Source organism: Tursiops truncatus, chromosome 20, assembly GCF_011762595.2.
Source record: "Tursiops truncatus isolate mTurTru1 chromosome 20, mTurTru1.mat.Y, whole genome shotgun sequence".
Classification (NCBI taxonomy): Eukaryota; Metazoa; Chordata; class Mammalia; order Artiodactyla; family Delphinidae; genus Tursiops; species Tursiops truncatus.
In genome coordinates, this window is record NC_047053.1 from 34,257,028 (window position 1) to 34,324,292 (window position 67,265).

Consider the following 67,265-nt stretch of genomic DNA (forward strand, 5'->3'; position numbering starts at 1 on the left):
GGTACTGCTTTAAGTTCTCACAAAATCCACGAAAAAGTTCTATTATTAGCCCCATTTTAGAACGGAGGAAACTGAAGCACGTAGAAGGAAAGTAAGTTGTCCAGAGTCACACAGCTGGGAAAAGGCGGGGTTAGGATTTGAACTGGAAGTTGGAGCCCAGAGCCCAAACTCTCAAGAGCTCCACTTACTTCTAGCATATTCACTGAGCACCCACTCTGGGCCAGACCCTGTGCTGGGAGCCAGAATGAAGATGACAGGCCAGGGCTCCGTTGCAGGGTGGGATGGGGGAGAGCAACCAGCCAGGCTGGGCTTGGGCTCTGGTAGGGGAAGTGTGGGTCCTGTGGGAGAACCCTGATGGGGGCAGGTACCCAAGGTGAGTCTGGGCAGGATGAGGCGTCCGAGACACATAAGGGGGAGTAGGAGTGAGACAGTAGGTGGAGGGGAGGATGCTCCAGGCAGAGAAGGAGTGGCCAGCACCAAGGCCTCCAAGCACCTCAGTGCCTCCGAAGCCCTGTAAGGGCATCAGAGTTAAAGGGCTCCTGCCCCCTGGGGTGGGTGCGGGCAGCTTGCCGGAGGGCCGGCCTGGAGGGCGGCGGGCGCCCATTTCAGAACTGTACGCCAAAGAAAGGGGGCCTGGGGTCAGGCAGGAAAAGCCCGGGATGTTAGACCCCGAGAAAAACGGGTCTGGGTAAGTGACTGAGGATAGTGACCGGCCGGGGAGGGGCGCACGTGGCGGAGGCGGGAGACGTCTACGTGGGAGAGTCACCCTGGAAGAGTTGGCGGCGCGGGTGGGGGCTGACGGGGCTGGACTCGCGCAGAGCCCGACGCACTCGGCCCGGGGCCCAGGAAGGCGGCTCGGGGCTGGGGTCCTGCCCAGGCGAGGGTGCCACTGCGCCTGGGGCAGAGCGGGGTGGAAGGAGCCTGCACGAGTTCGGAAGGCCACTCCGGCCTTTTGGGGAAGCGGTGGACGTGGGCAGGGAGAGCAGTAGGGAGGCTGCTGCAGGGCTCCGCAGAGGTGGCGAGGCAGGCAAAGAGCCGGCGGCTCGAATCTGAGCCATGGATGGAGAGATTTTAGAGCGGGGAGAACTCCGAGCCCAGTGCGATGGCCGTTTGTGGTGGGGGTTAAAAGCCCCCTGGCTGTCGGATTTTAGTTTGAGGCAGATGTTGCCACTCCCTAGCGATGAGACAGAGGGCAAGTTACTTAACTTCTCTGTATCTCAGTTTTCTCATCTGTAAAGTGGAGCTAATGATATAGCTCACATGGTATATTTCACAGGGCCGTTGTGAAGACTGAGGCAATGTAAGCGCAGGGGCCTGGTATTCAGTAAGTCCCAAGTAAACTGTAGCGGTTATTATTCTGTAGTTTAGGCTGTTTTGCAAACATTTAATTGTGAAGGAAAGAGCCTTTCGGAGGGGCATAAAAGATCTTGGGTTCTGGTCCTAGACGCTCCCTCACAAGCTGGGTGGCTTTGGAGAGAAGTGCCCTGGGCTTCTAGGTCCTGTCCCTATTATGGGAACACTAATAACTCCCACACCGGACTTGGGGTAGAGCAGATGGGACAGTGTGTGAGCAGGATCTGTGATCCACTGGGAGAGGCTGCGCTGGAGGGTCAGTCCAGCTGGCACAGGGGCTTCCGCTGGACAGGAAGGGCTGCGAGATCTTAGCCCCTGCCCCCCACCATGGATTCCCTTTAGGGATTTCTTTATCTGCTGTGGAATGCAGCCATGTTAGGCCATAGGGAAAAATGTTTCTCACACTCTTAGTATCAGCAATCCCTTAATGGGTCTTGTGCTCACACACCAACCTCCAAGTTGAAGCAAATTTTAAAAGAACATTGTATTTCTAAAATAATACAAAATGTAACTTTGCAAAAGTAACATGAAGGATAGGACTTCCCTGGTGGCTCAGTGGTTAAGAATCCGCCTGCCAATGCAGGGGACACAGGTTTGAGCCGGGAAGATCCCATGTGCCGCGAGGCAACTAAGCCCGTGAGCCACAACTACTGGGCCTGCGCTCTAGAGCCCCCTGCGTCACAACGACTGAAGCCCGCGCGCCTAGAGCCCGTGCTCCACAACAAAGAGAAGCCACCGCAATGAGAAGCCCGCGCACTGCAACGAAGTGTACCCACTGCTCACCGTTACTAGAGAAAAGCCCGTGTGCAGCAGCAAAGACCCAACGCAGCCAAAATTAAATAAATAAATAAATTTATTTTTTTTAAAAAGGTAATATGAAGGATAAATGTTTCTTATCAGTGAGAGAGGATACTGTCTGAAAATTTCCACCAGTGTATCTATGCTCTGTGTGACAATAAGGTGGCATGAGTTCTCACATCCTGTCAATTTCTTTTCTTACTCTTTACTTGTGCTAAATTAGAAAATCCTAAACCACAATTATAGGTCATTAGAAATGGCAGCAAATGTTTGGTGGCTGTCAGATGGTTGTGGATTCAAACCAAACAAGAATCTATAAATCACAGAGCTGTTTCTCCCTGAAGACTGTTTTCCACTCTCTTGGACACTAGGTCAACAGGTACAACGTTTCCAGAAGTTAGAAGACAAGACTATACCACCTTGAGAAAGACAGAGGCTGACAAACGGAGCCATAATCCTCTCTTTGGTTGAATTTGACTCTGGAAAGAATTCTTTAAATTCTGATGTAATATTTGGATGTGGTTTTTAAATAATCTTAATAATATGTCACTGATTCCTTTCTCCTGCTCAGAAACAAAAATCACCAAGTGTTAAGAAAGAATCAGACTCTCATAATGGAGCAGTCACAATGCAGTTTTGTTTTAAGAAATTCTGTTAACTTGATACTCATCAGTGAATGTAATAATTTGGTGATTTCTGGGCAATACAGATGTTGAACATACTGCCATCTGAGCAGGACATATAAGATCTTAGAAGTGGTCTCGAGTGGCATTATCAATGCCGTGAAAAATGGCTTTATCTCATCATTCTTTTCAAAACTCCTTGTGGGAACCCTTTCCTTCCACAGCTAGACTATCTTAGGGTGGAAAAGTGGGCTCTGGAACTTGCCGTCCTTGTCTTTGCATAGGATGCTGAGAAGTATTCTCAGTGAACGAGATTGGATCATAGTCACAATTTTTAGTATTTCCCTCAACTCTATATCGGGTAGGACAGAGATCCAGAACAATAGTAATTTAAACAGGACAGCAATTTATTTCTTTTCCATCTAAAAGTCCAGAGACAAGTAGTCCAGTGCTAGGAAGGTGGTTCTTCTGTATTAGCTTGTCCAGAAACCCAAGCTCTTTCTGTCTTGCTGTTCTGCTACCTTAAGACTTGCCCTCATCTGCATGCTCCAGGCTGGCTCACCAAGACATGAGGTTCCAGGCAGTAGATGGAGGAAAGTGGGTGGAAATGTATGTCCCTATAAGGACCTGAAAGTCACACTTCAGCTCACATCCCTTTGGCCAGACATTGTTGCATGACCACGTCTAGCTGAAAGAAAGGATGGGAAATGTAGTTTTTATTCTGAGGGGTCATGTATCCAGCTAAAAATTGGGAATACAATTACTGTGAGAGAGAAGGGGAAAGGGATATTGGGGGCAATAGCTGGCATTGCCAAAATGCTGGTGAAAGTTCAGGAAACAGATAGGAATTGGCTTTCAAGAACAACTTCTTTCATCCTTGGAGGAATGCCTTTCCTGATGCTCCCTCAGTGGTGATTGCCAAACAATCCTTTCAATGCATATCACGCTTCACAAAATGATCGCTTGAACTTCCCTGGTGGCGCAGTGGTTAAGAATCCGCCTGCCAATGCAGGGGACACGGGTTCGAGCCCTGGTCTGGGAAGATCCCACATGCTGCGGAGCAACTAAGTCCGTGTGCCACAGCTACTGAAGCCCGTGTGCCTAGAGCCTGTGCTCCGCAACAAGAGAAGCCACTGCAATGAAAAGCCCACGCACCGCAACGAAGAGTAGCCCCTGGTCGCCGTGGCTAGCAAAAGCCCACGTGCAGTGACGAAGGCCCAAAGAACCAAAATTAAATAAATAAATATTTTTTTAAAAAATGATCACTTAAGCAAGGAATCTTTTTTTCCTGAAGCATGGGCTTTAAGTGATAAAGCTAAAAGTTATCAAATGCTTTTCTCTGATATATGAACTACACATATGCTAAGAGTGTTTGGACTCTGCACATCATTGATTTTAACCAACTTCACACACATGGGTCACCTCTCTTTTGAAAAGAGAGATGAGATAAAGCTATTTCTTCAAGTCATTGGTTATGCCGCTTGAGACCAGTTCTAAGATCTCAAGCAGCTTGTTTAGATGCCAATATGTTCACTACCTGTGATAGTCCAAACCTAAACTCAGGAGACCAAAAATTTACGATTTTATTGAAAAGTATAAGATAGAAGGATTGGGCTTCCCTGGTGGCACAGTGGTTAAGAATCCATCTGCTGATGCAGGGGACACGGGTTCGAGCCCTGGTCCGGGAAGATCCCACATGCCACGGAGCAACTAAGCCCGTGTGCCATAACTACTGAGCCTGCGCTCTAGAGCCCGTGAGCCGCAACTACTGAAGCCCACACGCCTACAGCCTGAGCTCTGCAGCCAGAGAAGCCACAATGAGAAGCCCGTGCACTGCAACGAAGAGTAGCCCCTGCTCACCGCAACTAGAGAAAGCTGCGTGCAGCAACAAAGACCCAGTGCAGCCAAAAATAAATAATAAAATAAATGAATAAATTTATTTTAAAAAATAGAGGGATTTATTAAAACCAAACTGTTTTCTCATAATGCATGCCATTGATACTATGTGATGCCCAACACTGCCATTTGATGAAGGAAATTTGCCAAAAGCTAGCTCTGCATGCTCCCTGAGAAAAATGTGTGTCGTTAATAACACAGCTGTTTTACAAGCTTCTCAGATAGTGTTACTTGTATCTGTGTTTTACTAAGAGGAATGCAATTTTGAATGCTGCCTACGTAGTTTTGTTTTTCTTCCTGCCTTTAGTGGGGAAAAAAATCCATCAGTTTTGTCCTGGAAAGCTTATTTTACTTCTGCTCCGGAAAAAAAAAAAAAAAAGAAGGCTCTAATGGTTTACCAGAAAGGTCACTGTACTTTGTTTGAAAATGATGTGAAAGGCTTCATGGCTTTATGCCACTATTTGACAAAGTTTCATAACACACAACACGCTGGGGATTATGATGGGACGGATAGCCAGTCCGATGGAGTCCAGTGTTGGTAATTCAACATCATACTAGTTACACTTTTCTTTCTCAGTTGCTTGTGTGAAATCATGATACATGTCTGAGTTCTTAGAGATTTACATTTTTTTTGGAACCAGAATCTTCACTATTTACTTTTGTAACCCTGTTCTCAGTTGTAGTATTTGGGTTACTATTTTCATCACTTTTCTTCAGCTTCAATAAGCCACTTTTTTTTTTTACATCTTTATTGGAGTATAATTGCTTTACAATGGTGTGTTAGTTTCTGCTTTATAACAAAGTGAATCAGTTATACATATACATATGTTCCCATATCTCTTCCCTCTTGCGTCTCCCTCCCTCCCACCCTCCCTATCCCACCCCTCTAGGTGGACACAAAGCACCGAGTTGATCTCCCTGTGCTATGTGACTGAATAAGCCACTTTTGAACCGCTAACTTATTTGAGTTGAGGACACTACACATCACAAATTCATAACCAAAAACCCATAAAGGGTATTAAAAACATATTGCCTGAGACAAACTGCCAAGATTGATCAACCGGATTCAAACCTTGTATCGTGTACAGTGTTGAAGAATGTGACAGTTACTAAGAACATAATGGGATTGCAGTGAAAATCTTAATTTTGCAATTCAAATTTATGAGTAAAATAATTCCATCCTTTCTTCCTTGGAGACCTCTAACACCTATGGACCACTGATGGGGAAAACACAGGTTATATCCTCAAGGAACCCCAATCTTGTGGAGAGACACAGTCCCTGTCCTCAGGGAGCCCTAAGTCTGAACAAGGAGACGTACTCCTACCTTTAATGGGAGGGATACTGCTTTCTCCCCCAGGGAGAAGAGGGAGGCAGGTCACATCTTAGACATGCAGACTGGTGATATCAAGACTGGTCTTCGGACAATGGACAGGAAGAGCCTAGAAGGCTTGAGAAAAAGAGGACTGTGGTCCTTTGCAGAGAGAAGACCACTAAGAAGGGTCCTGGGACAGAGCTGACGGGTGCCCTGGAAGTGGGCCCGGCTCAGACATGGATGTCCACTCTGATGATGGGTGCCCAAGTCCCTTATCCATTGTCTCCACAGCGGCTGATAGCAGCTGACAAGCAGTGAAGGGACAGGGAAAGACAGGAGACAGAAAGGTACACACAGAGAGACGGATATGGAGAGAATCAGCCAGAGATGCCAGGAGAAGGCCTGAGCTAGAGAGATACAGAATAGATAGAAGCAGAGACGTCCCTACCCTCGGCCCTGCCCCCTCCCCGAGCCCCGGCGCCCCGCTGGCCTACTCCATTTCCATCTTCCTGTCTCTGAGCTCCCATCCAGGCTTTGGCATCACCTCACTAGGTGTCAGATGCAAACCAGGACCAAGATTCACATGTCCTAGGTCACTGCGGGGGACGCTGTCTGGGAAGGAAGGAGAGCGAGAGTGGACATAGCCCCCATCTACCATGTAGTACTGGCAGGAGCAGGTGGGTGAGGCCAGGCGGACCTGGACTTTGTTCACCTCTGTGTGCCTAGGGCCTGGCACAGTGCTGGGCCCAACAGGTCTCTCAGTAGTGGCTGCTGACTGACTGAATGGGTAGTACCCAGTCAGTATAGGGGATGGGCTATAGCATAGCGCTGAGAGCCTGGATTCAAATCTCTTCTGCAGCTGCCTACCTGTGTGATCCTCAGCAAGTTACTTGACCTCTCTGAGCCTCAGTTTCCTCATCTGTAAATGAGGATAAGGATGTTAACAGAACCTACATCATAGGATTGTTGGAGGCATTCAGTGAGCTCCTATCTGGCGTACAGAAAATGCCAGGTAACTCTTAGCCTGTATCATGGGGGTGCACCACGGGTAGCATTTTTCTGTGTCTATTACATGCACGTGTGTGTGCTCGGTGGGGATGTGGTGTGTTTGGGGGGTTGCTTCTGGGCTGGGGGACAGTGTGGGAGGCGGGTAGTGTAGTGCGATGCGAAGAGGGCTCACTCTGTGGCCAGAGTCACAGCTTCCCCACTTCCTCGCTGGGGGTCCCCAGCAAGGGGCTTCCCCTCACCTACAGGATGGGTATAAAACCTTCCTTGGGGGGTTGTCAGGGCCTCTTGAGACACGACTGAGGACTGTAATTCTTCCTGGTGTTGTACGTGGTCTAGTGGCTGTGTTGATTTGCAAGTAAGGGACACGGAAGGTGACAAAAAGAAGACTGATCAGGCTGTTGGAGCACGTGGGTCCCTCTGAGCTTTAGGAAGGGGGTTTGGGGCAATGCCTTGACGCTTCTGGGTCTCAGGTCCTCCGTCTTAATAGAGGTATTAAGACTGACCTCCCAGAGCTGTTGTGAGGGTTAGATGGGATGACGTGTGCGGTGCTGTCAGCTCACAATAGTTCCTCGGCAGAGGGAGGGAGATGGCATCTCTAGAGTCCTTTCCAGCTGGTGCCTGTGGTCCATTTCCAGCCATGTGATGCTATGATTTTTAGCCTACATGCACACAGATGAAGTATATGTGTTTGTGCAAATAGCCACTTCTTCACACTGTGGGGAGTGCCCCTTGGCATCCATCCTGGGTCTCTAGGACCTGTCGAGAAGGTTAAGCCGGTGAGCTCTGGAGCCAGGCTGCCCGAGTCTGAATCCCAGCTCAGCCACGTCCTGGCTTTGTGACTTCAGGCAACTGACTTAGCCTCTCTGTGCCTCTCTTTCCTCTCCCGAAATTGGAGACAATAATAGCACCCACCTCCGAGGGTTTTGTGAGCAGAACATTAGTTCAAACGTGCGCTTATGGCGTAGCCTGGGACAGACTTTGCTGTTATTCCCAAGTCGAGCTGGGCCTGAGGGCTGTGCTCTGCTGCACGATTCCCACGCCTTTCCTGGCCAACAGATAGCTCATCCCCTGGAACAGTCCTTTCCAAGCTCTGACCAGTCTCCCTCAGGCAGGAGTTCCTAGAAGGGTGCAACCTGGGGCAACATGGCCAGTGCAAGCTGCGAAAATAATCACGCTTCCAGGGAGGCCCCAGGAGGGACAGACATTTTGGAAAGTGAAAGTTTATGAAGTTCAGCTCCGGGGCGGGGGCGGGGGGGGGGGGCGGCGCAGGGCAGGAGAAGAAGGAGCCTCTCTCCACTCCTCTCCCTTCTCATCCCCCCTCCCACGGAACCTCAGAACAGCCAAGGGACCTGAGGGGGTGGTGGGAGTGGTCTTTGGCAGGGTCAGAGGTCTGACATTCTGAGGTTCAAATCTCATATCTCACTGCTCCTTCCTGCCTTTGCCCTGCCAGTGACATCAGGAGGAGAGAGTGCAAAGGGGCAGGAAGGCCGGGGCGGTGTGATGGGAGTGAGGGAAGAAAGCGGCTGTCAGAGATGCAGGGGACTGCTGCGCCCAAAGTAAGCAGGAGGCCATGTGCACGTGCAAAGGGGAGTGTATCTGAGTGTGCGAATGGGTGTGTGTGAGAGAGACCACGTGAGTTGGAGGGTACAGGTGAGTGCATGTGTGAGTGTCTGACTGGGAAGAGAACCGTAGACCAACCTCACCAGCAGGGACTTTTTCAGTCCAGGCTCCGATTTTACAGATGAGGAAACTGAGACTCAGCGGCGGGAAGTGAAAAAAGGCCCAAAGTCACTAGGCAAGTCCGGTCCTAGACCCTGGTCTCTAGACAACGAATCCAGGGCTGAGAGGGAGATGGAGGAAGGTGGGGGGCAGCAGACACATTCGAAAGGAGAGGATTGGAAACTTTTCTAACTCCAGCCCTTCCCCTCCAGCTCCTCTCCACCCCCAGTTGTTTCTTCAGGCTGGAGAAGGAGGCAAGACAGGGCTGCCCAGGAGAAGAAGGAGGGGAGGAGGGGGCCGGAGGCAGCTTTGCAGGGTGCGGGCGCCCTGTGGGAAGGGTCCAGGCGCCGGCCCCCTCCTTTCCTGCAGACGCGGACTCCCCAGCTCAGCTGGGCCCTGTCGTCCTTGGGGCCCTCGGCAGCGGCCGCGGCCTCTCTCTTGCTCTCTTGCCAGACCCAGCCTCCAATGTGGGGAGGGCCTTCCAGAGAGAGCTTGGGGGGCTTCCCAGCTTGGCAAAGTGGAGCCCTAAAACGGAGGAGAGGATTAGCCCGAGCCCACCAAAGTCCTGGCCTTCCCCTACCTGCCCCTCCTGTTTCCCCACCTGGGAAATGGGAGAAAGGACAAGAAATTCGATCTGTGTGTGACGTGTGAGGTGGCGTCTGGGGGAGTCCTTTAAGCCTTTCCTCCCAGCACTGGCGGAGCAGGGCCTCATTGCTGTCTTGCACAGGGCCTCCCTCCCCCTCCTCCAGAGCCCCCTGCCTGGGAGGGGCTCCCTCTGCCCTTCGTTTGGGGGGAGGATGGGAAAAAGGGTCCACGCCGGCGAGGAGACGCTACAGCCAGAGCAGGCACTCCCGATGACTCACAGGCCCGGAACGCCTTGGGGAGAGGCAGCCGCAGCGGGACAGCCCCCTGCTCAGCTGGGGCAGCTGGAGAGGACCCAGGACCTGGGGGGCCGGGAGGCGAGGGGAAGGCGGGAGGTCAAGAGGCAGAGCCCCGGAGAGGCTGCAGCCTGGAGCCAGGATTGAAGGAAAGGTCACTGAGAGGTGCCTGAGGGAAGGGAGACAAGGTGCCTCTCCACTGCCATCCTGGCCATAAATCCCACTCTCTACAAGCAGGAGCGATGAAGGCTCCACAGAACAGAAGACGCCCCCGCCCGGCCTTCAGGAAACTCCCTTTCTCGAGAACCGTCTGAGAAGAGGAGCATGTCCTGCGCCATCCCTTCCTGGGTCTGAGAATGATGCCTCCAGTCCTGAGGAAGCAGGGGGGTGGCTTCAGTGGCCTCCCTGGCTTCTTGCCCGCTCCAACTTGCTTCACCGTCATGCCCCCCTCCAATTACGGGCCTCTTGTTTGGGAGGGGAAACTGAGGCCCAGAGTGGTCTGGGGACACAGGGAACACCACTGCTTCCCCAGGTCTGCCTGACGTGGCAGAGTTCTGGGCTCAAGGGGCCTGTGTCCTTCTGCTCTTCCTCTCCCCGGCAGAAGATGCAGCTGAAGACTTCAGTCTACGTGGCAGGCAGAGGGGGGCCTGCGAGGGAGAGGAGCTGGGAATGAGGTCAGCGGGTTGGACAGGCCAGGCCGTGGCTGTGAAGGCATCTGGGCTGCAGCAGTCTGGAAGGTAGGGGCCTCTGGGCCAGGCCACTCCCAGACCCAACCCGCCGTCCACCCGCCCACCATAGCCTCTTTCCCGTCTGCTGCTCCTCCCCTCTCTGCAGCCCACACTCCGCCCAGGCCAGATGGTTCACATCAAGCATCTTCCATGTGGCAGTTCCACCCTGCCCACCATGCTCCCTTCCCCCTCTAGCCACATGGCTCTGTGTAGAGTTGGGGAGCAATTCTCTTGCCCTGCCCCCCCACTCCAGGTCTGGGTGGGATCCCTGTATCATATCCCTGTATCATGTTAACCTACCCCCCAACCCCAGCTGCTTCCCTGGCCCCTCCAGCTCCTGCCCCCCGTGCTTCCCTCCCCCCCCCCCCACCGCCTTCTTGAAGTACAGCAGAGATCTTACCTCTAATCCCTGAATCTCAACTGTGTGACTTTAAGTAAGTCACTTCCCTTCTCTGGGCCTTGGTTTTCTCCTCTGTGCAAAGAAGGGAGGACAGGGCAGAATAAGCTCAAAGCTTCCTTCCAACTGAACATCTATTGTTCTATGATATTCCCACCTTGAAACTATAAGGTTCTGGATCTAGTGGAAGTTGAACACCAACTTTGGAGGGGTCATCTGGTCTACCTCTTTGCCTGTGCCCAAGCCGTATTTTCTTGTTGAGCCGAGATCCACAAATCTCACTCACTTATCTTGTACCTCCTCCTCCTCCCACGGGCCCCAGCCTTCTAACTTGAGTTCGTCTGCTGTCAAGGTGTAGGTTCTCTGGACAAGTCCTTGGCAAAAGGCTCACTACCATACCTTACTCAAAAGCAGTAACTGGCTCTCTATGGCCCCCAAATTGATTATGAATTTCTCTCCTTGAATTCCAAGCCTCTAGAAGTTGGCCCCAGCCTATCTCTTATAGCCTTCTCTTCCACATCTCCTCTGCCCCAGGTGCGTTCTCTCTGTCTCTGTATGTGTGTGTGTGTGTGTGTGTGTGTGTCAGCCTTCCCAGGTTTGGGGATGCCTTCCCTCCCATTCCAACCTTGCATTTCAAACCCTCCCAGGCCCAGCTCAAAAGCACACACTCCTCCAGAAAACCTCCCTTGTCTCCCATTGGCATCCTCGTCCTCCCTTGCAGCTCTCTGGAGGCTTCCACTTACCTTGCTGGATAAGGAGGTCTTATCACTACCCTATTTCACAGATTGGGAAATGAGGTTTAGAGAAACGAGGTGACTTACTCAAAATCACACAGCCAGTGCTGCCTCGGGTGAGAGGCATTTTGGGGTTTATTTTATTCCCCTTCCTGACTCTGCACCCTCTGAGGGCAGAAGTTGTCCCAGAGCTCTCCCCAATGCAAGGCTGGCCCCAGGAGGTCTGCAGTAACCATTCACTGAATAGAATTGACTAGAGTGTCTGCAGTAGGCGCCAATCTCAGGATCTTCTTCCCTAAACAGGGTCCCTGTCCGGCCTCCTCTCCTCCAGGATACCATACCATTCAGTCTCTCTGGTCAGAAGAACAGGAGTCATCCCTGCTCTTCACCTCCACACTCCCTCATCCAATCTAATCCCAATGCCTATAAATTCTGCCTCCCAAACCCCTCTTGAATCCATCCCCTTCTCTATCTTTATCCTCTTCCACCTGGTCCGGACTCTCATCACCTCTCACCTGGGCACCTGCAGTAGCCACTTGCCATCACAGCCATCTTTCAGTACCTGCTCCCCTGAGTGACCATGATGACCTCTGACAAATGCAGACCTGATTGTGAGCCTCCCTGCTTCAGACCCTCTGTGGGGCCCAAAGCTGTAAGGACAGAGACTAAAACTCCTGATACGGCTTCCTTGGCCCGCCTGGCCTTTGCTTCCTGTGCTCCAGCCACACTGTCCTTCTCCGGATTTTGTTAGCATCTAGAACTCGCCATGCTCCCTCCTGCCTGAGATGCCTGACACTCAGAGCTCTGTGTTCCTTTCCTTCCTAACCTTTACAGTTGCAAGTACATGTTTATTTACATGACTTCATTCATGTCTGTCTCTACTAGACATAAGCTCCATGAGAACAGGCACTGAGTGCCCAGTGCCTAGCAAAGTGCCTGGCATATGAGGATGCTGAATGAATGATTCTGGATCCTTCCTGTGTCCAAGCCAGACTCTGTCCAAAGGGCTGCTCTGCCCAGAACTGGTGCAACTGAGCAAAGTGGGATCCACCCCTGCTCACCTTCCCATCCAGGAAACTCCAGAATCCCAGGTTTGCCCAGAGGAAGAACTGGTGGCTGATGTAGATGAGGAAAGACACCAGATATCTGTGGCTGAGGATTTCTTGTGGGAAGATGGGAGTGAGGTGAAGTCAGATTAGGATTTGGACAGGTGCCTCTGGCCCACACAGGCTGCCCCTTCATTCTTCTTCTTTTTTTTTTTTTTTCAAATCCAAGGGTCAAAGAAACCTTTGCATCTAGCCCCTGAACGCTTCAACCAGACAGCCGGTGGTGATGCAAGCCTTACCCCACCTTGATCCCCCCTCTCCTAGACTGCTGAAGCTCTCTCCTCTGGTGGAGTCCATGCACGCAGGAGACAGCCACCACCCCCCAGGAATGGATGGAGCACCAGAGATGCCAGAAGAGAATACGAGAGAAAAAAGAGGGAGGGAGAAGGAGTGTGTGGTGGAGGGGTGGGCCAATGGGACAGAGGCAGAGGAGAGGAAGAAAAGAACTAAGAAAAAGAAGAAACATATGTGAAGAGGAAAAAGGTTAAAAGGTGGGGGGAGATAAAGGAATAGAAAAAAGAAAAGAAGCAGGGGATGGGATAAAACGAGGGCAGAAGTGAACCAAGCCAGACAGGGGAAAATAACAATTCAATTGATTCACTCACTCAGCCTTTAACAAGAATTGACTCAGCCTTCAGACACTGCAAATGGGTCCAGTGATCTGATGATGACCTTGACAGGTCCCTGCCTGGGGAGCTCACACGTCAGCAGGAAAGATGGGCTTTGTGATCACAAGAGTGGACACTAGGACTGTGGCCCCCAAGCCTGACGACATCCCCATCCAGCACATTATTCTCAGTTGGGACCTGGCTGCAAACTGGTGGGGCTGGAGTGGGCCTGGGGAGTCCTAACGCCACCTAAGGACCATGCCCCATCCCTTCTCTCCCAGCTTGTCCCAGCTCCTTCCCTGGCTCCTCTGCCCCAGTTTCCCCCTCTTGGCCTGGGAGGTCCCGGAGAACGTGACGGGATCTGCAGGACTAGAAATGAAGCTTTCTCTTTAAGAGCACGGACTGAAGGTTCGCTCTAGAAGAAAACGAAGTGAAGACAGGGACTGGATGTGGACATTTGAGAAGAGGAAGATCGAAAACGTCACCCTGAAAAAGAGCTGCAGTGAGAGAAGCAGAGTCCCGTGAGAAAGAAAGAGGAGGGAGGCCAGGGGCAAAACGACAGACAAGGGTGGGGTGGGGGAATGTAAGAAAAGAAAGAAAAAGAGAAGGAAGGAGGGAGGGAGGATGAGGCATCTTACAAGCTCTCCTCCCCTTCGGAGCTAAACTCCTCCCCTGAGTTGTCTGCACTCTGACCCCATTTCCTGGCCTCCCACTCACTCCTCAGCCAGCTCCAGTCCAGGTTCCTCGTCCATCACTCCACCAAAACAGCTCACACTTAGGGCACCAATCACTGCCATGTTGCTTAATCCAGTGACCATTTTACTCCCTATCATACTAAGTCTCTCTGCAACATATAACTCTCCCTCCTTCTAGAACAATCTTCCCCCTGCATACATGACACCCGCAATCCTCTCCTCCTTGCCCTCCTACTTCTCCCACTCTTGTCCTATCTCCTGTGCAGGCTCCTCCTTCCCTTCCCAACCCTTAAACCCTGAGGGTCCTCAAGGCTCAGTTCTAGCCCTTCATATCTCCTCCCTCCATACTTTCTCGGGAGATAACTCCGTCCACACCATCACCCTATGGAGGCGGGGGTCCCACATTTGTCTCTCCTCTGGACTCCAGACTCAGACACCTAAGGGTTCCCTCCATGTGTCTGACTGGGTGTCTCATAGGCACCTAACACTCAACACGGACAAACTTAATTCATCATCTTCCCTCTAAACCTGGAAAGGATGAAGAGAGGAAGGGAAATCTCAGGCCAAAGGAGTTGGGTTGAGGCTGAGGCATTGAAAGCTGTGCCTGGAACCTAAGGACCAAAAGACCCAGAAAGTGCAAATGAAAAGGAAGAAGAGAGAACCCCCCACTCCTGGGGTCTGTCCCCAGCTCTGCCCGCAGGGGTCCTCATACAAACCGTGCAGGCTCCATGAATGGCGACATATGGACACCAAGTTCTTCACTGCAGCCTCACTCTTACACCCCCTCCCCTTCTCTGTCCTCAACCCCTCTCCCAGGGACCCTCTCTCTATCACCAGTCTGGGGCGGAAGAGCATTCTGAAGGGTCAGATCAGGGAAGGAGGGCCACGGAACCTCAGCAGGGGGACCAGAGAGCTGGAAAGGGCTGATCAAACTGCTCACCAGGTACACCAACACCTGGGCTGCCTCTTCTCTTTTACCCCACACCGTGCAGTCCAGACCGGGACTTGAGGGGCTCCGGGGGAGGGGGAGCTGGGGAGCACAGGCGCATTGAGGGAGGGCACTTGGGGAAATTTGGAGAAGGAGCGAACTCAGAGCTCAGCACTTTCTTCCTTCTGGTTTTCTTCTTGAGGAATTTTTTTTCCCTAAGTGCTGATGACTTTACCATTTCTTGGGGGTGGGGGGGAGGAGATTTTGGCTTTTGCTCCCCCCACTCCAAATGCCAGACAAAGTCTTACATTCCACAAGAAGCCAGAGCTTCAGAGTTTCCTAAAGATGAGGTGGCGTCTCCTCCCGCTCCGGCCTCAGCTCCTGCTCTCCTTCCTCCCCCCACAAGTCTCAAGCCCTCAGTTCTGGCCAAGGAGGCCCAGCCAGGCTGGGAGGAGACCCCAAGCACATTCTTCCTCTCACTGTCATGCTGCAGAAATTAAAGACACATCTTGGGGCTGGGCGCCCGCCAAGCGTTTCAAGTCAAAAAGTGGCAGAGGAGGCCCTGGGCCTCAGCTCTATGCCACGTGTAAAAGATGCTTGGAAACCTTCTGCCCACAACTCCTGGGACGGAGGTCTGCAACCGGACATTGGGGTGGTGGCTATCGCACACCATACGCACAAAGCCCACCCCCCAATCCTAGGGGTCCCTAAACATTCTTCAGAACCACAGGCCCACGATGTAGCACGTCCCAATCCACGTCTCTGAGTCTTAATCTCCTTTAAGGTGGTCAAGTGAGCACGGCCTGAACAGGGAGCGTGTGGGGAGGGGGCTGTAGGTGGGAGTACTTCTGGCTGCAGAAACGCAGCAAGCAGGGAGGTGGGCAGGTCACAGCAACCCTCACCTCCAGCCTGTGACTCTCCACCCCAGACAGCCATTCCAAAGGGGTGACCGCGCTGAGGGGCAGGGCTCACATCCCCCGTTAGGGAGGGGGCGCTCCTTGTCCCTGACCCACACTGGAGGGGGCAGGAACTGCCATCTCAGCCCCTCAGCCCCCAGTCCTGCCCTGCAGTAGCTGGCACCAGACGGGGGCAGATACTGGGCCGCAAGTTGCTGCCACATGGTGGGGATAATTGATGAAGGCCTGTCCCTCCATTGCTGTCTCCAGCCCTGCCTCTCTGGAAACTCTATATTTTCCCTTTAATTATAGCCCCTGCAGTCTCCCTCTGCTGCCCCACCCGCACGGCTCATCCTGGCTGCCCACGGCCAGCCGGCCAGCCGACGTGGCTCCCTCCCCTTCTGTTCTCTTGGTTTTTTTTTTTCCTTTGCCTTCGTTGCACAAAAGCAGCTGGGGGAGGGCGTGGAGAGGGGCAGGGGGAGGCAATGGAATCTTGGATGGTTTGGGGGAGGCGGGACTCCCCACTTCCACGTTTGCAGCTCTGGAGTGGTGGGGGTGGGGAGCTGCACAGGAGGGACTGGAGTCGATGGGGCTCCACAAAGGGATCGTCACTGCCTTCTCTTGGGTCCACGTATTTTGGCAGGATCAGCCGCCCGGATAGATTGGGGTTGGGGTCGGGCGCTGTCAGGAGGCTGGGACCTAGAGAAGGGAGGACACTGGCTTCTGGAGGCATCTCCTCCAAATATAGCCTGTTGTTCTTGGGGTCCCCACTGCCTTTCAGGGTGTAGATGATTGTCTCCTGGTTCCAGGGACAAAGAGCAATGCCCTGGGTTTTCAGGAAAGAGGTGAGGCGGTGGGAAACTTCCTCTAGAATAAGGTCACTCACCTGCAACCCCATTTCATACCCCCAAGGCAAGTCTCCCCCAGACACCCAAATTCTCCCGTATGTCCCCAACCCTGAGTCCAGGTGCAGACAGAGACAGAGCTTTCTGCAGCCCCCAGAAGGAGAACCCTCGCTCTGGTCAAGTGCTCTCCAGCACAGTTCTCTCCAGTTTGGCTGCGCCGGGTAGAAGGGTCTCTAACCAGGGCCTGGCCACTGGCCATGACAGACCCTAACACAAGACCCTTTTCGAAGTCGCCAGTGACCACAGCCCTCCCCATGCAAACTTACTCCCCCCAGCGTGGAAGAGTTTTAGCGATTTCTCACCACAACCCTGCTGCCCCATCACTCAACACCAAAGCTTCCTTCTGGAGAGACCGCGTAGTCAAATTTCTCAGCCAGTGCCTCAGCCTTCCCGCCCCATCTCTCTCAATCATGCTGAGGTTTGGGGAGAGCATTGTACTTCATCCTGGAGCCTCAGGCACGGCAGAAGAATTGACATCCTGAAATAAAAAACCTCTTGCTAGCACCCATCCCCACATATCTGATCCTTAATGTCTACAAATGAGTCCTTAACCTGTTCCCCAAATATTCTTAAGTTCCATACCCCAGCCACACCAGAAGACACCCCTAAACAGGCACATCTTTTTTCTGGGTTCTCCTGCTTTAGAGGGGTGCCCAGCTGGCCTCTTCATACCCATCCCCTAGCTCTTGCCAACGATGTCAGGAGGGTGAACGAGGCATGGCCAGCAGAACTCTCTCCCAATCACCCCCAATCCTTCCATCTTTGAAAGGTTCCCAAACCAGCTCCCCAATTCCAGTTCCGCCCCCCAGGTCGGGGGTCCCAGGAAGAAAGCCGAAGAGGTGCCCCTACCCACTCTCTAGCCCACACTATATTGAGGACCTAGCCGCATCCCAGCGGCATCATCTCTGGCCCTGGCTGGGCTGGGGGGCTGGGGAGGCAGAGCTGCGAAGGGGGGAGATGTGCGGTGGACTCGCTTCCCTTCCCTTCCCTCCTCCTCCCCCTCTCCGTTCTCACTCCCAAATTGGGGGCCGGGCCAGACAACTCTGATTGGCTGGGGGACGGGCAGCCGGCTCCCCCTCTCCCAGGGGCAGGGTTCCTCCCCGCTCTCCATCAGGATGGTATAAAAGGGGCCCGGGCCGGTGGTCGGAGCAGACGGGAGTTTCTCCTCGGGGTCGGAGCAGGAGGCACGCGGAGTGTGAGGCCACGCATGAGCGGACGCTAACCCCCACCCCAGCCGCAAAGAGTCTACATGTCTAGGGTCTAGACATGTTCAGCTTTGTGGACCTCCGGCTCCTGCTCCTCTTAGCGGCCACCGCCCTCCTGACGCACGGCCAAGAGGAGGGCCAAGAAGAAGGCCAAGAAGAAGACAGTAAGTCCCACACTTTTGGGAGTCTAGGGCTGCTTGGTATCTTGCCCTGCGTTTGGTCCCAGGGGTCCGCAACTTAAACTGAGACTCGGGATGCTCCGGAGGCTCAGGAATGGAAGGAAGATGGTGAGGGCTTGTCCTCGGCGCCCTGGGATAGAAGGGACCGCACTCTGGGTCAGGGTGTAGATGAACGCCCCCCAGGAGTGAGAAGGGAGGATGCTGCACGGCGCGAGTTGGCACAGGAGGAGTTCTGAGCGCGCACTGTGAAGTACTGCGGGGAAAATGGGGTCTGGACGCCGGGTGGGGGGAAAGTACGTCGAAGATGGGATGGGGGCGCCGAGTTGGGAATTTGGAGCCCAAGCTATGAGTGATCAGAAAGGCTATGAGATGATTCATAAGGAAAGATTGTTTACCCTCTCTGCAGGCTAGACAATGTTCCTGGGGCCGCGGAGGTGCTGGGCGGAGCGGGGGAGGGGGCGCGGAGCGTGGGCGGGTTGAAGGAAGAGATTCGTCGGCGCGGACTTGGTCAGGCAGAGTCCTTGCGCCCTCTGCTGATCTACACTGGGCAGTGCGCCTCCTTATCCAGCGCTTCCCCGCGCAGGAGCCGGAGCGGGAAGACCGGGATTGTTGCCCGGTGCGGACCCCACCTCTAGACCTGGAAAATAAAGTTGGAGATAGGGTAGCCCAGTCTCTAGAAGTAGCCAGTCGGGGGAAATTGCTTAGTGTCGCCCGCCACCTAGTGGCCGTCTCGGTAGACGATCCGCGGTGGGCGTGGTTAACTAACTTCATTTACTATTTGCGGACTTTCTGGTTCTTTGGCTAAGGAGTGACCCAGAGGCACTGGCTGGCTTTGGGAAACGGGGGGTGTCACTGAGAGAGGCCTTTTGAGATGTCTGGGCGCTGGAGGTTAGGGCATATCCTACTTTTACGGTACGCTTCAAGTCTCTGGGCGGAATCCCACGCCAATCAGCCCCTCCCCCATCCTCCTAGCCCCGCCCACGCCATCCCACCTGCCCCGGGAATGGGGCGGGATCCGGGCTAGACCTCTTGTCTCTCCTGCCGTCCCCTCCTTCTGTCTCCACCCAAACCACGCCCCACAAGCCTGCCCTCTGGTTGGGGAGCTTCTCTTCCCACTCCTCCACCCCCCACTCTCCCACCGAATGGCTTTTTATTTCATTTGGCTTCAGCGCAAATGGTCTGGGGTTGGAGTTGGAAGCAACCCCGGCCTAAAACTTTGTTTAAATTCCTGGGAACTGGAAAGAGTTATAGCTTCCCTGGCCAGGCGCCGCGGCCCTGTCACTGGCGCTGATGAGGAGCAGATGAGCGTTTAAGGATTTGGGGAAAGGAAAAACAAAAAGACAAAAAAAGGAGAGGCGGGAAAGGGGAAATCTAAATGTGCCTCTAAGACCGAGGGGAAGGGACGGTGGGGTTGGGGTACCTGGAGCCCCGAGGTGGGGGACTCGCGTGCTGCTGACAGCCCCCATCTCCCCCTCTTGCCCCAGTCCCACCAGTCACCTGCGTACAGAACGGCCTCAGGTACCATGACCGAGACGTGTGGAAACCCGTGCCCTGCCAGATCTGTGTCTGCGACAACGGCAACGTGTTGTGCGATGACGTGATCTGCGACGAAATCAAGAACTGTCCCAACGCCAAAGTCCCCGCGGGCGAGTGCTGCCCCGTCTGCCCGGAAGGCGAGGGTATAGCTCGGGGCCTGGGCCGGGGCGGGGGCGGGGGCTCTCCCTTGCCCAGCGCAGGGGAGGCGTCTGTTGCCGGAAGCACCTGGAGCAAACCTTGCCTCTAAGCCGAATCTCTTCCCGCCCCCCCCTTCTAGCGTCACCCACGGACCAAGAAACCACTGGAGTCGAGGTAATCCTCTGCCCTCGACTTTCGCCACCCCGCCCAAGACTCTTCACGGTTCTCCTTCTCTAACCCGGCTTCTCTTGTTTCTTCTGCCCCAACCCCATAGGGACCCAAAGGAGACACTGGCCCCCGAGGCCCAAGGGTAAGCGGTGCCCTCTCCCGGCTGTTGGGGCTGGAGGTGGGCGTGGCTCCTGGCCTGCGCTCAACCGGCCCGCCCTCTCCCGCTGCAGGGACCCGCTGGCCCCCCTGGCCGAGATGGCATTCCTGGACAACCTGGACTTCCCGGACCCCCCGGACCCCCAGGACCTCCCGGACCCCCTGGCCTCGGAGGAGTAAGTGGAGAGTCGAGGCGTTCGTGGAAGGCCTTATGTCACCTCGCCCCCACCCCCCCACCGCGGGGTTTTTAGTTTGTTGGGGTTGTTTTGGCAGATGGCATACTTCATAGTATGAAATAACTTCAAACTTACAGGAAGAAAACGAGAAAAGTTGCAAAAATAATGCAAAGAACTTTCACATATCCACGATTTGTCACATTTGCTTTATCAGTTTCTGTGTATAAATATAATCATCTGGGTTTTTTTTTTTTTTTCTAAACCATTTGAGAGTAAGTTGCTGGTATTATGTCCCTTGGCTCCTGAATACTTTAGCATGTATTTTCTGAGAGCAAGAACATTCTCTTAACATGAGTGTTGCACAATGACTACATTTTGGAAATTTAACATTGATACAGTACTATTTATTATCTACTATGCAGTCCATATTCAAACTTCACCAGTGTTCCCAATAATGGTCTTTATAGCTTTTTTGTTGTTGTTCCTGTTCCAGGATCCAAGCCAGGATCATGAATTACATTTAACTGTCATGTCTCTAGTTTCCTTTCACCTGGAACATTCCTCAGACTTTCTTTGTCTTTTATGACACTGAAATTTTTTGAAGAGGCCCGTTGTTCTGTAGACTGTCCCTTAAATTGGGTTGGTTGGATATGTCTCCATGATTACATTCCAGTGGTACGTCTTGGGCAGGGCTATGCCACAGGTCATGTTGTTGTCCTGCATAGCGTGTCACATCAGGAGGCACGTGATATCAGTTTTTCCCATTACTGGTGATATCTTCTGCCTTTCAACTCACTGCCCTGACCCTGCTTTCTCATGTACTCTCTCTTCTAGAACTTTGCTCCCCAGATGTCTTACGGCTATGATGAGAAATCAACAGGAATTTCTGTGCCTGGCCCCATGGTGAGTCACCAGTGAGGGATGTGGAGGACAGAAGAAGAGCAGATGAGGATCCAGACAGGATAGGCCAGGGAAGGGATATGGGGTGGCATAGATAACTTAGGAGCTCAAGAAGACCTTTGGGACCTCAGAATCCAGAGAGGATGCCAGGCGACTGGGTGGTCTGAATGGGAACCATGGGAGATAACCTTTCCTACAGAGGCTTCATTATGGCCTCCCTTTCTTTTTCCTCTGTAGGGTCCTTCTGGTCCTCGTGGTCTCCCTGGCCCCCCTGGCACACCTGTGAGTATCCAGGCTGTCTACACCGCTTTGGGCTCTGGACTTTTGGAAAGAGGACTGGCATGAGGGCAGGGAAGGTGCTCAGAGATCTCTTGGTGAGATGAGGGACAGGTTGGCAGGGACCTACTCTTCTAACCCTACCCCTCTCTCCCTGTCTGCCAGGGTCCCCAAGGTTTCCAAGGCCCCCCTGGTGAGCCTGGCGAGCCTGGAGCCTCAGTAAGTGCTCCCCAACTTGTACTCTCTATGCAAATACACACTCCCTCTACAAATACATGGGTTCTCCTATCGAAGGACCACCATCTGGGGTCTTCCTTACCTCCTTCTTCCAATCCTAGCCTTCCCCTTCTTTTTTCCTTATCCTGGCCATTCTAACATCCTCTCTTCCTGTCTCCTCTAGGGTCCCATGGGTCCCCGTGGTCCCCCTGGCCCCCCTGGCAAGAACGGAGATGATGTAAGTAGCCCTGGTAAAGAGATACCATCTGACCCCCACCACCTCTCCATGTGTTAGGTCCCTGTAATCTCTATCCCAGTGCCCCCACCACCTTTGGGGGTGATACCCAGAGAAAGGAGGGCATGTTCTCCTTGATTCATGGGACTGCCCTTGAACAAGGAGCCTCCTGGGATGTTTCCCCATCTTCCTAACAGAGGTGGCTGTCCCTCCCCTCACCCCAGTCACCTTAAAGCAGTCCCCAACCCCATCCCCTGATGTGAATGGCTTCCCACAGGCTTAACCACTTACCTCAGATTCTCACTCCACGTGGTGAGATTAAGATGCTGGTGACAGAAATAAACAGAAATTCCTTTGGAGGGACGCAAAATTCAAGCAAGGGTTGCGTGGTAAATTTAAACTGAGATAAGGTTCTGGGCCCCTAAGCCTGACCCTCAACAACTCCAGGAAGACCCAGGCCTTCCATACTTTTCCAACTCAGGGGGCACGGGCACGATGGCCTTTTCTCTTTCTCTCAGGGTGAAGCTGGAAAGCCTGGTCGTCCTGGTGAGCGCGGGCCTCCTGGACCTCAGGTGAGCAGGAGGATGGCGTGGCTGCCTCCAGGCTTTGCTGCATTTGGGCTTCACTTGGGAGCTGTGTCCACAGTGGTGTCTTCTAACAGCCCTGCCTTTGTCCTTTTCTTTTCTCTCCAGGGGGCCCGGGGATTGCCCGGAACGGCTGGCCTTCCTGGAATGAAGGGACACAGAGTGAGTCACCTTTGTGTCATCTAAGTTCCCAAAGTCCCAGTATCGCATTCCAACCCTTTCCCCAAAGGATCCTGGTGTGCGTCGTGGTGGATGGCAGCTATATAAGTTCCAAGGGATAGAGAGTAGACATCAAAGAGAACTTCCCTCCATTGGGAAGGAAATCCCAATAAAGGGATGGAGTGAGATCTTGGGCCAGTTGGGATTTAGTCTAGCTCAGACACAGGGAGATAGCTATGATGACCTCCTGAGGTTCCTCATGAGGTCTGGGTGGCTGTCAAGGTTGTCCACAGTCTCCACAAGGTCTCACGTTGGCCCTCTTCCTATCTTAGGGTTTCAGTGGTTTGGATGGTGCCAAGGGAGATGCTGGTCCTGCTGGTCCCAAGGTAGGAAGCTGTGTGACTGTCATGGTCCTCCACCTCCCCTGCAGTCCCACCATGAATGAATTTCTAACTCTATTCTCTGCTCTGTAGGGTGAGCCTGGTAGCCCTGGTGAAAATGGAGCTCCTGGTCAGATGGTGAGTGTGTCCAGTTGTAGAAGGAAGAGAGGGAACAGGACGTAAGGGCGAGATGGGGGCTTGGGGAGAGGGGTGTGTCTGCTGTCTCACTTGCCTTCTCTTGTTTTTGTTGTCAGGGCCCCCGTGGTCTGCCTGGTGAGAGAGGTCGCCCTGGAGCCCCTGGCCCTGCTGTAAGTACTCCTGGCCCCTTGGGGGACTCCAGGTTCTGGAAGAGGTTCCCCAGGAGCTAAAGGGACTGAGGTGAGCAGTGCTCCGTGAATGTAACTGGGGCTTTCCCCTCTCTCCTGCAGGGTGCTCGTGGAAATGATGGTGCTACTGGTGCTGCTGGACCCCCTGTGAGTACAGCCCTTAGACCTCAGTGCCTGGGATTGCAGAGGGGTCTCAGTGTCAGCTCTTGGGTCTGATACCAGGGGCAGGACTGAGCCCCAGGGCCTCTTCTGTCCCAGGGTGTGACTTGCGGCTGCCATCTTCCTTCTCACTAACATCTCCCTTTCATTCACAGGGTTCCACTGGCCCCGCTGGTCCTCCTGGTTTCCCTGGTGCTGTTGGTGCTAAGGTGAGACCCCCCACCCTCCAATGAGCAGGGTTCCCACAGGCCAAGGGGTGGGCATCTCCCTGCTCCCCAAACCAGAGGGACCCAGAATCAAGAGAGAAGCCCAGTCCCCAACACCTTTGTCCTGGGGTCCCCTTCTCTGATCTTGGAGTCCTGACTCTTGGTCTCCTGTCATGGCCCTTCACCCCCTGCCATCCAGCCATGAGGTTGGACTCCCAGGGTGGCTCCTGACAGGTTCTTTCTTCCAATCCAGGGTGAAGCTGGTCCCCAAGGATCCCGAGGCTCTGAAGGTCCCCAAGGTGTGCGTGGCGAGCCCGGCCCCCCTGGCCCTGCTGGTGCCACTGGCCCTGCTGTAAGTGTCACCTCCTCAGTACCCCCATGCCTATCCCTAGCTCAGAGTCCTTGCCTGTCACTCACCCACCTCTCTCTGTGTCACAGGGAAACCCTGGTGCTGATGGACAGCCTGGTGCTAAAGGTGCCAATGTAAGTATCCTGCAGGTTTCAGAGCCGTCCCTGGTGCCCACCTTCCGCCCACCCTGTGCCCTCCACTCCTGGGCTTAACTTGTTCTGCCTCCCGCAGGGCGCTCCTGGTATTGCTGGTGCTCCTGGCTTCCCGGGTGCCCGAGGCCCCTCTGGACCCCAGGGTCCCAGCGGCCCCCCTGGTCCCAAGGGTAACAGCGTAAGTACTGCTCTCTCTCTTCTGCCCCACCCCATGAGCTGGCTCCCGTGGCCCTTGTCTGGGAAGCATGAAGATCCAGGCCAGCTGAGCATCCCCACTTTTCACTCATCTTCCTCTCCTCCCACTCAGGGTGAACCTGGTGCTCCTGGCAATAAAGGAGACACTGGCGCCAAGGGAGAGCCCGTAAGTCCCCCAGCAGCCCCTTGGGGGAGGTCCAAGGAGGAATGGGAGCCCCTGGTCCTGGACACCCAGCCTCAAGCCTGCTCTGGAGCTGGTACCAGGACAGCCCCTCACCACAGGCTGCCCCCTCCTCTCTGCCATCTCCAGGGCCCCACTGGTATTCAAGGTCCCCCTGGCCCTGCTGGGGAAGAAGGAAAGCGAGGAGCCCGAGGTGAACCCGGACCTGCTGGCCTGCCTGGACCCCCTGGCGAGCGTGTAAGCGCCCCCTTCTCAGCCCCAGAGCCGGCCTGGTGCCCACTGTCTGAGCTCACTGACCTCCTCTCCTCCCACAGGGTGGACCCGGTAGCCGCGGTTTCCCTGGCGCAGATGGTCTTGCTGGTCCCAAGGTAACCTCTCTTCAGGGGTGGGAGGCTAACCCTGCCGCTCCCTGGACATTACCTTCCTCTCCCAGATGTAATCAACCGTCTCCCACTCCCACCGCCCAGTCATTAGTGCCCACACTGAGGCTGCAGACCTCTCTCTTCACACGTAGCCTCACCTTGACCTTCCTACCACCACCATTGCCTCTCAAAGCACCACCCACAGCCCAGGAGGAAGAAGAGGCCAGCCCATGATAAAGAGACCCCCTAATTGTTGCTGTGACTCCCCCCACCAGGGTCCCGCTGGCGAACGTGGTGCTCCTGGCCCTGCTGGCCCCAAAGGTTCTCCGGGTGAAGCTGGTCGCCCCGGTGAAGCTGGTCTGCCTGGTGCCAAGGTGAGACCCCAGCCCAGCCCTCTGCCCGGCTTGGCCCATGACCCTGCCCATCCTATGAGGGTTCTGGAGCAGGACCACAGATCCACCTTCTAGAATGTCCTCCGCCCCAGCCTCCACTCTCCTTCTCCCCGTCTTCCACCACCCTTATCCCCCACCCCACTCACACCTCTCTGCTCCCCCTAGGGTCTGACTGGAAGCCCTGGCAGCCCTGGTCCTGATGGCAAAACTGGCCCCCCTGTAAGTATCACTCCCCCAGGCCCACATCAGTCTCCTGACCTCTCACCCTCTGTCCTCACCTCCACTTTTGTACCTTCCATCCTCAGGGTCCTGCTGGTCAAGATGGCCGCCCCGGACCCCCAGGCCCTCCTGGTAGCCGTGGTCAGGCCGGTGTGATGGGTTTCCCTGGGCCTAAAGGTGCTGCTGTGAGTACTCAGTGAGGCGTATCACAGGGACAGACACACTTGGGGCGAGGGTGGGGGTGGGGGGAAGAGTCCTTGCTCTGGGGCCACCTCTGCCACTGACTTGCTGTGTGGCCTCAAGCCACTCATTGCCCCTCTCTGGGCCTCAGTCTCCCTATTCCATAAAATGAGAGACCTCTCCTGGCTTTACTACCATTGCTCTATCCCTGGAAATAAGTATCGTTGGCCCCCAAACACACACACACGCACACGCACACGCACACGCACACGCACACGGGGATAGGATGGGCCTTTTACATGATAGTTAGCCCCAAATCTTGGTGGGTTCTTTGAGGTTCAAAAGAAGATATCAGAAGAGATGAGAGCCCTTTGCAGCTCAGGTCACCAAAGGCATACAATGGGGAGAAGAAAGGGAAGAGGGTGGAGAGAGGGGCCTAAGGGGCGGGTCGTCTGGGAGGAGAGGGCTCAGGGAGAGGCCAAGAGATGGAGCAGTGGAAGCCAGCAAAGGCCTTCCTCAGGGGCCAGAGCTGATTGACAGATTCAAAAGCTCCTTAAAAATGCCACTCAAAGTAAACGGGAGGGACCCAGGAGGCCCCGGTTCCCCACTTCAGCTCCCTCAACCCTAACTCTGTCTCCCCACAGGGAGAGCCCGGCAAGGCTGGAGAACGAGGCGTTCCTGGACCCCCCGGCGCTGCTGTAAGTATCGCCTTTTGGTCCCTGTCCCCTCCCTGCCTCCGCCCACGTCACATCCCTACATCCTGCAGGAGGGATGCGGGAGGCTCCAGCCCATCCCCAGGGCGTCAGGACCCCCAGCCCCCAGGCCCCCTACCTGTGCTCTCCTCCTCAGCTGCCCGCCCACCTCACCACCCTGACCCCTTTTTCACTCTCTCCCCATAGGGTCCTGCTGGCAAAGACGGAGAAGCTGGAGCCCAGGGACCTCCCGGACCTGCCGTGAGTGTCCCTGACGGGGAGGCCTGGGGAGGGGGTGCTGTGGGGCAGGAAAGGGGAGATAGCCCCCGTCCCCCTTCTCCTGAGCTTTCCCATGACCGCAGCATTTCCTCTTTGCAGGGCCCTGCTGGTGAGAGAGGTGAACAAGGCCCTGCTGGCTCCCCTGGATTCCAGGTGAGGCCTCACGGCTGTCAGGGTGTTGGAAGAGGGGCATGAGCAACACCTCTTCCAGATTCTAATCCCTCGCTTCCCTCCCCCATTTCCCACCTACAGGGTCTCCCTGGCCCTTCTGGTCCTCCTGGTGAAGCAGGCAAACCCGGTGAACAGGTAAGAGGTAGCAGGTCGCTGAAGAGATGGGGAGTGCAGGGAATACAGAGGGAGAGTCCGGCCCCCTAGCTAATCAGACAACCATCAACTAGAGGGATCAAGGTTAGACTCGAGGAAGGACTTCCCATCATGAAGGGTGCTACACAGAGGGGAGCAAAGAGCTGCACCTCTGTGTGATAGGATCTGGAAGGAGCTGCATGGCTGCTGGCCTGGATGACTTCTTTTTAGAGCTGCTGGAATACTCTGGCTTTCCCTCAACCCCAAGTCTGGGGAGGGTGACACGTTCACGAGGAGGAGTAGAGGGATAATCCCGGTTCAATGCTGAGAAGGGATTGGTCTCCAATCACAGACCCCAAGGGCTAGCCCCCAGGTGGACAAGAATGTTTTCTAGTTGGGAGGACCAAGGCGGGTTCTGCTCACTGTGTGTCCCTCCCTCCCGCTCAGGGTGCTCCTGGAGACATTGGTGCCCCCGGCCCCTCTGGAGCAAGAGTAAGTAGAGCCTCTTGCTGCTTCTGCCAACATGCCCCGTGCTTGGCCCCGTCTCTGCAGCCGCCTCATGGGCCCTGTCCTTTCCTTCTAGGGCGAGAGAGGTTTCCCCGGCGAGCGTGGTGTGCAAGGGCCCTCCGGTCCTGCAGGTCCCCGTGGGTCCAACGGTCCCCCTGGCAATGATGGTGCTAAGGTAAGGGCAGCACAGGGACCAGGTCTCACCCTTCCTGTGATGGGGGCTGCCTGGCTGTGACCAAAGCCGGCTGGATGTTGGGGAGGGATGGGGGGACAAGACTGGGGGGGGTCCATGTGCAGCCTGAAGTTCTGGGCTGTGAACCTTTCCTCTTAGCTAGTACCTGTCTTTGGCCTCAGAACCAAGCCTGGGAGAAATTAAGAGGGGGCTCAAAGCTGTGACCCACTTCTGAGACTCCCATCTTCTTGGTTGTCATACAGGGCGATGCTGGTGCCCCTGGAGCCCCTGGTAACCAGGGCGCCCCTGGCCTTCAAGGAATGCCTGGTGAACGAGGTGCAGCAGGTCTCCCAGGCCCTAAGGGTGACAGAGTAAGTTGAACTCCCCCCTCCCTCGAACCCTGTGTGGTTCCCATCTCTCTCTGCTTCAGATCCCTCAGCATCTCTCCTTTTACTCCTTTGGGTCTTTCCCTGTTCTCCTTAATCCTCCTTCTTCTCTGGCCTCTTGGCTGACGAATCCTTACCTATAGTCCAGGCCCTACCCTGCCCATGTGTTACCATGGCAACAAGAGGTGGGAGGGGGGCTCCTGGACGAGGAATCCCTCTACACAAAGCAGGAGCTTCTTAATCTAAGTTCCCCGGAATCCCCACACAGACACCTTTCCCCTGAGAGATCTTGAGTCCTTGGCACACGTGGGGGCAGGGCAGACACAAACAGGATGCCATAGGTCACCTCCTTGCCCCACACTGGAAGTCTCAGGCTTTCCTATGTCTTTAGGGCGATGCTGGTCCCAAAGGTGCTGATGGTGCTCCTGGCAAAGACGGCGTCCGTGGTCTGACTGGTCCCATTGGTCCTCCTGGCCCCGCTGGTGCCCCTGGTGACAAGGTGAGACGGCTGCCTCCCCACCTTCTTCCCTAACACACAGCTTCCCCAGCAAGCCTGGGCACAGCTCTGCAGGGGGAGGCAGCTCCTGCCATGCTAAGCTGGTGATCCAAAGGTGGGGGACCTGGGTTATCCGCCAGGAGTATTCAGCATGGGCCCCTGACCCTGCACCTCTTGTCCCTCCCTCTCAGGGTGAAACTGGTCCTAGCGGCCCTGCTGGTCCCACTGGAGCTCGTGGTGCCCCCGTAAGTACAGAAGAGCCAGTTATGGCTCCATACTCCAGCCTTCTGTCCCTTCGTACCGCCCCTGGCCCTCTTTCTGGCCCTCCTCCACCTTGGCTCCCACCTGCTCTGGTCCCTGTGGAGTTCTCCTCAGGCCCTCCTTCCCCACCCTCCAGTCCGTCCCATCCCACCTTCCCCCAGATCAGGGCATCTCTCCATTTGCCTCCTTTTCTTCTAGGGAGACCGTGGTGAGCCTGGTCCCCCCGGCCCTGCTGGCTTCGCTGGCCCCCCTGTGAGTACCAAGATCCCTTTCATCTTCCATCTCCAACTAGGCCCTGGGGCCTTGAGTGACTGGATGAGGAGAGAGGCATTGGCCTGATTCAGAGAAGCAGGGTGGAGGGGGAATTGTCTCCTGCCTGGAGTTCCTGTCCTTCCTCAGCTGACTTCCTAGGCTCACCTTCCACTCACCACACTCCCTCCTCCCCCAGGGTGCTGATGGCCAACCTGGTGCTAAAGGCGAACCTGGTGATGCTGGTGCTAAAGGCGATGCTGGTGCCCCTGGCAGTGCTGGACCCACTGGACCTCCCGGCCCCATTGTGAGTATCTCGCCATCTAGGCCCCGAGCTGCCAGCAGGCTGGATCCAGGACCGGCCCAGCCGTGACGCCTCTGTGCTCTCCTACAGGGTAACGTTGGTGCTCCCGGACCCAAAGGTGCTCGTGGCAGCGCTGGTCCCCCTGTGAGTATCTCACTCTGATTCTCGGCCGAGGCTCTCCCCAGCCCGCGTTTGGAGATGGGGCGGCTGGGCCAGGTGAGGGGCTGTCCTCCCTCTGATTGCGTCTTTGTCCTTTTCTCCAGGGTGCTACTGGTTTCCCTGGTGCTGCTGGCCGAGTTGGTCCCCCTGGGCCCTCTGTAAGTGTCTGTGGTGGAGACTCCACCGGTCTGGGAGGGTATGGGGCACAGGCCGTCAGGAGCGCGGTGGGCCCAACTACGGCTTCCGCAATGCTCCGGAATCCGATGGATTCTGACGGCCCCAATTCTCCCCAACCAGGGAAATGCTGGACCCCCTGGACCTTCTGGTCCTGCTGGCAAAGAAGGCAGCAAAGGCCCCCGCGGTGAGACCGGCCCCGCTGGGCGTGCTGGGGAAGTCGGTCCTCCCGGTCCCCCTGGCCCCGCTGGTGAGAAAGGAGCCCCTGGTGCTGATGGACCTGCTGTAAGTGCACTACGCTCCAGACGGGTCCAGAGTGGGGGCAGCGTCCCTGGCCACTGGAAGTCACCTCACCCCCACCCATCCCCCACAGGGCTCTCCCGGCTCTCCCGGACCTCAGGGCATCGCTGGACAGCGTGGCGTGGTCGGCCTGCCCGGTCAGCGAGGAGAAAGAGGCTTCCCTGGTCTTCCTGGCCCCTCTGTGAGTGCCCCCTCACCTTGCGGATCCAGACGAGAACAGTTGCAGGACTTGGAGGGCGCAGGGTGGGGGTGTTGGGGTCAGCGGGGACAGAGGAGGCGGGTCCTAAGGTCCTCTCCCACCCCATCCCTGGCCTGACCCTTTCTTCTCCCTCAGGGTGAACCCGGCAAACAAGGTCCTTCTGGAGCAAGTGGTGAACGTGGCCCCCCTGGTCCCATGGGCCCCCCCGGATTGGCTGGACCCCCTGGCGAGTCTGGACGTGAGGTAAGCGGTTGCCGGCCCCACGCCAGTGCCGTCGGTGTGGCCGTCTCAGCCTTGGCCTGAGCCTCCCTCCCCTTGGCTGCCGTTCACCTTCCCCCACTCTCTGCAGGGAGCCCCTGGTGCCGAAGGATCCCCTGGACGAGACGGTTCTCCGGGCCCCAAGGTAAGACGGCTGCCCCCTGGGGCCACAGCCCCACCTGCCGCTCCACCTGGCCCTCTCAGCTGGGGCTGACCCGGATTCCCCTCCTACCCCCATTCCCCTCTCAGGGTGACCGTGGTGAGACCGGCCCTGCTGGACCCCCTGGTGCTCCTGGTTCCCCTGGTGCCCCCGGCCCCGTCGGCCCTGCTGGCAAGAGCGGCGATCGTGGCGAGACTGTAAGTAGCTGGGCTCTGGCTTTACCGTTTCTGCTCAGGCCAGGGACTCTCCAGCCTGCCGAGGGGTCTGCAGATGGACACCTGGCTTCACCTAAGCAGGGGAGACGAGGAGGCCTTGCAAGATGTCTGGGCCCCTGGCCTCCCTGGAAACACTGAGCCACAGCTCAGCCTTGAGGCCCCTCCTCCCGACAGTCCCGCTTCCCCCGAGGAATGGGGTTTGTTCCCAGGTGCTCGCCCCAGCTTCCGTGAGGCCTGAATTTACACGAAGATTCACCTGGGGTCAGGAGAGAACGGATATGGTGGGAAAAGATGAGAGGAAAGAGGGATTTGGCCAAGGGGGGGGGTCTCACCTGCAGCTCAGGCCGTGCCAGCCCTCAGCTGGGCTCTCCCTGACCAGGATCTAATGCTCTAATGCTCTCTTTGCTCTCCCCAGGGTCCTGCTGGTCCTGCTGGTCCCATTGGCCCCGCTGGTGCCCGCGGCCCCACCGTAAGTGCCCTGCTCTGGCCCTTGTGTGCTCAGAACCCTTGTCCAGATGTGGACTGCACCCCCTCAGTGCTAACAGAACTTCCACCTGACAGCCTGTCCCCATCTCTCTTCTAGGGACCCCAAGGCCCCCGTGGTGACAAGGGTGAGACAGGCGAACAGGGCGACAGAGGCATTAAGGGTCACCGTGGCTTCTCTGGTCTCCAGGGTCCCCCTGGCCCTCCCGTGAGTATGCCCAGCCCCTCCCCAGCGCCCAGCTGCCATCTTGTCTTCTTTTATCATCTCCCCAAGTCCTACTGTGTGATGGGGGAGGACACTTTGCCTCGGTTTCTCTCTCTGGACCGTCCTTCTCCTCCCTAGTGGGGACTGGGGTCTGAAGACTAATGGGTATTTCCAAGTAGCCTCTGAGAGAGTGAGGGGTGCGCAACGAGGGATCGTGGGAGGGGTCTCAGCCTATGGACACCCTGGGGCTAGACTTCCAGAATAACAAGGTGGCTGGCAGGGGGGTGGTTGCTGGCCACATTTGACCTACACTCGGCCTAAACTGTCTTCGCATCTCTCCTTCAGGGCTCTCCTGGTGAGCAAGGTCCCTCCGGAGCTTCTGGTCCTGCTGGTCCCCGCGTGAGTTGTGTCTTCTATTTATCTGCTCTTCCTGGGTCCCTCGCCTCTCTGGAGAAGGGTCTGGGGCAGGGGATGAAAGAAGGGAAGGGGGTTCTGGACCACCTTATGCAGCCCTCGCCTCCCCCTCCCCACTGCTTCCTCCCACAAAATTTCCTGGCCCAGCTGTGGGAGTGAGCCGTAATGAGGCCGAGGAATCAGAGCCCAGGCAGAGTGGGTTGTGGGTTTCTCTGCCAGAGCTGGGGTGGGCCCGTGCTTTCTGGCAGGCTTTCTCCAACCAGCTTCCTCCCTGCAGGGTCCCCCTGGCTCCGCTGGTACTCCTGGCAAAGATGGACTCAACGGTCTCCCAGGCCCCATCGGTCCCCCTGGTCCTCGTGGTCGCACTGGTGATGCTGGTCCTGCTGTATGTGGTCCCCCACCTTGTCTGCCCATGGCCCTCCAGCCCCGAAAGCACTGAACCCCGGTAATCCCCCCTCTCCTCCCTCTCTGCGCAGGGTCCCCCCGGCCCTCCCGGACCCCCTGGTCCCCCTGGTCCTCCCAGCGGTGGTTACGACTTCAGCTTCCTGCCCCAGCCACCTCAAGAGAAGGCTCAGGATGGTGGCCGCTACTACCGGGCCGATGATGCCAACGTGGTCCGTGACCGTGACCTCGAGGTGGACACCACTCTCAAGAGCCTGAGCCAGCAGATCGAGAACATCCGGAGCCCTGAAGGCAGCCGCAAGAACCCTGCCCGCACCTGCCGTGACCTCAAGATGTGCCACTCCGACTGGAAGAGCGGTAAGGGCTGGCCCGGCTGTGCCTCCTCCCGCCGCGGCGGGGCTGAGCCCTGAGGCGCCCACATCCCGCACCTCCCCTGACGCCATCGCACTCTGCCCCACTGCAGGAGAATACTGGATTGACCCCAACCAGGGCTGCAACCTGGATGCCATCAAGGTCTTCTGCAACATGGAGACAGGCGAGACCTGCGTGTATCCCACTCAGCCCAGCGTGGCCCAGAAGAACTGGTACATCAGCAAGAACTCCAAGGACAAGAGGCACGTCTGGTACGGCGAGAGCATGACCGGCGGATTCCAGGTGAGCGTGAGCTCGATCCCGTAGCCGCTCTTAGGGGATGGGCTGGCCCGGGGCTCAGAAGGGCCTGAGGGTAGGTCCTGGGTGGACCAGACCTCTGCTAAGTGTGATCAGCTGGGAGGCAGGAGACCTGGGTCCTTGATACGGGGTCAAACACAGGGTGCCTGGGGGCAAGGGGTGCCACCTCTGGACGTAAGGTTCACTAGGATGCTCTCAGGGGACTCCGGGGGGGAGGCCAGGACCGGAGGCTCCAACACAGCCACTCACTCTTCGCTCTTCCGCTCCCACAGTTCGAGTACGGCGGCCAGGGCTCCGATCCTGCCGATGTGGCCATCCAGCTGACCTTCCTGCGCCTGATGTCCACTGAGGCCTCCCAGAACATCACCTACCACTGCAAGAACAGCGTGGCCTATATGGACCAGCAGACTGGCAACCTCAAGAAGGCTCTGCTCCTCCAGGGCTCCAACGAGATTGAGATCCGGGCCGAGGGCAACAGCCGCTTCACCTACAGCGTCACCTACGACGGCTGCACGGTGAGTCCAGCAGGGCCCCCGCTCTGCGCTTTGGCTTTCCGGGCAGGCTCAGTCCCCCACCCCCTCACTGCCACTTGGTGACACCCCTCTCCCATTGTCTCCCTTTCACCCCAGAGTCACACCGGAGCCTGGGGCAAGACAGTGATCGAATACAAAACCACCAAGACCTCCCGCTTGCCCATCATCGATGTGGCCCCCTTGGACGTTGGCGCCCCAGACCAGGAATTCGGCATCGACGTTGGCCCTGTCTGCTTCCTGTAAACTCCCTCCACCCCAACCTGGCTCCCTCCCACCCAACCCACTTGCCCCTGACTCTGGAAACAAAGAACCCAAACTGAACCCCCAAAAAGCCAAAAAAACGGGAGACAATTTCACATGGACTTTGGAAAATATTTTTTTCCTTTGCATTCATCTCTCAAACTTAGTTTTTATCTTTGACCAACTGAATATGACCAAAAACCAAAACTGCATTCAACCTTACCAAAAAAAAAAAAAAAGAATAAATAAATAACTTTTTAAAAAAGGAAGCTTGGTCCACTTGCTTGAAGACCCACGTGGGGGTAAGTCCTTTTCTGCCCGTTGGGCTTATGACACCCCAACGCTGCCCTTTCTGCTCCTTTCTCCATGCCTTCTTGGGGCCTCCCCTCCACTGCTCCCCGAATCTAAGTCTCCCCGAAAGACGCAGGAAACAATGCATTGTCTGCCCAGCAACCAAAGGCAATGTTGAAACACCCAAGTGGCCCCCACACTCCCAGCCTATTCCCTTCACCCAGAACCCCCGAGCCCTGGGGGAACCCGGAGTTCTCAGACTGCCAAAGAAGCCTTACCATCTGGCATCCCTGTTGCCCCGGCAACATAGCCCTCTTTGTTTTTGAGGGGGAGCATGCCAGGGGCACCACTGGCCCTTCACCACCGGGTTTGGAGAAAAGTCAGGAGGGGCCAAGACAGAGCAGAAACGTCGGATTTGAGAAACATGCCAATCCCCCTGTGCTACCCAGCTGGGTGGGAGAGACTGCTCTGTTCCTTGTGTAATTGTGTTGCTGAAAGACTACCTCGTTCTCGTCTTTGGTCTTTGTGTGTCACCGGGGCGACTGCGTGGGGGGCGGGATGGGGGCAGGGTGGAAGGGGCTCCCCGTTTTATATCAAAGGTGCTACATCTCTGTGATGGGGTGGGGTGGGGAGGGAATCACTGGTGCTATGGAAGTGGAAACGCACCCCCCCCTTAGGCCAGCAAATGTTCCTTTTTGTTCAAAGTCTTTTTTTATTCTTTGTTTTTTTTTTTTTTTTTCTCTCGTGGATGGGGACTCGTGAATTTTCTAAAGGTGCTATTTAATGTGGGGGAGAGAGTGCCGGCTCCAGACAGGGTCACTTGCTCTCCACCCTCTCTTCATCCCCCTCGGCGGCGCCTCGCACCACCTCAGGCCTCTCTCCTCTCTCTCCCCCGACCTCTCCCGCCTCTGAAACCCTGTCAGCTGCATCCCATCCTCGCGGCCTCTCTTGTAGTCTGTTCTGCGTTCTCTCTCACTGGGTTTCAGAGCACAATTTCCCAAAGCACAAAGCAGTTTTTCCCCCTAGGGGTGGGAGGAAACAAGAGACTCTGTACCTATTTTGTATGTGTATAATAATTTGAGATGTTTTTAATTATTTTGATTGCTGGAATAAAGCATGTGGAAATGACCCAAACCTATCTGCAGTGGCCTCCTAATTTCCTTCCTTGGAGTTGGTGGAGGGGAGTCCTGGGGAGGGAGCTTTGGGAGGTGGGTGGGCTCTCCTTCAGCGTCTGCCCCTTCCCTTCCCCTCTCCCTCTAGCACCCTTGACGGACCCTCCCCCTCCCTCTTGCCTTTCTTACGCCTTTACCCTTTCTCTTAACTCTCTCCTGCCATCTTCCTTGCATGTCTCCCATACCCTCTTGTCCCTTACAGTGCCAGACAGGCAACCCACTTGTGCAACAACACACACACGCACACACACACACACACACACACACACACACACACACACACACACACCCCTACCTCCCGGCAGATCCTGCCCTGCCCAAACCTCATGCCCATGCCCATCAATGCCATTAACTCTCGCTGCTCCTCCCTCCTGCTGGGGGCACCCTGCAGCGTTGGGGGGCTGTGGTCAGGGCACTGGGAGGCCCGTGGTTGGTGGAGGGAGGTGGAGTCCCTGGGAGCCCCCCTGGGCAAATGCCTAGGGTCATCTGGCCTCTTCTCCGTCCTAGCCCCCTCTGAGCTCCTCCAAGGGAGCAGTCAGCAATACAACATGAGACAGGGCTGCTGAGCCTGCCCTGAGGGCCAGAGGAGACCTGGAGAAAACATTGCTTCCTCCTCCTTCTTCTGGTCTCCCCCGGGAGGGAAGGAGGGAACCACCAGCCCTCAGGAAATCCTCCCCAGGGCCTTGGAGAGCTGCAGTCCAGGTACTTATCAGCTGCTACCAGGAAGGTGACAGGCCTTCTAAGTCCCCAAAACATGACCCCTGGGTGTGTGGCGGCCTGGGGAGATCGTTTTGCCCAGCCCCTGCCTCCTGCCCTTTCCTTCTCATTTTTAGAAATTCCTGCTTCCTCTTCCTCCTTTCTCTCCCTCCCTTCCTTTTTCCCTCACCCTCTGTCTGCCCCTCCCTGCTGACCTGAGAGCCTGAGGCCCCCACAGGGAAGGTGACTGGTCAGCTCCCCAATCTCAGGGAAGAGGCACAGCCGTCCGTGGGCACATAGAAGATCCAGGGAGTCAGAACTCCGGAGCAGACCAGGCGCCCAGAGACCTAGAGACGGGGAGAAGTTGACAGCTGTCCCATTCCTGCCCCCCTCCCAAGGTCTCAGGAACTAAACCTTTGGGGAGGAAAGGCCCTCATCCCTCCCTCAGGTCCACAGAGAGATGGACCAGTCCTCAGAGGCCGTTGTCTGCAATACTAATACCTTGGCTGTCATTCAGTAGTCGTGACGGTTAATTATGGCCTTTAATAATTCATCATTAGCACTTCTACCACATTCAGGAAAGTGTAGGACTGGAATCAGCCTAAAGAGGGCAAGAAATTGTGTCTTGTAAACAAAAGTTTATTCAATATGCAAATGACCCCAAGTTACCTCGTGATCCTTTGATCAATCCATTGAATGATGGCCTGCCTGACACCAGCCTAGGCAACTCCCAGGCACCTGGACCTCCTGCCCCCTGAGGCCCTTGGCTGTCTTGGTCCCATCCCTATCTGTCGCACCGGCAGGTGCACCACGCTTCTCAACTTCCAGGCCTTTCTTTTTTTTTTTTTTTTTTTTTGCTGTACGCGGGCCTCTCACTGTTGTGGCCTCTCCCACTGCGGAGCACAGGCTCCGGACGTGCAGGCTCAGCGGCCATGGCTCACGGGCCCAGCCGCTCCGCGGCACGTGGGATCTTCCTGGACCGGGGCACGAACCCGTGTCCCCTGCATCGGCAGGCGGACTCCCAACCACTGCGCCACCAGGGAAGCCCCAGGCCTTTCTTAGGTTTCAAATGTCTCATTGTCCCCTCATTCTCCTGGCCAACCCAGGCTGAGTTTTACTTGAGTTTCCAAAGCTCTCCATGTCTATGGAATTCATCTCAGCCTTAAGACCAGACATTGGTGCCGCTGTCTTGCTGTCATGTTTTCACCCTGTTATTCTTTTCAAGCCAAGAGGAGCTGGCTGAGGCCGGAAGCCAGGGGCTGAGACGCAGGGCTGGGTGCAAGTCTGGGTGTAGATGCCCGGGAGACTAAAGAGAGAGACCATGAGGTCAAGAGGTGGCCTTTCTGGGTGAGCGTGTGGAGTGTGACATCGCTGTGAACAGGAGTGAGCACGTGTGAGAGGAAGAGCACGTCCAGACCAGGCCCTGTGTGCAAGCAGCCCACGGTGTGGAAGGCTCTAGGCTTGGGCTTGCTGCAATGATAAACTCATTCTCTATCTGCTGTGCAGTACGGTAGCCACTAGCCACTGTGGCTATAGAGCGCATGACATGTGGACAGTGCCCCCGAAGGACTCCATTTTAAATTTTATTGTAATTAATTTTAAAAGCTACCTGTGGCTCATGGCTACCGTACTGGGCAGCACGGTAAAGGAGGGGCTACACCTCTCACTGCATATGCACAACTCTACACGTGGGTACGTGTGTGCACACGCACGTATGAGGGCACGCCAGGTGACGCCGAGTGTCAGGGCGGTGGTGGTGGCAGAGCCCCGCTGTGCAGCCCCGCCTGTGTCATGTGGTTTGGGGCCAGAATGTGGTTGCAGAGTGTGTGCAGGACAGGAGGGGAGGGGGACAAAGGGGCCATTGTATCACATTCCCACCTCGAGCCCTCCTCCCCGCTGACATCACAGCTGCCCTAAATACAGCTGCCCAGACCCGCCGCCTGCACGGAGGCACAGCGTGGACTTCCCACCCTGCTGCTCCGTGGGCTCACACTTGCTTCTCTGTGAGGGAATGGTCATGCTCCTGCGGCTGAGTTTTCAGTCAAATCCAGACCGAAAATTCTAGAAAGAGAGGAGGCTTCATTTGGATTTTTTACCTTTTTGCTCTCTCTCTCGGAATCGTGGGTCCATTTCGGGCTCGACCCCATCTCCTGGCAGGATTCTCTATAACCGAAACGTGGCGGATTTTCCCTCTTTTTTCTCCAGCTCCTTAACTGTCGGCTCCCCAGGTGCCCCCAAGACATTCCTAGGCAGAGCTGGCTGAGGTTGAGAGGGGCTTCCCTGCTGAGCGTGGGCGCCTCAGGCCAGGGGCACACAAGGCCCGGTGGGGCTGCATGTGGGGCTCTCAAAGCCAAGACCCACAGGAGGAGGGAGAGCGAGGTGGGTTCCCCCGGCCTCCCCTGAGCGGATGAGAATGCGCCCACCGACCTAGGAGTAAACTGCATCGGTGTCCAAAGGGGCCCTGTACCCGTGGGGGTGGGGGGACAGTGGGGGGTCTGTGTACGTGCGGACTGCTTCCACACACAGATGGCGACCTGAGGGATGGGCCTGGGCATTTGAGACATGTGTACATAGGCATGACAGAGGGCACAGGAGAGTCTGTGTGACGAGGATGAAAGGGGGACAGTAGAGCAGAGAGGAGTGTGGGGGAAATGAGGAGAGGCTGGAGGGGTGGGGCACCATCCTCAAGTCCAGGGCCGCAGGGCTCTAGTGCGGGTGAGCAGCTGTGTCTCTGTGTCTCCTCCCAGGTGTGTGCTCCAGAGGGTACCCAATAGGGCTGAGAGATGTCCATGGATCAGGAAGCAAGACCCTGGAAGAAGGACGGCTCTTGTCTCAGAGGGTAATCAGGCCCTTACACACACAGAGGTCCAGTGCTTTGCGGAGGATGTGCATGGCAAGGCCCGGAGGGAGGTGAGTTTGGTCCACATGGGTGCTGGAGAGAGTGGGGTTTTCTCTGCGTAAGACAGTGGAGGAAAAGGAAAATGGGGTAGGGTGGGGACCAGAGCACATTTTAGAACAAGGAGGCCACATATTCAAGTGCTAGGTGACTTCACTGCTGTGAGGCAAAGGCCTGCCACTCCTCAAGGTTTCTGAAAGCTCTGACACATGCAGAGGCCTGGTGTGAGGAGGTGTTCTGGAAAGTGCCTGAGTTCTGGGTTTGGGTCGATCTGAAGTGGAGATACAGGAAGGACCATGAAAACAGCACTGTGGTGGTGGGATGAATTGGGAGATTGGGATTGACATATATATACACTAATATGTAGAAAATATTAACTAATAAGAACCTGCTGTATAAAAAAATAAATTTAATTTAAAAATTAAAAAAAGAAGAAAAGCACTGCCCGATAAAAATACAAAGTGAGGCACACACGTGATTTCTCATTTTCTAGCAGCCATATTAAAAATATAAAAAGAAACAGGGGATATTAATTTTAATAAGATATTTTATTTAACCTAAGATAACCCCAAATATTATCATTTCATCAGTACATTTGCAGCACATCTCAGTTTAGAAGTCACATTTCAAATGCTCAGTGGCCACAGGTGGCCAGCAGCTGCCTTACCAGACAGAGCGGGATCGGACAGCAGGTCAGCGCCAATGAGCAGGTGAATTTCAAGCTCCGCCCTCATTCACAGGGAGAGCTTGAACTTTTCATAGAATGGAAATTGAGTGCATTTAATCCGGATCTTAGGGGACAGGGAGATCTCACAGACCTCTGGTTTTGGGGTGACCATGTGCATGTTGGTATGTCATAAAGTCTCCGTTCTCGGGAGCTGCCAGATGACAGGTACTCACCTAGTTCTCCCAAATTCTCCCAAAAGCCTCAAGACAGTTATAATTAATATCTATGAGTAAAATGTCAGAGCTGTGATTGGAACCCTGCTCCCTCTGGCTCCAAATCCCAGCAGATACACCAACGGAGCTCTCTATAACACGGGGTCTAAGTGTGTGCGTGCATCTATCTCAAGAATAAGGAAGAAGTGTGCAGGTGGGGGCTGAGGCCAGCTGTAGGGGTCCCTGTGTCCCCTGGTAGCAGAGGGCCTTCTCACCAATTTGAGAGGTGGTGAGCTACCATCTAGAGTCAGGTCATGCGCGAGGGCTGTGTTTGGGATACAGGTGGAGACGCTGGGTCCTGTGGGCATCGTGGGCGTGGCACTGGAGGCGATCAATTCTCAGGAGGGGAACACAACAGCTATTTGTCCTTGGCGGTGAGGGACTGGGGTGTGACTGCCAGGTGGAATCTTGCCCCCTTGCCCTCCCCGCGTGCTGCCAGCGTGGCTGGGAGCTGGGAGCCCAGGGACAGCTCTCTGTCCTCCGCAGTCACGCCATGCCCCCAGCCCCTGTCTGGGCCACTTCCTCCCGGCCAGCAGCCAGGCTCCCGTGTGCTCCTGGTAGCTGAGCTGGGAGGGAGGCGCTGCCAGGATCCCAAGGCAAAGTCGCGCAGCAAAGGGAAGCGTGGCGCGGGCCTCGGACTCTCCCGTCCTGGCCAGCACAGGAAGAGCGCGTAGGCCCAGGGTGGCAGCATGAGACTCGGAGAGGGCGGTCCCCTGCTCACGGGGTGGGGGGCAGGGAGGAGGGAGGAGCCACCCCAGACAGCCCGCTGACCGAGTGGAGCTTCCAATCTGAGCAGATTCTGTGCAGCTCCAGGTTTCAGCCAGATGAGGGGCCCCGGGGGAAGGAAATTGCACATGAGAAGTCGGAGAGCCCATGTGGTTGGGGCTTGTTACCTAAAGAGTTCTTCAGCCAACAAACGTTTATTGAGCACATACGCGGTGCGAGCTCGGAGCCTCTTCCTGCCTCCACAGATGCTTCTGGGATTAACTAACTAGTGGGTGTGGGGTGGCCAGCAGGGAAGGGGGAGGCACCCACAAGATAACGGTAGAAACTTTGGCAATGGCCTTGCTCACCTCACCCCCTTTGCCCAGAGAGGAGCAGCAACCTCCTTAAGAGCTCGGAGTGGCCCAGACCTGATGGCTTCCCTTCACATTCCTTCCGAGCAACCTTCCTGAGTGCCTGCTGTGTGCGGGCGCTGCACCCCCTGGGGGCACACAGAATCCTGCCCTCCTGGAGCTTACATTCTAGGGCCAAAGCGGACCCCAACAAGGCGCTCCTACAGGGCACATCCTATGGGAGAGCACGGGGGCTGGGCAGAGGGCTCTCTCTGAGCAGGGGAAAGGCCTCTGTAAAGACCTGCCATTTGGGCAGAGGCCAGAATGACTGCACTAAGGGGAAGTTGTGTGGACATGGGGACTGGGGGTCCCCGGCAGAGGGAAGAGCGAGTCGAAGGCCCTGAAACAGGGTTGTGTTAGAAGGCAGCGCGGCTGGGGCACACAAGCCGTGGGAGGGGTGGTGATGAGGTCAGGGGGTGGGCGGGTCTCTACGCCTGGCCAAGAGCGTAGATTAACTCTCGGTGTCACGGGAAGGCAGAGGAGAGTTGACAGCAGAGGGGCGAGACCCCCTGATTTTTCTTGTTAAAGGATGGGCCCAACTGGTGTTGGAGGCGAGACTGAAGGGGCAGGGAGGAGGCAGGGAGGCCACAGGGAGGCTGTTGTGGGGGTCCGCGGTGAGATCCTGGAGCTGGCCTGGGAAGGTCGTTGTGGAAGCCGTGAGATGTGGATGGATTCAGGACATTTTTTGAAGGTGGGGATTCTGGGAAGTGAGAGGAAGGAGAGCAACTTGGGGTCCTCGTGACCCCCTTGCCTATACATTTCTGAAGAGCGGGATGCAGTGTTCAGAAACTCGGCCTCCTCTGGGGTCCTTGGCTCTGGGGGCATCGCCATTAGACCGGGGGCTGCCCTGCCTGTTTCAGCCTCCCCTCAGCCCCCAGGTTGGGCCCTTGCCTCCAGGTGAGAGAAAACTCCCATGCATCCCCCCTACCTTCCCCCTCCACACACACACACACACACACACACACACACACACACACACACGGGGAAAAGGGGTGATTAAGCATCAGCTCCAGGACAGCGGGTGGGGCCCAGCCCTAGTGTGAGGGGCGTAGAAAGGGGTGGCGAGGCCTCAGGGTGGGCTTGTCTGTGTTCGCTTTGAGCTGCCCCCGGCGTCAGGGGCCTGGGCCAAGAGGCCCTGCTTCTCCCTCCCCCTCCTTACCTGGGTCCCCTCTGGGGCTTAGTCCCTGGCCTGTCCTCCCCAGGGAGCATGAGATGTGAGACGGGATGTGCCCTGGCTGGTAGGGGCAGGGGTGGAGCCGGCCTGCTTTGTTGCAGCCACCTGAGAAGAGCAAGCTGTGGCCGCTTCCTGGTCAGCCAGTCTCTCCAGGGCTCACGTGGGGACCAAGCTGAGCTGGTGACCCCAAGCTCAACAAGGGCTGTGCAGCGTCCTGTGGACCTCGACCCTGTCCCTGAGGAGCGCACCGGGAGGGGTCGCTGATCCGGGTCACTGATTCAGGGTCCTGCACCCCAACCCCCTCTCCATATCTAGGTTATGACTCCCAAAGGGACCTCCCCCCAGGAGATCTGGATGGGTGAGAGCCTGGATCTCCTGCTTCCAGAGCCCCTCAACCCTCCAGAAGGCGGCGTGGAGGTGGACATGCCAGGTTTGAAACCAAGCTCTGCCACTTGCCTGCTCTGTGACCTTGGGTAAGTCACTCATTGTCTCTCGGACTCAGTGTCCTTGTCTATAAAATGGGGATGGTGATCCAGGTATCCCTCGCCATTAGGTTCATGGGAGGATTAACATCAGGGCTGCATATGCAGGTCCTTCGCTCTTACTTTCAGAGAATTTGAGATACGGCCAAGTGCCAAGAGTCCAGAGGGCAAGGCGGCAGCTCCTGGCTCCCTCGAAGGGCTCCCCCAAGGCAGAAAGGGAAGCAGAGGCAATGAGGGCTGGGAAGGAGGCTGCTGAGAGGAAGGTACAGCAATAGATGAGCAGAACAGCAGGTTTTATTCTGGGCGACCTGATCCCAGATACCCTCAGCCCATCCCAGCCCATCCTCATCTCTCTGCTTATTCCAAGCCTGGGGTCCACTGGGACAGGAGCTGGAGTCGGAAGGAAGGATGTGGCCATGGGTCGTGGCTGCTCTGTGCGTGGGGAGAGAAGGGAGGATGAGGCCAGGGTTGGAACTGGAGCGGCAAAGAGAAGAGAGGGTGGGGGTCTGCGAGGACCAGGCCCCGGTTCTCCTGCCTTCCCCACCCTGACCCTCTGAGTCCAAGTGCTTGGCACTGGGGCCCACACACCTGGCACTGCTGAGCACCCCCCACCACTGCCTCGGAGGGGCAGACAGGTCTGTGTGCCCTTTCCCATCCGCCCCCCTCACCTGCCCCAGCCTTGAGACGGAGGCCACCTTACTCCCAGAAAAGAGGCTGGCACTGCCCAGCCGGACCCACCTGTGTGGGCCCTCAGTGCTGGTCCAGGATGAGGGGCACCCGGGCGCTGTCCACTTGCGGGGGCAGCCGCTCGCCTGTGCGCACATTGAACATGGGCAGGGTTGAGAGTGGCCGGGGCACCTCTCGGCTAGCTGCCATCTGTCGCAGCTCCTCTGTATTCCCACGGATGGTGCAATGGTGGACCATCTGGATACTGGGGACACAGGGCCAGCAGAATCATCAGCTCTGGGAGTCAGCACCCACTTTGGGGTCCAGCCTGGCATTATCTCTGAGCCACCCTGAAGTCTTCCCCACCTACAATGTGTGGGGAGACACACACGGGATGGGTGGGGGAGGACAAACAGGAAGTTCTATGGTGTCAGCTTAGTGTCCAGTGGCTGAGGCATGGGGTCTGGGTGCAGACATCCTGGATTCAAAGCTGTGTGTCCTTTGAAAGTTGCTTAACCACTCTGTGCTTCAGTTTCCTCAACTGTAAAATGGGGATAATAATAGAACCTACCTCCTAGGATTGTTTTGGAGATGAAATGAGAAAATGCAGGCTGGGTGTTTAGAAAAGTGCCTGGCACATGGTAAGAGTTCCTAAGATACTAAGACATGAATAGATACCTACAGTGGTATTTATTACCAGAAGCCAGTTGTTTGCTGGGCTCTATATTGTTTTTATATTCTGATGGTGATCCCCTGTGTCCCTTCTGGCAATCAGTTCCCTCTTCTAATATTCTCTCCCAGCACCGAACCTCCCTCCCCTCCCCGTCATCCCCATCTTAGTCTGGCAAATCTACCTCCTTCACCTTTTCCTAGATTTGCCCAAGTTCTTTCCTGCTGGGCTTTGACTGCCTATATTTTGGACCCTCAGACCTGGGCTCCACTCCCTCTGTAACTTGACCCCCTCCCACCCTGCCCCAGGCTGTCCCCAGCATTGCTTAGCTCCAGACACACACAGAGTCTTGCTTCCTGTCTGTGTTTCGGACCAAGGCTCCTTGAGGCTGGAATGAGGTCCCACCCTCACCGGACTGGAAGCCCCAGCAGCACCCAAAGGACTGACTACCACCCCCTTTAGTAAGTCCTACCTGAGCTCTAGCTCCAGTTTCCCCTAAGAAGGCTGAGCCTTCTTCTCATCTGACGTTCTCATGGGCTTGCTTTCTGCTGTCCAGGAGCAACTTCAGTTCGTTTTGAGAAGTAGGGTGGGGCAGCACAGTGGTTAAGCATGAGAACCTGCTTTGGGTCTGAGTGTGAGTTCCACTGCTTACTGGCTGTGTTACCCTGTGTAAGTTACTTAACCTCTCTGTGTCACCATTTCCTCGACTGTAATGCAGTTGTTGTATGAATTAAGTGAGTTGATGCAGAAAAACATTTACATCTACTAGTCAGCATGCAGCAAAAGATAGCTATTATTGTGGGGAGACTTCCATGGCTATTATTATCGTTGGTGCTGTTTTATTGTAGTAGGCCCACTGATAAACTTGGCCTCCAGTGGAAAGATGTTTCCGAGCCCTTTTACATGAACCCACCCACATTTGTGGGCTCAGCCTGGAGACCTTTTCCCAGACTACCTGGTTGCTGGGTCAGACAAACAACAGGGACTTTTCAGTACAGACAATAAGAACTGGTTTTCTTAAAGGGGTGGGGGCCCCAGGCAGGGTGGAAGCAATCCTACTTACTGCTGGATTACTGATCAAATCTGGGAGGAGGAAATGATCCCTACCCATGCCCGTGTCTCAAGTCGTGGACACAGACTCCAGCTAGAGCCTGAGAGATCAGACTACAGAAAAGTTTTTCTAGCTTCCTACTGAATGTGCCGGGGAGGGTCAAGATGAGCTATTGAGTCTGGAATTTGGCAAGCAGAGTTGTCCAAAACACAAGTTTCCATTAGCAGGCAAGGGGAGGCTGAGAGGGGACGGGAGCAGGAAGCGTGTGGCAGCGGAGGCAGCCTGGCAGGTAATGATCCCTCCGGTGGGGGAGGCCTTAGTTGATGGGCCTCCTCCCCAATCCCAGCCCCACATCTGGGTCTCATTACTCTAGTAACACACACAGGTGGAAAAACGTTCTGCGGACAGTTTTCCAGAGCAGCAGCAGAAGTCAGACCCGCGGTGCCCTCCTCCGCAGTCCTTCCACATCAGCACTTGGGCAGAAAAACCAACTGGCAGGCATTCTCCCTCTCCACACACACACACACACACACACACACACACACACACACACGCATGCACGCACAGCCCCTTGAGCCCTGATTCTGACACACAGATCACAGGAGAGGGTCATTGGGCTGGAGGTTGGGCTAGAGGATGTTCTGACCAATAAAATCTGACGTAGGTGAAAAACAGGCAGCAGAATCACAATTTTGGATCATTTGAAAAATGAACCTGAACAGGCAGAAAGAAAAAAAAATAGGATTTTGTAGAAATAAATCAACACAAAATCCAAACCAACAAGGGCTGATACCGCGCGCGCAAACACACAGGGTAAAATTGGTTATTGACTCGAAACTGATGGAGGAAGCATAGTTTCCTGACACCAGCAGAGCTAGAAAGTTGACCCAGGAAAGGCAGACCTGGTGGAAGTAACTGGCCAGAAGAGAATCCCCGCAGTGGCAGGAGACGACACTCATCAAATTTGGCACAGGCCCCCAAATTGAGAAATAAAATCCTCCTTGTAAAATTTACATAGAAAATCACTGATCCCAGTGGGGGAAAATTCTACCAAATAAAAATGAAAGCAGAAAAAAAAGCAAATCTTTTTCATTGCTTTGTGTAAAAAGTTGATCAAGGAATTAAATCGACTTAGATAGATCAAGGAATTACATTGATGTTCACTCAGGAACATTTATTCCCCATAAAAATTCAAAAATGTTGGTATAATTCCGATTCTAAAAATGTATTGTTTAACCCAATGGATTTATATGGTGGGGTCAAAATGGGGGGGTTAAGGCGCCCTAGAGTCAGCTGGCGAGAACATACACACCCCGTGGGTCCACCTGCTTGGCTCACTCGGCCACAGCCCTTCTCCCCAGGCTCCCTGGCACGTCAGATGCCCACACTACCTGGCGTCTGCCCCACCCAGGGGGGAACAACGGGGCTCCTGTGACCCTCACAAGATTCTGGTGACCTCACAATGCTCCCCTGAGGTCACCACAGGGATAACCTTACCACCCTCTGCACCTGAGGCACAGCTCTGCTGAGGCCAGCGTGGGTGACCATCCTTAGCCCTCCTTCTGGCCACCCAGGGAGGGCAAGGCTCCGGCCAGAGCCCTACAGGGAAGCCTCTGAGGGAACCAGGAACTGGGACGCACCTCCTCCACCGAGGAGTAACTCAGGGGAGACTTCCAGCCACCATCCTGGAGGTCCTCGCACCCAGTTCCCTTCACGGGCCCCAGGAAGAGATGAAGAAAGACACTTCGCTGCCACCCCCATCTGGGCCCTTGGCCTCAAACAGTGCCCTGGGTGCAGTCCAGCAGGCCAGCACGTCCGGACTCCCGAGCAAGAGAGGGACTGGGTGCCACGCCTCCTCCAAAACCCACCGGAAGCCCAACATATCCAAAGTGATCCTGGGGGTCATGGCGAGCAAGGGGGCGCGCAAGCGCGTGTCCCTGGCTACCCTGAGGAAGGCCGTCGCCACCAGCGGCTACATGACCCGCAGCGCCTGGCGCTTCAAGCGAGCACTCAAGAGGCTGGTGGACAAGGGCATACTCAAGCAGGTGACAGGCAAGGGGGCCACAGGCTCCGTCTTCATGGCCAGCAAGCACGCCTCCAAGTTCAAGCCCGAGGCAAAGAGACGGCAACGGCAGCGGCAGTGGCAGTCGGGGCAGCGCCGGCCTGGGCAGCGCCGGTTGCCCATGGGCTCCAAGCAGGGGCACAAGAAGCTCGCCAAGGGGGTTCGCAGGGCGGCCAAATGCTGCCACAGTTAACCAGGAAGGCTGGGCAAGCAGGGAGGGCTGCCAGGCCCGCCACAGGCTCAGTGCAGTGGGGATAAAAGGAGCCTAACATTTCACACCTGCCTCCTGGAATCTCTGGGGTTCAAGGGAGAGGGACAGAAAGAGGTCTGGAGGCACAGAGGACAGGTAAGGCCATGGGTGGGGAAAACCTGGGCAAAATAAGAGTGAGATAGATTTGGGAAGGGCTGGAAGGATTGAAAGCACCCAGATATTAGCTGGTCCAACCGCATCATCTTGCAGGTGAAGAAACTGAGGCCAGAAAGAGTCACAGTAACTGTGTGGCAGAAAGCAGCCTAGAACCCAAGTGTCTGACTCCCAGGGAACCGTGGTTGTGTGTGTGTGTGTGTGTGTGTGTGTGTGTGTGTGTGTGTGTGTGTGCGCGCGCGCGCGCACGCGCTGGAAGCCTTTTAAGTTGCTTTCTAAAGTTGCTTCTCAAGCCCTTTCTCCCAGGGTGGCAGCAGATCCCTGAAGCTTGGCTAGGTCCCCTCTCCTGTCCCACTTTAGGCTCCTCCATGGAGACCAGAAAATGAGAAAACCAAGCCAGGACAGGTCGGGCCCAGCGCCCAACCAGCCGAGGGCTGGAGCGCACAGGCCGAGGGTAGCTTCATCATCCCAGAGTAATTTGGTTTGTCTGCTGCTCATGGAGGTTGGAGGGTCCAGCCTGCTAGTCTAGGAGACCTCCCACCCAGCCCCCAGATTTCCCCTACTCACTCAGAGGTGGCCAGGTCTCTCTTCAACCTGGAAAAACAAGGGAGGGGATTAGCTATTATCCACAACCCCTCCCGGTGCCAGGCCAGGCAAGGGGCCCTTCCTCCCTTCCTGGCTGAGGACTCTGCTCCCTGAGGGATCTGGGTCCCCACGTGGCACCAGTGCCACAAGGAATCCCACAACGTGAGCACCAGCCCCAGTGCCCTCCCTGCCCTCAGCCCCCACACTCACCGTCCCTCCCGCCGGCAGCACATAACGTAGGCCAGGAGCAGGGTGAGCAGTAGGGCCACCAGCAGGGGCACCAGGAGGGTGACCAGTGCGTCGGTCAGGAATTCTCGGGCTGTGGCCTCGGTGGGTGGGCAGAAGAACGGGTCGTGCTCCAGGATCCCATCACCTGGCGTGGGTACCTCGTCTGCCGGCTCTGGCACTGACTTGTCCACCTGCTCAGAGAGCCCAGGGCTGACCCAGGAGTGGATGGCCAGACACAGAGAACCTCAGGGCGCAGGGCAGGAGTTCTGGGGCCAACCTGCTCCATGCAACTGCAGGGATTCCTCCTGCCTGGCCTCCCCCAGCTCATGTGACCGAGCAGAACAAGCACTGGTCTAGGTGCCAGGAAAGAAATTCTAGGAGAGGCAGGACCGCACAACGGTTAGAGCACAGCTCTCATGTCTGACTGCCTGGGTTTGAATCCTGTTTCAGACAAGTGCTATGCTGCAATGACTTACCCCTAGGTGCCTCGGTTTTCTCATCTGTAAAGTAGGGACGCTAATAGTGGTACCTGTCTCCTGGGTGGTTGTGAGGATAAAACATGTTGATTGCATAGTGCATTGCCCATGGCAGGTGCTCAAGAATGTTGATTACCAGTTCCTGCCTGTGCTGTCGGTCAAGTCACAGGAAGGGTTCCTAGCCCTGGGAATAAGGTCTCTAGGGACCCTAGACCCCTCAGCTCAATATCCCAAAGAGCAGTAGTGAGCATCTTTGGTTTATAACATGGGGGTGAGAGCTATCTGTCCCTTATTTTAGGCCAATTTGCCGTGACACCTTAGAGGAAAATAGAGCTGTCACACAGAGGCCCCAGGTGGAGAAAGGAGTTTGGAACCATCCTGCGGGAGTGATTGTTCTAGCTGTTCCAGTTGGGCACAGCTGGGGCTCCAGGAGCGGGTGATCCCTTGTCTGGATCATGGGCTCTGTTGCCCTCTTGTGGAAGAAGGTAGAACATGTGTGTGCGCACACGCGCGAGTAGATAATTGAAGAAACGGAAATGGGATGGGATGGGGATGGAGGAGACCGTGATGGGGGCCATGCCCCGCCCCCACCCCTAGAACCAGAGTCCCTCCTCACCAACAACACGTTGCACCAGTCAACTCGGAAGTGAGGTGCCAAGGTGTCATAGCAGGACAGCAGTGGAGGCTGGCCCTGGGCACAGCGAGCTTGGCTGTCCGGGGATGCCACCATCTTCAGGCAGGTGGAGAAGGGTGAGGAAGAGCCCACCTTGATGTATACCCTGGGCCCAGACAGAAACCACTATCAGAAAATTGGGGGTATCACTGGGCACTGGAGATTTGAGGGTTATGGTCACCCTGAGATCTGGGGTTATGGTGAGAGTACACAGAGCAGCCATCTTCTGGGGCCTTGGCCCCCAGGAATGTCCTTTGATGGATGGATCTATCATGTCCTTATGGGCACCAGGAAGTGCAGAGTTCAGGGTAACTAGGGTTTGGGCCCAGGAAGGGCAAGAGGGAGGAGATGAGGGGGTGGCCAGAAGGAAGTGGACAGGGATGTGATGCTGGGAAGTAAAGATGCGCACGGTGAGCGTGCAAGTGGTAAAGCCCCACTTGGAAGTTAGGGAGACCCATGTTCTATGCCCACCGCCTAGACAAAAGGCAAGCTGCCCCCTCCTCCAGGAAGTCCTCCTGGGCTGCATGCCTACCCTTCCTTGCGGCCCTCGATAGGAAGGGGAACTCGGCCCCCACGGTCCAAGGCAGAGGTGATGTTGAGCAGCTGGAGTTCCCCTGGCTCCCAGAGCCCCCCCAAGGCTGTGAGGAAACGGCCGGCAGGTGTCGAGGGCAGCACCTCCTCTACATCATGGCTGCGCACCAGGAACTCAGCCTGGTATGGTAGCAGGGGGCCTGGGAGGGCCAGGTGGGCACCTTAGGCCGCACCCAGCCCCCAGCCCTGCGTGGATCCTTCCTAAGCCTCCCCCCATCCAAGCTGGTCCCCGTGTCCCCTCAGCTCCCTTCCTTCCTCCCTAATACCCCCTATATCACAGACCTCAAACGCCCTTCCTCCACACCCACAGCCTCAATTACTCACCCAAGCCTCCACCGTCTATCAGCAGAGCGGCCGAGAATACAACTCCAGAGTCTTTCCAGGGTGCCCTGCTCCCCACTACTCACTCTACACCCGCCTTCCAGGGGAGATCCCCCAAGACTGGCATTGGTGGGGTAGGGGTGGGGCGGGGCTGGCGGTACCTTCTGGGTCTCCAATCAACAGCACCAGCCTATGCCGGGTGGTGTCAAAGCTGTCCCGATTGTAGGCTGTGACCTGGAGGATGGGGTAGAGGGCTGAGAGGTGGGGTTAGGAGAGAACCTAACCCCTAACCCCGGGTGGTACGGCTGGGCCTGGCGGGAGAAGACTGAGATAGCCCACCAAATTAGAGGCATGTGAGTCACGTAGATGAGTGAACGCAGGGTCCCTGTTGCAAGCGACACAGCCCACTGGGGCCCCTACTGGTACCTCGATGACCTGGCGTCCGCGATCTGCTGGGGTGGGGGCGCCATAGAGAAAGCCAGGCTGGTGGGGGCCGCGCTGGGCGTAGCGGAGCCACCTGGGCAGGTCTGGGTGTCCCTGGAGGTGGGCGTGGTAGGTGATAGGGACGGTGGCTGGGACAGCTGGCGGAAGGGAGGAGAGGGGATTGGAGACACAAGAGGAGCCTTCACCAGCCCTGGGCCAGGCGCCCCCAGCCCACCCCGGTGCCCCTCAGGCCCCTCTCACAGATGACGAGCTCAGGAAGGTGCAGGAAGTTTTCGCGATCCAGGGTGTGTACAAAGACGCGGCCCACGAGCGGGTGCAGGGTGGTCTGCTGGGCCTCGGTGCGCCCCAGCCCTGCCAGGAGACCTGTGGGGACCCACGACCCCCAGACACACGGCCCAGCCTCAGTCCTGGCCAGGGAATAAGGTCCCCTTTTCCACCAGCCCCTAGTGGCCCTGAGGGAGTGGAGACATGTGTGAGAGGAGGCAGATGGATTTGCTGGCTCCCAGGCAGGATGGGTTGGGGCCCTGGCTGTGCCGCACACTTTAATCAGTGACAAGACCCAGACCTTAGTTTGCTTTGGATTCACGGAAGCCCCTTACTCCTCATTTTGGGCCTCCATTGAGGGTCACAATGGGCAGGGACTGATGTCTGGCTGAAAGGGGTGTGGGGTGTGTGAGTGTGTGTCTGTGTGTGCGAGTGTGTGTGTGTGTTAAGAGCACTTGGAAAAGACCCCCAAGCTGACTGTGGGAGGCTGGAGGGGGTAGGAGGGAGGGAGAGGTAAGGACCCCTCGGAGGAGGCAGGTAGCCATTCTGGGGCCTCCACCCACCTCCCCTAATATACAGAGGGGAGAGGGCCCACACTGGAGGCCACTAGGAGCTGAGCAAAGGGGAGCCTGAGCCCAGAGCCCCAGGGAGAGGACCTGCCCCAGTGACCCTCACACTCTCCCAGGGCCAAATTTAGCCTGGACCCAGAAAGAAGCCAGCCCATTAAAGGGCCCATGGCGCTCTGGGCCTGTGCAGTTAGGCCCAGCCTAGCCTAGGACACCTTGCCCCTCAGAGTTCCCAGCCAGTACCCCATATCGCAACTCCCAGCCCCAGTTCCCTAGAGCCCCATGGGCTGTGGAATTTACACCCCAAAGTCCCTGTGGCCCTTGCCTCACCCCGACCCCCAACCCCTCCCCTGAGGAACTTCTCACCTCCCCCCCAACCTGGACCTCTCCCCTGAAGAAGACCCCAACTTACCCACAAGGAGAGAAATCCAGATTAGCACTGCTGCCATGGCTGTCCCAACCTGGCCCTGCCTGTGAGTGACAGAGACAGGAGCAGGGAGCAGGGAGGAGGGAGGAGGGAGGAGGGAGGGGGAAGGACGGGAAGATGTCCCAGAGCAGCTGGGCCCGGCTTCAGCCAGCGGGACCCTCCCCTTCCCCACCCAGAGCAGGCACTAAATCTAGGGTGGACACCCTCCTCACAGGATGAGGGCCCTCCAATCATCCCCTTCCTAGGGCCAGAGTATATTTTCTAAACCATCAACCTGACTGCCTGAGGCCCCCCTTAAAACCCTAATGCCTTCCATCGCCCTGAGCTCCTCAGCGGCTGATGGCTTTCAGGCCCTGCCTGTACCTGGCCATCCTGTCCAAAATCCCCTCTCTTCCTCCTTACCCCCTCCCCGCACACACACACTACCCCAGGCTTCTGCCCTGCCTCCCTCTACTGCCCCACAACCTGATCATCTCTCCTGAGTATACACCCCTTTGCACGAGCTCTTCCCTCTGCCTGGAGCTCCCTTCCTGCCCTAATCCTACCTTTCATCCTACCTTCTACTCACCTTGCAAGACGCAGCACAGGCATCCTCTCCTCTCTGAAGCCTTTCTGTCCTCCCTCCTGTGTGGCACAGCCAACCACACAGTGTTGCGGGGTGGCCTGGGATCTCATGATCTTTGCATCCCTGGACCTAGCCCAGGGCCTGGCAACTAGTAGGTGTAGGGGGCGAGGTGACAGCTTCATGAACAGCACGTGAGGGCACCCATTCACCCAGCCCTCTCCTCAGACTAGGCACCCCCAGCATGCCCCCCAGGTCCGGGAAGAGAGAGAGCCTTGGACAGAACCAACCAGGCAGAGACAGGGAGTAAAGGAGGCCTGCAGGCCTGGACATGAATCCCACCTTGACCCATTCACTGGAGAATATGGCCTTGAAAAATCATCTGCCCTCCCTAGGCTCTGTTTCCACGACTACAAAGTGGCAAGAACAGTGCTCTCCTCCGGGTGTCCTTGTGAGGAATCCACAAAATCGTGAATTGAGCACATATTACAGAGCACCTGCTATGTGCCAGGCACTGAGGGGGCAGAGATGAGCAGCCCCTACTCAGGTGGAGCTCTCACGTCAGCAGGTGATGACAGCTGCCCTCTGCCTGCTACTGCGCTGAAGGTTTTACATAGATTTACGTATAGTAACTCATCCCATCCCCACGGCCGTTCCATGAAGCAGGTATTATCTTTGTCCCCATTTTACAGATGAGAAAACTGAGGCATGAAGGGTGTATAACTTTCCTGAGGCCACACTATAGACAGCTGAATGCATGTAAAGACCTCAGCCCGGTGCCTGACTCAGTCCAGGATGCCGCCAACGTCCTTGCCGGTGGGGTACCACTTCCCCTTCCTTCCTGCGTCTGCCGAAGGATCTCAGTACAGGTGTGATGGAAGCGGTGTGCCCTTCTTTCCCTGGACCACCCATTCAGAACAAGCAGAGGGGCACTCTCCCCAGATGCCCTGAGAAGGAGGCAGGGGACTGTGGGTGCCAGCGTTCCAAAATCCTCGGTACCTGTGTGAGCATTCTTCCTGGGCCTTGAGACATAGGGGGTTGCCACCTCATCCCCATAGGCGAATGCCCCAGGCAAGGACATCTGGGACCTGCCCTGAGTCAGCCTGAGAGGGAGGGTGTTGGCCTGAAGATTGGGGTGACCGGTGGGCATGTTACTCAGTCCTTGTCCCTTCCTGTCTCTCCCCACATGACCATCCCACCTGTCCTTGGATAGCCAGCAAATTCCAGAATGAGTGTCCACTTAGGCTCTCAGACAGGGCAGGGTATGTCCCAGAGTCACCTTGGTACCTCTCTGCCTTCTCAGAGATGGAGGGCAAGAGGAAGAAAGGAGGCAGAGGAAAGTCAGAGGGCTCTGGGGGAGCAGGCAGAGGTGCCAGAGCCTGGCTAGCTGCCCAGGCCTCAGCCCCTCAGTGGCTCCATGTGATTCCCTCCCTCCCTGGCTGCTGCCTCTCCTGCTATTTTTAGAGCCACCCAATCACACCCTCAGCTGTCTTAAGGTGGCATTGCCCGAACCCAGTGCCACCAGGCCCACTGAGGCCAGCCTTTCTTACTGATCCTTCGCTCTCTCCCCAAAATCAAGGGAACCAGGGACTGGGCCAGGAGGCAGCTGGAAGTCCCTTGAAAGTCTCCTCTGCCCCACAGATGACCTCCCCACCTCAGAGCTGTCTGGATTGCAATCTGCTGCTATAACAGATTGAGTGCCTTCCGTTCCTTGAGGCTTAAGGGTGGTGGTGGTGGGCGGGTGTCACAGGGTCTTTAAACCTATTCTGGAAATTTTAAAATAAAACTAAAATATATAGAATAATACAATGAGCCCCCGTATAGCAATCAGCCAGCTTCAACAATGATCAACTTATGGCCAATCTCATTTCATCTAGAGCCCTCCCAGTTAATTTCCTCTGTCAATATTTCAGTGTGAATCTTTGAAAGATAATGACTTTTTAAAAATATAATCACAATTAAACTACCCAATGACATTATTTTACCATAAGGTTAATAATAATTCCTTAATATCAGATCTATAGTGCTCAACTTTCCAATTTCTCATAAATGTCTTTTTTTTTTACAATGTACTTGTTTGAATCAGGATCTATATAAGATGCACACATTGCAACTGATCGATAAGTCTCTTTGAAATCTCTTTAAATCTTTGGAGTCTCCCTCCAACTAACTCTCTGTCTCTCTCTGCCCTTGGGGTAACCAGGTCATTTGTCATGTAATTTCCCAGTCTGGATTTTGCTGATTGCATCTCTACTGTGTTCTTTAAAATATTCCTCTGACCTCTGTACTTCTTATAAATTGTATCTCCTGGACATTGTTTTTTCTTGTAAATTGTAGTTGGATCGAGAGTCCTGATCAGGTGTATATTCCACTTTCTTTGGCAAGACCACTTCATAGGTGGTCATAGGAGCCCATCTTGAGCTCCTGATTTTGTCCTATCCAGCTGAAGCACCCATCTAGGTGAACTGGAGGGTCAGTTCTGCACCTGGGTTTTTCTCAGCCTTGTCTCCAAAAGCCCAGCCCAGGTTCCCATGCCTCTGCTTTACTCCTGCTACTCCAGCCCTGACCTCAGCTAGCTGATTCTCTGTCCCTGCTGCTTTGCCTTCCGCACCTGTCTCCCCAGCTTTCTGCCCCATCTTGGCCCGTCAGTGTCTCAGTTTAATCCCTTGGGTCCTTTGTCCCTGTCTCTCCCCATCTCAATGAATGTTTGCTGAATAAATGAATGATTGATTGAATAATATATCATCTCCCCAACTCTCTCATTCCACTTCCGTCTCTATGAACCTGTTTCTTGATCTCTGAGAGCCATATTTTCTTCATCTGCATCTAAAACGGAGGGTTAGATGTTGGCATGAGGGACAAAGGAAAGGGATTCTCGTCATTGTGATCTGACTGTCGCATCTGCCTCCCAGACTCCACCCACATCTTTCTCCTGCATCCTCTTCGCCGCCTCCAGCACTATAACAAAGGGTGCGATCTGACGGTCTGCCACGAGAGGGCGCATTCGCCAGTTCAGGCCCGGACTTGCGCCTGCGCATTATGGGGCCCGAGCCGGGTGGCCCGTCGGAATGGCAACAGAGAGCCCCGCCCCAGGCTACGGATACGCGTCAGAGGTGCTTGCTAAGCTCGGCGGCTAGAGGGGGCGACGGAAGAGGGGACCCACGGCCTCTAGCCCTTGCTCGTCCTCCCCTTCCGGGTCCGGAGGATGTTCTTCCAAACAGGGAGGAGAACCCGCGAGGAGGCAGGGCACTGGAGACAATGCCCTGTTTCCCACTCTCTCCATCATTTATATCATTTCTCCGACTTGAAACACTTCCATTTTTCCCCACCCCCACGACGTTTGGGGACACCAGCCTGAGGACCTAAGTGTACCCAGAATCTTACCCCCCTTTTATCGGTGAACTTCAGTCTTCAGAGGGGTTCCTTGAGCCTCGTGGCCGCCCAAAGCTATCAATCATGAGTCTGAGCATGCCAGAGACCATCCCTGGCCAAACTTTTTAGCTTAGAGGAGAAACACAGAAGGAGGGGGACTGTCTGAGGCTTCACAGCGCAGTGTTCCGCACAGCTCGATTGCTGCACTTGGAGCTTACAGCCCTTCCCTTTCTGTAAAGTGGGGGCAATATGGGTCCACGAGATAACGGAAGAAAAAGTGCTTTGTAAACTGTAAAGCTCTGGAGAGAGTAAGGGGTCTTTTATTTATAACAGTGCAAGGCAGGAGCCGCCCAGGGCCAGCCCACTGGCACAGCCCAGGAGCTGGGAGAGGTCAGAGTTAGAAGCTACCACTCAGCGATAGAGGATTAGGAAATAAAAGAAACAAAATCTCACTCTTTTACCAAGGACCTGCCAACATGGGCCACGTTCACACCAAAACCGTGAAGAAGGTGGCCCGGGTCGTCAATGAGAAATAATACAAGTTCCTGGGCAACGAATTCTGCACCAACAAGCGTGTGTGCGAGGAGGTGGCCATTATTCCCAGCAAGAAGCTTCGCAGGGAGAAAGCAGGCTATGTCACACATCTGATGAAGCAGTTTCAGAGAGGCCCAGTGAGAAGTGTCTCCATTAAGCTGCAGGAGGAGAGAGAATTATGTGCCTGAGGTCTCAGCCCTGGATCAGGAGATCATTGAAGTAGATCCTGACACGAAGGAAATGCTGAAGCTCTTGAACTTTGGCAATCTGTCCAACCTGCAGGTCACTCAGCCCACAGCTGGGATGAATTTCAAAACACCATGGAGCCAGTTGACTCTGCTGTGCTGTAATATTTTCACCGTAAACCTTGGGACCAAAAAAAAAAAAAAGGAAAAAAAGACTCAGACTTTTTTTTGCAGATGGTATGATTATATAGAAAACCCAAGAGATTCCATAGGCATGTTGTCAGAGCTATTAAGAGAGATCAGCAAGGTTGCTGGACAAAGTTTAACATCCAAATACAAATAAAATACAAAATTCAGCAGTGTTTCTATACACAAGCAATAATTTATTAGAAACTGTAATATCTTTTTAAAAAGAAATAATTCACAATAAAATTAAAATTGTACAGAACCCAGAAAAATATTAGAAAAGATATCTGAAGATATTTGTGAAGAAAAACTATAGGCTATAAAACCATAAAAACTATAGGCTAAAAAAAGAATAAATTGAGAGATGTATTAAGTTTAGGGATGAGAAGCCTCAATGTCACTAAGACAGTTCTCTCCATAAAAATATGTCGATTCAAGGCAAGTCCGCTGAATATTCCAACAGGATTTTTCAAAGAGCTAAGCAATGATTCTAAAATTCATATGGGAGAGCAGAGGACCAAGAATAGACTAGACAATTCTGAAACGAAGACTTATTTGAAAGCGATAGTAATTAAAACAATGTGGTATTGGTGCTGGGCTAGACAAAGAGATCAATAGAATAGAGTGCCCAGAAACAGATCCAAGCATATGTGGAAATGTGATTTATGATGGCAGTGGCATTGCAATGTAATGAGAGAGAATAGGCAACTCAATAAAAAGTGTTGTGACAGTTGACTTTTCATCCATAAATATTAATTCCAGATGGATTAAAGACCTAAAAGTGAGAAACAAAACTTTAAAATAATTAGAAGAAAATGTAGGAGATCTCAGAGCAGGAAAAGTTTTCTTAGATGAGAGACACAACTCACAAAAGATTGATTTCATTACATCACCAAAAAAAAAAAGATTTCTTCTATGAAAATGACGTTATAAACAAAGTTAAAAGACAAGCAACAGCCTAGGTGATAATATCGGCAGCACATAAAGCAGATAAAAAGTTAGTATCCAGGATATGTAAAGAGCTCCTACAAATCAATAAAGCAAGCACAGAACTTTTGAGTGCCACCCCAAAGGGCAGTCTTTCCCTTATTCCTTGCTAACAGAATCCTGATTCAAAAGTCAGGGGTCTAGGCTTTGGGTGAGGCTGGGCCTTCCCCATCTGCATCAGGTGAACAGTGATTGGTCTAAATAGAGCATGATAATACAGTTCTTCTGGTCAACGATTAGTTTAGGTGTGGACCTGGATGCAGTTCTGTCCACTGAGACCAGAAGGAAGAGCTCCTGTGGGCCTCTAGGAAAAAGACACTGAGAAGAAAGCATCCACTTTCTTCTGCCTCTGGACACTGTTGTCTGCATGAGACGCCCGGAGCTGAGGCAGCCATCATGGACCATGGTGGGGCCAGTCTAGGAAGCAAACCAACATGAGGAGGGTCTTATAGACAGATGGAAAGAACCTCTTCCTTGATGTCATAGTTGAGTCTCTAAATGAACCAAACCTGGGACTCCTTGTTATGTGAGATAATAAAATTCCCTTTTTTGCTTAAACGACTTCTAGTTGGGCTTTCTGTAACTTGTATCAACAGCTGCACTGGAGAGCAAAGGATGTGGACGTAAGCAATTTGCCTGGAGGAAACCCAGATGGCCAATAAGCATGATAAGATGCTCTACCTCAGAGGCAGGGAATGCAGATTCAAATGAGATACCACTTCACACCCATCAGATTGGCAAAAATAGAAAGTCTAACAAGAGCAGATGTTGGCAAGGATGTGGTCAGATAGGACATCTTGTACAAATGCTGGTGGTGAAAGCATAAACTGGCTTAGAGAGCAGCTTGGCAGTACTAGTCTAGGTGACAGGGTGCCTGCAACCCTGGCTTCCTGCTCCGAGCTGTGCACTCCAGAGATGGGTTAGACAAGCACAAGGGTGTTCATCGCAGCCCTGCTTATAACAGCAAAACACAGAAACAACTAAAAGGCCCATGAGTAGAGGAACTGATGAATAAGTTGTGGCTTATTCATATGATGAAATAGAAAACAGAAGTTAATATGAATGAACCAAAGCCACATGTATTAATGTGGCTGCATCGTGGAAAACACCTCAAGTGAAAAAAAGACGCAAAATGATACACACAGCATGATGGTCATTATATACATTTTAATAATACAGAAAACATTACCATACGCTGCTTTATGAATACTTAAATGTGTAGGGAAAGTATGAAATTATGGGCTAGACTTAAAAGGTAAGGAAATTCTGACATATGTTACAACGTGGGTGAATCTTGAGGACATCCTGCTATTCGAAATAAACTAGTCACAAAGGGACAAATACGGTATGATTCCATTTATATGCTGTACCTAGAGTAGTCAAATTCATAGAGACAGGAAGTAGAATGGTGGTTGCCAGGGGCTCGGGGGTGGGGCCTGGGGAGTTATTGTTTAGTGGGTAGAGAGTTTCAGTTTGGAAAGATGAAAAGGTTCTGGAGATGGATAATGGCGATGGTTGCATAACAAGGCAAGTGTACTTAATGCCAATGAACTGTACACTTAAAATGGTTAAAATAGTAAATTTTATGTTATGTATATCTGACAATTAAAAATGGTAATTTAAGAATTATGGGCTAGGGACTTCCCTGGCGGCGCAGTGGTTAAGAATCCGCCTGCCGGGCTTCCCTGGTGGCGCAGTGGTTGGGAGTCCGCCTGCCGGTGCAGGGGGACGCGGGTTCGTGCCCCGGTCCGGGAGGATCCCGCATACCGCGGAGCGGCTGGGCCCGTGAGCCGTGGCCGCTGGGCCTGCGCGTCCGGAGCCTGTGCTCCGCGACGGGAGAGGCCACGGCAGTGAGAGGCCCGCATACTGCAAAAAAAAAAAAGAAAAAGAATCCGCCTGCCAATGCAGGGGACACGGGTTTGAGCCCTGGTCCGGGAAGATCCCACATGCCGCAGAGCAACTAAGCCCGCGTGCCACAACTACTAAAGCCCGCGCGCCTAGAGCCGGTGCTCTGCAACAAGAGAAGCCATCGCAGTGAGAACCTCGCGCACCGCAATGGTAGCCCCTGCTCGCCACAACTAGAGGAAGCCCGCGTGCAGCAACGTAGACCCAACGCAGCCAAAATATTAATTAGTTAATTAATTTTTAAAATTATGGGCTATAAAGGATGCATTCCAAATTTGTGAGAGTGGGTAGGGTGGGCAACAGGACTGGGGATAAAGAGAAAGGGGATTGGGGCTTGGTAGCGCAGTGGTTGAGAACCTGCCTGCCAATGCAGGGGACACGGGTTCGAGCCCTGATCTGGGAAGATCCCACACGCTGCGGAGCAGCCGGGCCCGTGAGCCACAACTACTGAGCCTGCGCGTCTGGAGCCCATGGTCCACAACGAGAGAGGCCAAGATAGTGAGAGACCCGCGCACCGCGATGAAGAGTGGCCCCCGCTCTCCGCAACTAGAGAAAGCCCACGCACAGAAACGAAGACCCAACATAGCCAAAAATAAATAAATTAATTAATTTTAAAAAAGAGAAAGGGGATTGAACCTGTGCCCCCTGCATTGGGAGTGTGGAGTCTTAACCACTGGACCACCAGGGAAGTCTCTGACAGCATTTATAAATTCTGTTTGTTATGTGATTCTCTGAACTTTTCCTTTTTTTTTGGCCCCGACCAGGGATCAGACCTGAGCCCATGGCACTGATAACACCAAGTCCTAACCACTGGACTGCCATGGAATTCCCTGAACTTTTCTTATTTTTAAAGAAACTTTTCAAACTAAAAGTAAAAAAGTAAGTGCACATTCTTTTTCTTTTTTTTTTCTCTCAGAAACAAGAGTTCTCTAAAGTAGAACTGCCCTGAAGTGGCAACATTTGTCACCCAACCCTCACCCTCAAGGCCACCTGAAGTGCAAAGGATTGAGTGTGGAGCCTGAAAGCTGGCTTTGCAGACAGTACCTAGGCCAGGCGCATGCAGCCTGGCCGAGCCCGGTGGAACCAGTTGGGAGGGGAGCTGGCAGGGCCAGGATTCTCTCTCCTTTGACCTTGGGCAGGTGAGGCAAAGGCTGGTGGGAAGGTGACTCTGAGAGCCAGTCTCTTCCCCAGGCATCCACTGCAGATCCAGAGAGCAGATGAAAAACAGAAACCAACATCAAAACACAGGAATGTGTAATAATAGCAGTTGGAGCAGTTCTACGAATCTGCTGATGACAAAATAATATTGCTCAATCTTTCCAGTTATTTTTTTTTCTTTGACCTCCCTGCATATCTCTGGAGCTCCGACGGCTATGGCTGTCTGCTTTGCAAAATACATATTTACAAACCCTCTAAGCTTAGCTAAATATAGGCTTTCTTTTAAAGCAACTGATGATTTGGAGAAATCTTTCCTCTGTCCTAACCCTTCCCTGCCCCCAACACACACACACACACACACACACACACACACACACACACACACACACACCCGACTCTTCCTTCTTGGTCTCCTTCCTGAATCTCTAAGAGGTATCTGAACTTTCCAAGTGACACTAGAATGAAGCGTGGAGGGTGGATGAAAGAAAGCGGGGCAGAGCAGAGAGACCCAGGCAAGCCAGTCTCCCAGCTGTGGGAGGACCCCAAGGGGCACTCTTTCTGCAGGGGCACTGGGGAACTTGAGACACTAAGAGGAAGGAATGAAAAACACTTTGGGAGGTAGAGAAGGAAGGTCACCTTCACTCCAGGGATGATCCCAAAAGCTTTGGAGGAGCTGCAGGCAGGGGGTGCTTATATTTCAGAATTTCATATAATAGACCTTAAAAGGAAACAAGAGGCCCTATAGTCCAATGAAGACACACGTGGAGATGCAAATACCGATGCCCACTTTCAGTCGTACCTCCCCACACGTGTACACGTGTGCACATACACGTTCAGATATACATGTAATCAATAACAACCAAGCTCCTTTGTGCCAGGAGCTGTTCTAAATGTATGTAATTCTCACAACACTATGAGGTTGGTCTGTTATCTCCATTTTACACATGAAGAAATTTGTTGAAGTCCCTTAACTGGGCAGTGGCAGGTTGGAGATTCTAACAAAGATGGTCTGGCTGCAAAGCCCATGTTCTGCTCTGTTCCAGAATTGGAAACAACCAGGATCACCTATGCTCGGGAGACACACTCAGACATTCAAATTTGAGCAAGTTGAGGAAATTGGGGCTTAGGGAGAGGAAACAACTAGCCCAAGGTCACTCAGCAAATGGGTGGAGCTAGCGCTCGGTTCAGACCTTGTGAACCCTGGTCTCTTTCCTCCAAAACTGGTAAGTCACTTCCCACTTCAAGTCTCAGCCTTCCTCATTCCCCCTGGGAAGGGGTCAGCCAAGGGCCGCTAAAGGCCCTTCAACACTGACATCCTGGATTTGAGCTCCCCTGTATATAAAACATGTACGCATAGGCAAGCCTTTCCAGCATCCTTGGATTAGCCCAAGTCCCTGGCAGAGGAGGACAGATGAAGGAGAGTGATCGGGGCAGGGGCCACTGGCTCACTACAAAACGACCAAAGAGCGGGGTCTAGGCCAGTCTTTGCTCAGATGACCCTAGCCACGGAAACACCACTTTCCGAGGCTGAGTCTCAAGGCCCCAGGGCTGGGAAGAGAAGGCAGCCTTGGCACCCAGCCTGGATGTGAGCCCAGGGTGCTAAGAGCTTGGGATTTATCACAAATCAGGTCTGTCCCTGCCTTCATCACCTTCATCACCTGTCTTTGCAGTTAACACCTGGTGTTTAAAACTATGAAGCCTTGGGCTTCCCTGGTGGCGCAGTGGTTGAGAGTCCGCCTGCAGAAGCAGGGGACACGGGTTCGTGCCCCGGTCTGGGAAGATCCCACATGCCACAGAGCGGCTGGGCCCGTGAGCCATGGCCGCGTGTCCTGCGCATCTGGGATCAGAGGGCCCCCATCAGATTTGAGGGTAGGTGGGAAAACAGGGAGGAGCTTTATCTGGAGAATAAAGATTACCTCTCCCTATAGAAGCCCCCAGGCTTTTTAGCAAGAACTGGGGAAGGCACACACCCTATTTTCTGTGTTCCACACTTTCACCTCAGTTTACCCTTATCAGAGCACAGAGAGGCTAAGGGATTTGTCCAGCGTCACACAGCTAGTAAGTGGTGGAGCCAGGATTTGAACTCTGGCAGCCTGGCTCCTGCGCCAGCTTTGGGAACCACTCTATTCCACGTCAGAGGTAAGGAAGGAACTTCCATTCAAAGACCATCAGGCAGCTCCACAAAGGAAAAAGGAGAGAAAGAATGGCTAAATTACCCTGGGAGATAAGTAAGGATCTGAGGATCACAGCCTGAGGAATGAAAATTAGGTTCAAACCCTTCAGTTTGGGCGTAACCCTCCCCAAAGTAACCGCCCTCCTCACCCTCCCTGCAGGTGTGATTATTGCCTCAGGCAGGCAGGGACTGGGTGGAGAAGATAACAGCCATTCCCCACTCCTCTCACAGGCCAGCCGGCCTGGCGCCTGACCCCGGGGAAGGAGTGAGGCGCTAAAGCACTCATTGCTCCATAACAGCTTCTTCGGGAATACTGGCAGGGGGTGTCGCCCAGGAAATAACGATCCCCCTCGTTAGCCTCAGTCCTCCGAGCTCTGGGCTGGCTCCAACTGTCCTGCATCCCGAAGTACTTAAAAGAGTTTCACTCTTGGAAGTCTCAGGACAAGGGGGACGCAAGCATCCCGAGTCTAGTCCACTCCAAGCTGCTGCTGGAGATGTTGTTGGGGGTCGGGGTGGGGAGCGTCCACTGGGCCTGACTTGGTTCCCACCTCCTCCTCCCGTCCTTTAGAAGCTGGATTCCCCACCTGGCCAGAAGCATGGGCACTGACCCCTTGGGCTGGGACCAGTTAGAATGACTCACCAAAGGGTGTGGGAGATTCTGGGCGGAACACCCAGGGGCCTGTGCCCTCCCCCAATCCACACAAGAGCTTCTGAGGACACCGCCCAAACCCCCAACTAGGTGAGACTTCTGTCTCACCCAACTTCTATAGTGAGGTTGAGCGGGGGCGGGGCCGGGGGCGGGGGCGCTGTGGGTGGGGAGGTTCAAATCCCAGACTTGAGCTTGGAAACCCAAGTCCCAAACCTCCTGCTCAGAAGCCAGATCGTTCCTCTCCGTTACCCTCAGGATTGCCAGCCTCAAGATCCAGTCCTGTGGTTCCTCGCCCCTCCCTGTCCCAATATTCAGGGTTCCCAGGCGGCTTCCCACACCCCATCCCCCACGCTCTTTGCACGTGCTAACCAGTTTATATCCCACAAAACCCACACATATCCCAACAGTGGAGAGGTGAGAGGATTCCTTTCGACAGCCCTTCCAGGCAAGGGCAGTGGGTAGTGGGAGATTGGGGAGAAGAGGAAGAGGATGGAAGGGAAGAGGGCGGGGGAGGAGGCAGAGGCTGCAGGAAGGCCCGAGATGCAGGAAGCAGCTGGGAGTGGGGGGAGGCTTTGTGCCTGAGTTGTTCTCTGGGTCCTAGGGTCCACAATGTTCATCATTTTCTGGGATCTGTGGAGTGAAGCCGTGCATCTGGATCTGTCATGGTCTAGGGGGTGGACCTTCACTCCCAGGCCCTGGCATCTGGGGAAGGGTAGAGGGCAACCCCAGGCCCCTTGTTGTGTATGTGGGGGTTGGGGGGAGCATCAAAACAGCTGCCAGGACAGGGAACGTATAGGTCACTGCCCCCCTTCCCCCTCCCTCCCCACACACACTTGCACACAGTGGCCAGAATCCTTTAGAGTAGAGATCCAAGGTAGAGCTCTCACTGGTGAAACTCTGGCCCGAGGCCTCCAGAATTCCTCCTCCAAAACTCCTTCTTCCTGTTTGAGAGGCAGGAGTGCTCTAGTGAGGCCGTGAAGACAGGCATACCACCCCTTCTTTCCCAGCCTGGGTGCAGTGCAGGCAGGTGACAGGACACCCTCTTCAGAATGGCAGAGGGCAAAAGCCAGCTTCGGACTGCCACCTGGGTGATGAGGACCATCTCCTTTCTCTCTTCCCCTTCCTCCTCCACCATAAGGCCAGCAACACTGGGCCAAGGTTTCACGCGTTAAAGGGTGCAAAATGTTCCCTATGGGAAATTGTTAAAATGCAGATTCCAGGGCAATCTGAATTTTTAAAATTTTCAAAGTGAACTATACTAGGAAGCTCCAAGGACATTGAAGGAAATGATCCTTTGCCCCTCCCCACTATTCTCCCTCCACACCTCGGGTAGAGGAGGGCCACACTGAGACCACAGTGGTTGGCTTGCCAACCCCCAATATTTAGTGGGAGTGCGGTTATGTGGGTTGTGAAAAGCCACAGTCAGAGGTTGGGATGGAAGGGTTGAAGTGTACAAGCCAGCGTCTGGGGTCAGTGGAAGGCTGTGGCGAGGAACGGGCAGGGGAGGGGAATACAATCGCGTGGAGGGGAAGGGGAGGGCTCACAGGCTCCGGCCCCGGAAATCCGATCCCTTTAGGACCCAGAGGTGCCAGTCCCCAGCGGCGGCTGCGAGAAGGGCAGCCGCTTGGTCTCCGGCAGCCGCCGCTCGGGCAGAGCCAGAGAAAGACCGAGGCTCGGGGCGCGGGGGGGAGGGAGGGAGGGAGGGTAGTGCAGCGGCGGAGCGGCCCGGGCCGGCCGAGCAGCCATGGGCGCCCTGGTGCCGGGCCCCCCAAGAGCCAAGGCCCCCGGCCGGGGTTGGGGGTGCCGGGGCTACCAGCCCCGCTGACACCGCCTCGGACGATGTGAGCCGGCGCCTCCGCTGCTGCTTCGCGGGCAGGGCTCGCAGTCCCACCGGCCCCGGCCGCCGCTTTTCTAATTTGGGTGGGGGCGACCGTTCCAGGCCGCTCGGTCTTTGGTAGAGGGGCTGGCTGTCTTTGGCAGCTTGACTGGGGGAGGCGACCCACACAGGGCTCTCGGAGATATTTTTTCCCTTTTTTTTTTTTTAAAGCGAGGTTAACTGTTTTGAGCAGCTTGGTTTTGGGGGGAGGCTAAAAAAGGCCTTTCGGGGTTCCTTTTCTCTGGGGGAGGGGGCGGTGGTCCCGACTTGGCCAGCCGCCTGTTGGAAGGGGGGAGCGGGAAGCGTGGGGATGAGAACCCGGCTCCCCCCACTATGATGAAGACGGAGCCGCGGGGGCCCGGGGGTCCCCTCCGGAGCGCTTCCCCGCACCGCAGCGCCTACGAGGCGGGCATCCAGGCTCTGAAGCCGCCCGACGCGCCCGGGCCAGACGAGGCACCCAAGGCGGCCCACCACAAGAAATATGGCTCCAACGTCCACCGCATCAAAAGTATGTTCCTGCAGATGGGCACGACGGCGGGCGCGCCGGGCGAGGCGGGCGGCGGCGCGGGCCCCACTGAGGCCTTGCGGGCGCCCGAGCGCGGCGTGCGCCTGTCGCTGCCGCGGGCCAGCAGCCTAAACGAGAACGTGGACCATAGTGCCCTGCTGAAGCTGGGCACCAGCGTGTCGGAGCGCGTGAGCCGCTTCGACTCCAAGCCCGCGCCCTCCGCTCAGCCTGCGCCGCCGCCGCACCCGCCGTCCCGGCTGCAGGAGACGCGGAAGCTGTTCGAACGGAGCGTCCCGGCGGCCGCGGGCGGCGACAAGGAGGCCGCGGCGCGGCGGCTGCTGAGGCAGGAGCGCGCCGGCCTGCAGGACCGGAAGCTGGACGTCGTGGTGCGCTTCAACGGCAGCACCGAGGCGCTGGACAAGCTGGACGCCGACGCCGTGTCGCCGACTGTCAGTCAGCTCAGCGCCGTCTTTGAGAAGGCCGACTCGAGGACCGGCCTCCACCGCGCGCCGGGGCTGCCCAGGGCCGCGGCCGCCGGGGCGCCCCAGGTCAACTCGAAGCTGGTCAGCAGGCGGTCCCGGGTGTTTCAGCCGCCCCCGCCGCCGCCCGCCCCGTCGGGGGATGCCCCAGCCGAGAAGGAGCGCGGCCCCGGAGGGCAGCAGCCCCCGCAGCACCGAGTGGCCCCCGCGCGGCCGCCCCCCAAGCCTCGGGAGGTGCGCAAGATAAAGCCGGTGGAGGTGGAGGAGAGCGGGGAGTCGGAGGCCGAGGCGGCGCCCGCGGAGGTGATCCAGGCGGAGGTGACGGTCCATGCGGCCCTGGAGAATGGCAGCGCCTTGGCAACCACCGCCAGCCCCGCGCCCGAGGAGCAGAAGGCCCAGGCGGCCCCCGAGGAGGAGGCGGCGACCGTGGCGGCGCCTGAGAGAGGGGTGGGCAATGGCCGGGCCCCGGACGGGGCCCCCGAGGAGGTGGACGAGTCCAAGAAGGAGGATTTCTCGGAGGCGGACTTGGTGGACGTGAGCGCCTACAGTGGGCTGGGGGAGGACTCTGGGGGCAGTGCCCTGGAGGAGGACGACGACGAAGATGAGGAGGAGGGTGAGCCCCCCTACGAGCCCGAGTCGGGGTGTGTGGAGATCCCGGGGCTTTCGGAAGAAGAGGACCCGGCCCCGAGCCGGAAGATCCATTTCAGCACGGCGCCCATCCAAGTAAGTGAACCCCCTCCCCGCCCCCGCGCCGCCCCTGCCACGTGCACGCAGTCGCCCCCGCCTCGCCAGCCAGCCGGGTTTGGCAGGCTGAGTCAAGCCCTGTCACCCAGCCCCCTTCCCAGAAGTTACCACCCTAAGGGGGGC

General features: G+C 55.3%; 4 protein-coding genes, 1 long non-coding RNA gene and 1 pseudogene across 14 annotated transcripts in view; 4 read left to right on the forward strand and 2 right to left on the reverse strand.

Annotated features, from left to right (window-relative positions):
• Positions 1-5,546: 5,546 nt before the first annotated feature.
• LOC117309572 (uncharacterized) lies at positions 5,547-15,959 on the reverse strand. Of its 6 annotated transcripts, XR_004523915.2 has the most exons (5): positions 13,159-14,756; positions 12,509-12,609; positions 10,717-10,788; positions 10,132-10,235; positions 5,547-9,235 (listed from the first exon to the last, which is right to left on the reverse strand). It is a non-coding gene; the product is annotated as an uncharacterized lncRNA (long non-coding RNA). The 6 variants fall into 6 exon arrangements; XR_004523913.2 differs by lacking the exon at positions 13,159-14,756 and adding an exon at positions 14,797-15,959 and having other exon boundaries at positions 5,547-10,235; XR_012328669.1 differs by having other exon boundaries at positions 5,547-10,235; positions 12,798-14,759.
• Positions 15,960-17,736: 1,777 nt separating this feature from the next.
• COL1A1 (collagen type I alpha 1 chain) lies at positions 17,737-35,099 on the forward strand. The gene is made up of 51 exons (XM_033847168.2): positions 17,737-17,954; positions 19,454-19,648; positions 19,783-19,817; positions 19,918-19,953; positions 20,042-20,143; positions 20,978-21,046; positions 21,281-21,325; positions 21,485-21,538; positions 21,720-21,773; positions 22,289-22,342; positions 22,463-22,516; positions 22,846-22,899; positions 22,987-23,031; positions 23,148-23,201; positions 23,322-23,366; positions 23,534-23,587; positions 23,838-23,936; positions 24,023-24,067; positions 24,165-24,263; positions 24,393-24,446; positions 24,591-24,698; positions 24,776-24,829; positions 25,099-25,197; positions 25,381-25,434; positions 25,521-25,619; positions 26,259-26,312; positions 26,514-26,567; positions 26,685-26,738; positions 26,838-26,891; positions 27,336-27,380; positions 27,472-27,570; positions 27,831-27,938; positions 28,345-28,452; positions 28,641-28,694; positions 28,909-28,962; positions 29,159-29,266; positions 29,354-29,407; positions 29,527-29,580; positions 29,720-29,881; positions 29,970-30,077; positions 30,231-30,338; positions 30,445-30,498; positions 30,603-30,710; positions 31,144-31,197; positions 31,312-31,419; positions 31,762-31,815; positions 32,108-32,215; positions 32,307-32,589; positions 32,696-32,886; positions 33,174-33,416; positions 33,531-35,099. The coding sequence occupies exons 1-51, from the start codon at positions 17,852-17,854 to the stop codon at positions 33,675-33,677; spliced, it is 4,392 nt and encodes a 1,463-aa protein (XP_033703059.1). The 5' UTR covers positions 17,737-17,851; the 3' UTR covers positions 33,678-35,099.
• Positions 35,100-42,738: 7,639 nt separating this feature from the next.
• On the reverse strand, positions 42,739-51,872 carry SGCA (sarcoglycan alpha). 2 transcript variants are annotated; one of them, XM_033847649.2, is made up of 10 exons: positions 51,813-51,872; positions 50,811-50,933; positions 50,553-50,707; positions 50,288-50,360; positions 49,747-49,945; positions 49,158-49,320; positions 48,048-48,256; positions 47,820-47,846; positions 43,178-43,370; positions 42,739-42,871 (listed from the first exon to the last, which is right to left on the reverse strand). In XM_033847649.2, exons 1-9 carry the CDS (start codon positions 51,847-51,849, stop codon positions 43,190-43,192), a joined length of 1,167 nt encoding a protein of 388 aa, XP_033703540.1. In that variant the 5' UTR covers positions 51,850-51,872; the 3' UTR covers positions 42,739-42,871; positions 43,178-43,189. The 2 variants fall into 2 exon arrangements, with proteins under 2 accessions (XP_033703540.1, XP_073653965.1); XM_073797864.1 differs by having other exon boundaries at positions 42,741-42,866.
• On the forward strand, positions 46,337-47,151 carry LOC109551407 (histone H1.9-like). Its single transcript, XM_033847650.2, has one exon. It carries the CDS (start codon positions 46,557-46,559, stop codon positions 47,079-47,081), a length of 525 nt encoding a protein of 174 aa, XP_033703541.1. The 5' UTR covers positions 46,337-46,556; the 3' UTR covers positions 47,082-47,151.
• Positions 51,873-56,237: 4,365 nt separating the features above from the next.
• Positions 56,238-63,166, forward strand: LOC101328246 (small ribosomal subunit protein eS17-like; annotated as a pseudogene).
• Positions 63,167-65,234: 2,068 nt separating this feature from the next.
• The window catches only part of PPP1R9B (protein phosphatase 1 regulatory subunit 9B), a 16,413-nt gene continuing 14,382 nt past the window's right edge, over positions 65,235-67,265 (forward strand). For 2 of the 4 annotated variants that reach the window (XR_012328780.1, XM_033846747.2), the window contains exon 1: positions 65,236-67,121. Coding sequence is in view for 3 of the 4 variants with exons in the window: in XM_033846747.2 (XP_033702638.1) it covers positions 65,748-67,121 (1,374 nt within the window). In the remaining variant the exon portion in view is untranslated. Of the gene's footprint in view, positions 67,122-67,265 lie in introns of all 4 variants that reach the window. The other 2 variants (XM_073798332.1, XM_033846746.2) reach the window with 2 other exon arrangements.

What these genes read in the sequence shown, in the direction of transcription:
- COL1A1 (XM_033847168.2), top strand. Translation starts at nt 17,852, where the DNA reads ATGTTCAGCTTTGTGGACCTCCGGCTCCTGCTCCTCTTAGCGGCCACC. An exon ending in CTGGTCCCAAGGGTAACAGC is followed by an intron (nt 24,264 to 24,392) that starts GTAAGTACTGCT and finishes CCTCCCACTCAG; the next exon opens with GGTGAACCTGGTGCTCCTGG. An exon ending in TTGGTCCCCCTGGGCCCTCT is followed by an intron (nt 29,581 to 29,719) that starts GTAAGTGTCTGT and finishes CTCCCCAACCAG; the next exon opens with GGAAATGCTGGACCCCCTGG.
- SGCA (XM_033847649.2), bottom strand. Translation starts at nt 51,849, where the DNA reads ATGGCAGCAGTGCTAATCTGGATTTCTCTCCTTGTGG. An exon ending in CCTTCCTGAGCTCGTCATCT is followed by an intron (nt 50,708 to 50,810) that starts GTGAGAGGGGCC and finishes CCCTTCCGCCAG; the next exon opens with CTGTCCCAGCCACCGTCCCT. An exon ending in ACTGGTGCAACGTGTTGTTG is followed by an intron (nt 48,257 to 49,157) that starts GTGAGGAGGGAC and finishes CTCTCTGAGCAG; the next exon opens with GTGGACAAGTCAGTGCCAGA.
- LOC109551407 (XM_033847650.2), top strand. Translation starts at nt 46,557, where the DNA reads ATGAAGAAAGACACTTCGCTGCCACCCCCATCTGGGCCCTTGGCCTCA.